Raw genomic sequence first — 67,618 nt, forward strand, 5'->3', positions numbered from 1 at the left:
TCCTGAAAATTTTGGGCTTTTATATCTGACGAATGCAGCAGCTGTAGTGGCCCAGGACGCATTTGCGTTCCCAATGCTAAAAGAATGTGCGTCCCAGACGCCCTACGAATTAAATCTGAGTGTTCGGATTTGAAATGTATCTTGTGTTTACATGTACTGTACTTGTTAAAAAGACGCATGTTAAAATCAGGTTTGCACAGGACCAAGGAAACACTGAGAGAAGAGAGCTCAAATTGGAACACACAGGTGATTTGAGACACACAAAACAGGTTTTTTGATATGTTCCCATAAACAATGATGAGGCACGTACAGAGAATTGAGACACCCATAACTCTCTCCACAAACTGATAAGGAACAAGTCGCAACGAGGAGAACCATTACTGCTTTATTTGGACTATTACCATTTACAGGGTGCGGTTACTTTGCCCTAAGCAACTATTACTGCATCTAAAGACATTTTCTTTCATCCGAGTCTCTGCGGAGGCTTGTGCTTTCTTGTGGTGTGAATGCAGTTTCAGATGTGATTACCAAAACCTAAATAAACAAATAAACAGAGGCAGAGTTCCTCTGTAGTAAAAAAACCAAAAGAGTTGCGAGATTAACCTTCTGAAGCAGCGCCCCCAATGTCCCAACGCCGTGTGAGTGAAGCAGATTCTCCTGGTTGATCGGGTGTCTCTGCAGGAAGTGCTTCAGCACCAGCAGGAAGGTGGCCACCAGATTCTTCTCCAGACGAGCCTCTGAAACGGAAAATCAAAATACGTCTGTTCCCACGTGCTGCTCGTCGTATTAACATCATCGCATAATTAAGACATAAGAGAAATGATTGCATCCTGTGCACCTGAAGCTCTGTTGGATGGGAGAATGACCCAGTCTCCATCGGCTGGCGTGGTGACGTCTGGGGTGATGAAATCTGACCCGGCTGCAGGATCGCTGCCGTGTTGGTCCGGGGTCACCAGGGCCAACTGCTCCAGTACCGGGAAGAGCACTGGCAGGCCGCCCACGCAGTTGATCATATCCTGATAATACAACATAATGCAACATATTATCAAAATAGAATATGTATACATATGATACAAGCTGGAATATTCCTGGTAGCATAGAACAGAGCTGTAGCGCCCAACCTTGATATCCCAGTTGACGACTTTGTTGCCAGTCAGGCGTCCGTGCAGCATGTTCGGAGACAGATCTAGACAGATGGGGTTCCTACAAGCCTGTAGACAGAAGAATCATGCTTAGTTAACAAGATTTCAGTTTTTCTAGATAACATCATACATTCCTAAAGAAAATGCACTGCTCTCTCTACGTGGCTGATTTGAAAGCTTTCCGATTGAGTGGCTGAAACCGCAGTGGAACTGGCACCTTGGGCGAGTAGTGCAGCAGCAGTTTGGTTGAAAGGTCACCGAGTTCTGACTCCTGGGCTTTGAATGGAGAGATACAGTTTGGACCTGTGGAGAAAAAAAAAGACTTTAATAATTTTCTTTTCATTTCTGAATCCATCCTCCTCTCACATCGTCTCCTCCTGCTTACCAGAACCGCAGATGGCTTTAATGTGATTGGGCTGCAGGGGTTCATGGAACACCATGACGCTCCCCAGCTGCCCCTGCAGGGATGTGGGGCTCCCCCACTCGCTGTCCTGTGTCCCTGCAGAGATGAGCTTCGTCACGGACTCGGGCTTCCCCCCCAGCAGTCCGCCCCAGGTCTGCGGCGACAGGATAGCACCCAGCGAGGAGCGAGTGGTGGGCGTGGTGGCGGACGAGAAGGGAGGGTCGGGAATCTGGGAGGGCGGGGGCGTCGTGGTGCGGTGGCCCGCCGAGCCGATGCAACAGGACGTGAAGGGCTGGAGGCGGAGAACACAACAAGACTGAGAGTAAACAAACAAAAATCTTGATGATGGAAAAAAAAGAAACCTTCCCCTGATAAATATGGGTTAATGGATTATTAGACGAGTGCATGTCTCACCTCTGTCATGGAGGGATACTTGAGAGGGGCAGACAGTTTCTGCTGTCCGTCAACATAAATGTAGACAAGGCTCTGTCCGAACGGCCTCTTTCCTGGTACATGTACCACACCGATGCTGTGCTGTAGAAAGAAATCCCAACAGAATTTTCATATTTCAGTGGCACAGCCCTTTCATTACTTGAATGTTAATAATCAAGGTCCTTAGTTCTGACTAACCCAGAGGGAGTCACAGAAGCAGTAGTCGGGCAGCATGACGGTGACGTACTCCTTCTTTGTGCACACAGCCACCACCAGCACACCGGCGGAGCTGATGAAGGCCTCAAAGCCCGTCCCACCCGGGGTGAAAAAGCTGAAATAGAGAAAAAACACTTTGAGAAGGTGTTGACGTATTTACCCTTTTGATTCTATTATCTCTTTCTTCGTAAAGCAAAATTCAGTTCTTTCATGTCACCTGTAGAGCTGTTTTCTCTTGTCTTTGCTGGTCGGGCCCAACTGGTCCTGGTCCAGTGACAACCAGGCAAGGAAGCTGAAGGCAGAGCCTGGCCAGCGCTGCACTGTGGGTGCGACGATGCCTGCCATGCTGGGTGACAGGTCAAAGTACTGCATGGCGCTCTCCAAGCCCTGTTTGCGTACCACGGCCAGGAGGGCTCTCAGGGCAGGACCTACGTAGGGGTGCGCTTGGCTGGACTCTGGGGGCCTGAGAAGGCGCAGGAGCCCCAGCAGCTCCCTGGCACTCAGCGACTGGGAGCCCAGTGAGCCCACAAGGCCCAGCAGGCTCTCGGCACAAGCTCGATGGAGTCGCTGGTGGCGTTCCAGGGCGGCCAGCGCTCGCATGACCATGGTGGCATTGACACAGGTGGCGCGGGTCTGTCGATTAAGGCAGCTGAGGCGGCGGAGCCAATCGGCCGCGAAGAGCTGCAGCTCCGACGAGTCCAGCTCCGGGAGCCACTGGACCAGCAGTAGCAAGGGCTCCACGTTACTTATGCCCAGGAGCCCCACTGAGGTGTGCTCGCCCTCCACCGCCTACACAAGACAAATGTGAAGACGAATATTATACACAGATACAGACACAAGGTATGAAAGAACGGCAGGTCTGAGAGGTCAACGAGCAGCAGAGACGATGTTTCTCTCACCATGTTCATCAGCTCTTTGAGGAGGTGTCGCGATGGTTGGCCGAGTGAGATGAGCACTTCGTACAGATGATTATAACCAATCCGCTCCTTGAATACCTCCTGCAGGAGAGACAACAAACAGGACAAAGAGCATGAATAGTATCCTGATAAATAGTGTTGTTTCTTTATACTCAGGACTGTAAAAAAAAAAAGTATAAGGACTGCATGTGATTAAATGAATGTATTCCCTGTTACCTTTGCAGCTGGTGATTTATGCATCACTGTTGTCAGGGCTTTGATGGTTGCTACAGCGAGGGAGTCTAGTCGCCCTTGAATCACCTGAATCACAGACACACAGGTCAGTGACTGGCAGCAGATGATACGACACAAGGTAAATCTCCTCTTATTCCAGATGTATGTTATTTTTATATATACATACTGCAACAAGCATGCATACAATTTAAAGCCACATTCATGTACAAAGTTTGTAATGCTTAAAGGATAATGATCCGACTTATTTAAGGTTCTGAAACAACATGCATCACACTTGGAGGAATAAAAGAGAGACTTAGGTGGAATGCCTTGGAGTTCGATTCACTTAGTGAGAAAAACAGGAGTAAATCATTGATGGTGGTTAGTAGTGTTTTCACTGCAATAGGAGTCGGCATCAAAGCTTCTACTGCAGATGGTAAAGTGAACATAAGGAAAGTGTTGTCTTTCTGCTCCAGGTGAAGATGTGGCTGAAGCAGGAAGCTCTCGGGCTAAACAAACAAATAAATAGATAAACCGCCCACCTCCATAAAAACAGACAGAAGCGAACTCACTCTTTTTCCTCACACTGACACACACACACACACACACACAAACATATAGAAAGCATGCAACCCATGAAACACAAGCCAAAACCATGAAGAAACACACAAACAGATCTCCATCCAGCTCTGTCCTGCTCACGACCAACTGGTTCTGGGTCACTGAGGCACAGAATCTGATTAACATGACAGTTGTGACACTGGTCGACCCGACAGCGAGTCTCGGACCAGCTGGAGAGGGACTGTGGCAAAAAACAAAATCAAACACTGAGAGTTCATCGTCACCGAGTCCAGATCACCTCAAACCACTGAACTCTGTGCAGGACACACACACACCAGGCCAATGATATAGCATTCCAGTGGATCCCATAGTGTACCGCAGAGAACCAGGACAGAGTCGGGGGGGTAGGGTGGGGAGGGGAGCGAGGAGGGCTGTGGAGGAAGGGCAATAATATAAAAATGAGATGAAAGAGGCAAAGTGGTCTCTCCACAGCAAGACCTGTTAGCACCTTGGGTCGATTCTTGTTCTGGAATGTTCCATTTGTGCGTTATTAACTAAATAGCTGCTTACATGCGCTAAGCTCTGACCTGGATTTCAACAAAAAGCTTGATGCCTGAAAAACACACACACACCAAGCCGCTGCATCGGGTTACAGCTGCTCGACAACAAAGGCACACTGGTGTGTGTGTCTTCGTGCAGGTCGGTCCACCTGTATTCATATTGTCACCATCAATGGAGGGATTATAAACCTTATAAAAGGTGACTCTGTGCATTAGGATGTACAAAGAGCAGGAGGAAAGCCGGTATTCTCTGAGGGGAACAAGTGACCTTTCTTTGCACAGGAGATGATTCAGTGACCATTCAAGAGACAAGCACTGTTTAGCCGTTTTCAGACACGAACTCTGGAAAATGTCCGGAAAATTGGGTCCGGAGTTTGCCTTTCGCATGTGACGAATGCGGCAAGGGAACGCTGGAGTTTTTGTTTACAGTCATCAGTGAGCTAAGGGTGAATTTTTTCCGGAGAGTTTCCTGATGCATTCTCACATGTACATTTTCTGGAAATTTTACAAAAGGGTCTGGCAGGAGAAGTTCAGCAAAATGTCCATAGCAACATTTGCAGCCACTCCGGAGCAGTTCGGGAAAATGTGCGGACATCGGTGCGTGTCTGAAAGCAGCAAAAGAGACGGCTTCCTGTTTTAGAGAATCTTTTTTTTTCTATTTAAATATGATCCAATTACACATTGGTGGTGCGAGCGTCCTGCTGTGGAGAGGCCTCGTGGCTCCAGTGAGGGGAAGGTGGTGAGACTTGGCAGCAGCAGGTGAGGGGCGGGTAGATGGATGGTAAGGGGGGGGGTTCAAAGTGAGGTGGGGGTGGGGCTTTCTCGGTGGTACCTGAGTGTCCCTCTCTGCTGTCAGTAACCTGTTGTTGGTTATATCTTTCTGGTCCTTGTCTGCCGCCGTGCACCTAGCATTAACCAGCTGACACACACACACACACACACACACACAACAGGCAACATGTCAAGATCGCATGTGTGTGGTGGGAGAGGGGGGTTGACAGACAGAGAAAATGGAGACAAGGAATAGACAGAGGAGGGTGAAGGGGGAGAAGAGATGATGTAAGTGGAGAAGGGGAGCTAGCGGTTAAAAGCCGTGACCCTCAGCGGGGGTCACCGTGAAGGAGGCGTGTCGGGGATCCAGCCTGGCTGTGGGGAGGTAAACATGCGACGTGGGGAATGCTCTTTCCTCACACTTGGAAGGGACACTAATCATGACATACAACCAGACTTGTTCATATGAAATGTCTTTGAGAGGTTTAACGTGTATTCAGGTTATGAGTAAACAGGAAGACGTCTGTTACCTTGCTGTTCTGCAGCAGTCGAGTCAGATGCTCAAAACAGTTACTGTTGAGGAAGATGGCTTGTAGAACGGGCCTGTCTGAACACAGGAACATGTCCCTGATGGTGTCTGACAGACGGACAGAGGCATAGAATCAGATGGTGGAATAAGCCAAGTTAGTTAATAATGGCTGAGGTCTTTATCGTTGAAACCCTACCGAGCATGTGTACTTGCAGCGCCACAAATCGGCTCTCCCAGTGTCGGCCCAGTGTCGGCACTCGCCCCTTGGCCTGTTGCTGCTGCTGTTGTTGCTGCTGTTGTTGTGGCTGCTGTTGTTGCTGCTGTTGTTGCTGCTGTTGTTGCTGCTGCTGCTGCTGCTGCTGCTGCCGGGTGGCAACCACAGCCGCCGGGTCTGAGTTTAGCAGCTTGAAGTAGTTCTCCAGCACCGAGGCGATTTCCACCTGCCGCTGATCCGAGCTGGAGGCCAGTAGGCGCTGCACCACCTCTCGCAGGCAGCCCAGGGTCAGCAGCGCCTTCCGGTCGGGGGCCTCGCTGTCCCAGTCCTCGCCCTCGTCCGAAGGGCAGCTGCCCATCGAGCAGTCGGCCAGCACCCGCATCAACACCTCCATGGTGGCTGGAGAGATGGCAAGCAGGGCGTTCCTCTGCCAGGGAAAAAGGAATGGAGGCGGGGGAAGGAGAGATGCAAGGAGATAAAGTGGTTAGTCAAAAGTTTATCAAAGCAATTCTGAAAACAGAGGACAAACTGCCCTGTGAATCCCCCGGTCGTCTAGTCTCACCTGATCACCAGCTACTATGGCTCCAAACAGATGCAGCAGGCAGCACTTCAGACTCTCCTTCAGGTGCTCGCTCTCCTGGAAGCACTCTGGGAAAATGCACATACACACACGCAAAGTCCATTAGTTTGATCTGTAGGCATGATGTCATCTATGCAAATACAATGAAACCACAAAGCGACACTATACCCTCACTTTTTTTTGTGTATTATGCTCTATATACAAACAGAGACACACAAACACTGTTAGCTTATCTGTTTCTTTCATACACGCACACCCACGGAAGCTCAATCAAATCAGCAAACCAGATAAGACAGTAAGCACACACACGCACGCACGCACGCACGCACGCACGCACGCACGCACGCACGCACGCACGCACGCACGCACGCACGCACGCACGCACGCACGCACGCACGCAGGCAGGCAGGCAGGCAGGCAGGCAGGCATGTGGAAATCGTGCCAGTGACCTCCGGGTCATGGTGGGTCCCAGTCATCCATTAACTCTCCAGTAGACACGTTCGATTGGCGAGAGGAAACGTGAGATCTTGGCTCCGTGACGTCCATTTCCTTTATCCCAAACGTGTCACAACTACATTTCAACTCTGCCGTCAAGCAAAAAACGAAGAAACGGTTTTCCACACACTGTCTCTTTGCGTGTACGGCACAAGAGCACGTCAGGTCGGACCATGTTTGTTATCTCTGGGATAAGAAAACCACAGTAGCCACACACCAGGACACAGGGCAGAATGGAGTGTTTGTTCTATATGGCCACCAGCGCCGCTGAAGTGCCTTGACGGGCACCGTTCGCTATCGGCTCATCTCGCCGCCTTGCAAACAGAACGCGGACACAAAGAGTGGTTTCAAGTCGACCCGAAGAGGCGAGGAGAGGGGAGGAGAGAGAGAGTGACGGCAGGGGAGAGGGGAAAAAAAAGATGGCGAGAGAGAGGAGCTTGTGGTTCTGAGATCACTCGCTTTTTTATGATGTAGAGGTTTGTTTCCTCATCCACAACCAAAGGGCTACAGAATGCAAAGTGTGGACCATAGAGAGACTGTAATGTTACAGTGTTTGCACACACCGCAGTTAACTGTCGGAACTGAGGTCACCTTTTGTTATTTATGCTAACGTTAACTCATAGTACAATGATAAATGTGATGCTTATGGCTGAATATAAGGACAAGAACACAACCATTTAATGACATACACCAATTTAAAGAATGGAATATTTTAAAAGAGTACACCTGCCTATTGTTCACATGTCTTGAATGATCGTATGGAAGAATTGGGCTGCTTTGACGGCTGCTGACACTGTGTTGTGGCGTAAAAAAAAGAAGCGAAGGAACAAGAGACTCACGGTAAAAGAAGGGAACAAACTCGACGGTGAGCGGCGCTGACTTGTACTTCTGTCTGCTCCGCTCTACTGTGCCCAGCTGCTCCCTGTGGGAAAAAAATATGACAAAGGATGAAGAACAGTTTTCATTCTGCTCAGTGTTCAGTAAACCTTCAAGGCGTTCTGGCCGCCAAGATAAATAGTGAAGTGTGAGCAAGTTGAGCTACAGTGCAGCTGCGGCCGTTACCCGGAAGTTCGATGCCTCCAGTTGCGGTACGGGTCGTAGAGGCTTTCGCAGAATGCCAGCGCATGACGGACAAACTCCTCCGCCTGGCTCTGGTCGGCCATCTCCTTCTCTTTGGTCTTGCTCTTCAGCTGTAACACACACACAAACATAGAGAAAGACACTTCATACCTGATTTTACACGTCTCATGAAAACCATTGCTGCATCGTAGGGAGAATGGATAACAATAAAACTTGTGTCGTAAGAGAGCAGAAAATAAAAATTTAGAGATTAAATAGGGAGGAGTCTGACCTGCTGAATATAGAGCGTTGTCATGTTGATGATATGATTGATGTAAGAGCAAGTGCCAATCTCCTCCACATTGGACAGGTTCCTTTGAAAAACAGGACAAATTGGTTATTTGCTTCGGAGCAACAGCAATACCATGAATTAAATAGGACACAGTCGATGGAGGAAAACACAGGATCTTTTCAGCTTTTACTTGTCTGTGCACGTTCACCCTTCCTGACCTGCAGATGATGATGAGGAACTTGAGCAGCAGCAGAGCCAGGTTCTGCTGCTCGGGCTCCAGGCCATCGGAGGCTTTCTGGACGCACTGCAGCAGCTGGTGGCGCAAAACCTGCAGGATGTTGTCCGGGAGGAGGGTCAACACGGGGGGAACCTCCTCTGGCCTGGAGACAACCGACAGAGCAAGATGAATAGGAATCCCCTTTTAGGAAGGAGGATAAGCTTCCTGTGAATACTTATAACATGGGCTTTTATTATTGCATTGAGAGAGAGAGAGCAGCCAAACCCATGCAATGAATGTCGGTGGGAGCGAAGGACAGATGTGGCAGCAACGGAGGAGAGGAAGGAGAGGGAAGAAAATGGAGAGGGGAGGAAAAGAGACGGCGGCTAGAGGGAGATGAAGGAGGGAGTTGGAGAGAGAAAGCAGGAGAAAATGACTCATGGGATCGGGAGAAAGAGGAAATGACAGATGAGAAGCTCAACAGATAAAACTTGAATTCTATTTTCCCTAATATACGATTCCAGTTTTTACCGCGATGGAGGCTTCTCAAAGTCCACATCCAGGCATCGGTCGTAGGAGCTGATGAAAATCTCCAGCCAAAGCTTCAAGTAGTCTGGATCCCTCTGAGGAATGAGGATACAGAGAGAGGAAGAGGAGGGAAGAGGACACATTTATGAACCGGTATGAATGACAGCTGATTGCCTTGTATGACATTTGATTGAATTGATTGTGTCCTTTGTCTCTTTTGTCTCACGACTGTTGTTTCTGAAGCATGTGACACACGACAGAGCAGGAATGTCTCAGGTGAGTGCGCGTGCGTGCATCTTATCTTTCTCAGCAGAGGAAGCTGAAACATGCACCTGTTGGGAAAACCGGCCTGACTACATTCTGAGGAGAGGAGGGGAGGGGTGTGTGTTTGTGTGTGTGTTGGTGTGTGTGTTTTAGCAGCCGGGCCGGCTGATCTGCATTTCCTACATTCCTGGCACAAGAGCCCGACGGGACGGCGGCGGCATCTGCCACAGAGGGAACTCTGGGAACGCTGGCACAGTTAAGCTTCTGACCACAATGCAAAACTACAACACCACCTGACCAGCAAGACAGGGGAGTGAATACCATAAAAAAGTGGTGAAGAATAGTGTCAGTTTTTATTAGCATCATAACTGACAATAAAACACAGACACAAGTAACATGACCGTGTCAGTAAATACGCAAGGTGTAGACGGCAACAGAAAGCACAACGCCCCTCTCCCACCCTGCAGATCCTGTAATAAGGACTTTGGGCCATGTGGAGGGGGTGAGGACACAATCTGGGTCAAGGAGCGCTGAGGAGGTGATTGGGGCAGATTACAACACCAGTCAGGGTATTGTGCATTTGTCTAGCGTAAGCTGTTTTCAGACAGGAACTTAGGAAGGTCAGATGTGTTCACACCGACAGGAACATTTCCGGAACATTCTGTGGCGTCTGTGCAAAGCAGCAGGTGCATTTCAGGAAAATGTCCAGACGTAAGTGCTTGGAACCTATTATTAAGATAATAATTCAGAGCTATCCCGTCTTGTGTGTTCCTGTAAACTTTGAGTTATTGGAAAAGCGAGATAACAATTCAGGAGTTTTGTGAAAAAACCTTGGATTCACTTCACCAGGGAATAAGAGCGTCTGGCTGCTGCCCCGAGCCGAGATAACCGGCATATGAAGCTGCGCCAGGAAATAAAAAAACAGATGGAGAAGGAGAAGAAAATGGTACTAAATGCAAGCGCTAATGTTCACAGCTTGTTTCTAATGGCCCCATCATTGCAGCCTCTGGGCTCTAAAGCATTTTTTTTTTCTTCCACCAGTGTTGCTATGGCTTCCCTGCGATGATACACCAGTTTCAGACAAAGACACAGACACTCGAAAAAGAAAATGAAGAGAAAAAGAACTGTGGGGGGAAAAAAAGGGGAGAGCTGTGGTTAAAGAGAAGGGAGAAGGGCTTCGGCTGCGTCTGTCTGCGTGTCACAGTGGGAATCAGCCAGAACGAAGCAGGAAGTCAGATCTGTGCCGCTGCTCGTGAAGACGCTGGCCTCCGCTGTGTGACAGACATCTGAATGGAATAAACAACGGCCACGTGTGAATGAAACGCTGCGTTGCCTTCGCTGCATGAATCACTGGGATAATGCCAAAACTGAAAACTAGAACTTCAGCAACAGCATGTGCAAGAGCAGCGTCACTCTCAAATAACTGGGCTTGCTGGTAGCAGTGGCAAAATGTGTGTGTGAAAGAATGTCCTCTTTTTAGGCAGCAGCTCCGGAGCACAGATGCCCATTGAGTGTTTGGACTGTGACACACCCTTTCCTCGACACGGCTCTGCTTATTCATCACAGGCCCGGACGGCACGATGATGTAGACGACAAGTACGAGTAGGAATCCTGACGCAACAACGGTCGCCTTGTCCCGACTCTCACAATCGTCTTGAGTGTGTGGAAGAGAAAAATTCCCACGAGAGGATCGCACGCAAAAAGATCCGTTTAAGCTAACCTCATCGATACCGATCAATACACTTCATTAGGCCTAAGATGGGGAAGTGTCCGGTTACCCCCGAGTGACGCGATCACTACCTCGACTGAGACGTCTCACTCGTTTAGATACGACAGACGAGCGCTCTGAAAAAACATGAAATATGAGCTGCTCCGTGACATCGTGACCTCCTCACTAACGACGTGTTATCAGAACAACAAACACTACTGGATAATAAGGGATTATTATTTGACACACACACAAAAGAAAACATGTGTCTGTTAAAAGAGATAATCCACATGTACTGTAAGTAAATGTTCCACTGGCTTATTGGTAAAAGATATAAACTGCAAGTTCGAGAAAACTTTTATTCAACTTTTTAAGCAGTGATTGTTTTCATAACAGTTTACCTTGGCCTTTGCAGATGCCTTGAATATCCGTACCCAGAGAACTGAGGGATATCACAATGATAAAATCTATAAAACAACAATTACTTGACATTCAAACATGACCTTTAGATTATCGACCAATAACAATCTCCAGGAATTTGAGGAGCTTCAAAATAAAGGCGAGTGAAACACAAACCACATGTTACAGCAGTTTTAAACAAATGCAATAAAAACAATAATTACTTCTCTCAGAAAATAAAGACAAAAAAACAATCCTGCGGCTTAATATGTCATCACGTCATCACCACCATTGATTTCCGACTAACTGAAAGAGGACGCAGAGTAATTTGATTTTCGATTTTTATTGCTGAATCAGACGCAGTGCTGCTGCACAGGTTGGCAGCCGAGCCGGCTCCACCTCTCCAGACGGGCGTGGTCAGCTGGTGGATGTGGGCGACCTGGCCTGGTGGTGGAAGTGGGCGAGGGACGGAGGGAGTCACTGAAACCACAACGGCTACACAGAACCACTCCCTGTCGGTTTTATAACGACGGCTGTGGTCGTCCTGCTCCTGCAGCCCCACACCGCTGCACCGGCAGCCCGTGACAACTCGCTCCCGTCGTCGGCCGAGTGTATTTATAGACGCTGGTGGGAGGGGCCTAAAGCCGACATGAAGCACGTCTGACACACAATGTCGCGGTGACATCACTGTTATTGCAGAGATATTCATAGCACAGATGAAAATGAGAGGCATGGAGCGAAATAAGCAGCAGTGAGACGGAGAGGTAGCCTGAGGGAACAAACTTTGTGTGTGAGGTTGTGTAACTGGTGTACACACAGTGTGTGTGTGTGTGTGTGTGTGTGTGTGTGTGTGTGTGTGTGTGTGTGTGTGTGTGCAAATGCTTGAATAGAGATTAGACCATAACAAATGAGCAGCAAAGCCAGAAAGAGACCCAAGTAACCTACTTGAGCATATATGTGAAAACCTTTGCACTTTCTCTCCTCGTTCAGTTGGATTTCCATCTTCCTCCTCCTCCTCTTCCTCCCTCGACTCATTAATCCTCTCACTACATCATGACTCCCATTAAGTGCAATGGAGTTTATGCAAATGACAGTTGGGTGGGGTGACATGAGACAGGATAACCAGAGAGCCCTGCTCCTTTCTGTTGACAATTAAAGAGAAGTTCGGTTTTCTCCGCTAGAATTAAGGCTCAGCTTCAAAAGCCGCTGGAGGTTGAAATGATGCCCCTTGTCAGTTGAGGCATGTTCCATGTGGTCGGGGGAATTAAAGGGGGCTTTGAGAGAGTAACTGGCATCATTCAGGGAGTCTGCTAAATCCTCCTCCTTCTCGGAACAAGCCCTTCTGGATCATACAGTGGTGGAGGAGCAGAGGAGAGCCGCTGGCAGGGCTGCGTCGATGCCAGCGGTTGCCTCTGCTCGGAGAAGACGCTCTGACACAAACAGATGACGGGCAGCTAAGAAGATCCAGGGTGACGTAAGGGTCTTTACCGTCGGCCGTGACCTCTCGGCCCCTCCTCGACTCCAAGGAGCAGGCTGCAGGTCCGCCTCTGCAAACACTGATTCTACAAAAAATGCTCATGCTTTCAGACGTGGGCTGACGTCCGGACATCTTCCTGAATTTTTCCAGAGAGGCTCCCCAATTTCTGTTTTGGTACGAGTCGGGCTGAGACATGACATCACCTCAGGTTGAGGCAATGATTAGTCACACAATCAAAATACAGCCAGGCCACTTGTGCAGTAGAGATTGTACATAAAGGGAAAGTTTTTCCTTGTGCTGACGCTGAGATAAGAAAATTCCTGCCCTGGGTCGAGACGGCGAGAGGAGATGGAATAGTAAACCCTTCGCTAGGATGCAGGGGGTCTCAGGGGCTCGCGGGAAACATTCCTCATCTAATTTAAGGCCACGTGACCCCAGCAACCAGCAACCAGCAACCCCTGCACACACACACACACACACACACAGTGTGGAGACGCCCCGTCAGCCATACCTGACATTTCAGCTGCTACTTCACACACACACACACACACACACACACACACACACACACACACACACACACACACACACACACACACACACACACACACACACATATTTAAATGCGTCTCCTTCAGCGTCTCTGTTGCCTCGTGCAGGAGAAGTATTGGCCCCGTGGCCGGCGGGCTCTCAGCCAGGATGAAAGGGTAACGATCCTCCGTCGCAGCTTAATGCTTAGTCAATGCAAATACAGACTCCTGCTAGAACAAATGCAATGTGTGCGCTTGCAGCAATCGCCGGCATTCTCGCAAGTGACTGTGACGTGTGTTTTTGTGTGTGTGTATGTGTGTGTGTGTGTGTTGTTATTGTGAGGGATTACAGAGGGGCGAAAGTGTGCGACCGCAGCCCGCGCTCACGTGAGCAGCGGCTCAGGCGGGCCGTTTTGATTGGACGACCGGACGCGGACATGCTGCATCGCCCAGTGCATTAAATTAAGCCAACAGCTGACTCAAGCGGTTGCGGTCTCCACTCGGGTGTCATTCATTTCATCTGCACCGGGGAGACAACACAACATCCTGTACTTCTTGTACTGCTGCTGAGATATCACAATATCGACTACTTCGAAAATATTCCTGAGAGAATGAATCTTCCGTTTTACATCTTGGACAATTCGGTGAATCACACCTGCTGCTGTCACACTGGAAGTACATCTATCTTTCTATCTAACTATTCCTAAAACCTGGTTTTATGTGTAACAAGTGTTATTCGGTTATTAGCCGACCAATAAATCATCAATAATTCAGGATCTGCACACGTGGTTTTGCCTCTTGACAAAGTGTATTGCCTGGCATGAGAAGATGCTGCTGAATCCTTTCCGGAGGAAATGCAGCTCATTACTTCACCCTGTGACCCCTCCTCCCATCTCGGCCACACACACAGGAGTCTGTGTGTGTGTGTGTGTGTGTGTGTGTGTGTGTGTGTGTGTGTGTGTGTGTGTGTGTGTGTGAGTGAGCGTGTGTGAGTGTGTGTGTGAGAGTGTATGTGTTAGTGAGTGTGTGTGTGTGTGTGTGTGTGTGTGTGTGTGTGTGTGAGAGTGTGTGTGTGTGTGTGTGTGAGAGTGAGTGAGTGAGTGAGTGAGTGAGTGAGTGAGTGAGTGAGTGAGTGAGTGAGTGAGTGAGTGAGTGTGTGTGTGTGTGTGTGTGTGTGTGTGTGAGAGTGTATGTGTGAGTGAGCATGTGTGAGTGTGTGTGTGAGAGTGTATGTGTAAGTGAGTGTGTGTGAGTCAGCGTGTGTGTGTGCGTGTGAGAGTGAGCGTGTGTGAGAGTGAGCGTGTGTGTGAGAGTGAGCGTGCGTGTGAGAGTGAGCGTGTGTGAGAGTGAGCGTGTGTGTGAGAGTGAGCGTGTGTGTGAGAGTGAGCGTGTGAGAGTGAGCGTGTGTGTGCGTGAGCGTGTGTGTGCGTGAGAGTGAGCGTGTGTGTGTGTGTGTGTGTGAGCGTGTGTGTGTGTGTGTGTGTGTGTGTGTGTGTGTGTGTGTGTGTGTGTGCGTGAGAGTGAGTGTGTGTGTGTGTGTGTGTGTTTGCGTCCTACCTTCGTGTAGTAGAGCATCCAGACCTCATACAGCCTCTCTTTGGATGCCATGGTGCCGGCGTGCAGCACCCCAGACTCCCCCGAGGTCACTTCCCTGGCTGCTTCATGGCTCCCGATCATGAGCTGAACCTCTGACAGCTCGTCGTCATCACCATCTTCATCATCATCATCGTCGTCATCATCACCACCACCATCATCATCATCGTCGTCGTCGTCGTCGTCGTGGCTGACAACACTCCTTAAAATATGGCAGACGTGTTTTCTCCCCAAAATAAATTATTCCATAGGTAGAGCTGCTACAGTCCCAGCTGGGCCCGCGCTGCCTCTTCGTCAGCTGGGGATGAAAACAACAACATGTCAAGGAGACGGACGACGACCGGCGAAGCTAACCGCAGGCTAGCGGGCAAACACCGCTGCTCCCCGCGGCGGTTGGCGCTGCTCCCGCCGCTGGCTCCTCGGAGCTCACACGGCCCGGACCGGTGGTGGAGGAACCACACACACACACACACACACACACACACACACACACACACACACACACACACACACACACACACACACACACACACACACACACACACACACACACACACACACACTAATCATTAATCTGCCCCCGTGACAGCTGCACCACACCACCGTACCTGACCGAGCTAGCTACAAAAACAAGCTAGCTGTCAAAAAAAATAAGAGACAATTTCTGTTGGTTTTTTTAAGCCTCCATTCTCCTCCTCCTCCTCCTCATGTGACAGAAAACGCCTCGTCCTGCTTCCCCAGGCTGTCCGGCTACACGAGGCGCATATGAACATTTAATAATAACAACAATAAGCGACTGTGTTACTGTATTGAAACCCGTGGAGGAGCTGAAGACCACTCACCTGTGTAGCGGAGAGCGACCGTCACTGACGCCGTGTAGTGTTGTTGTGAAAGCGTCAAGTCGGCGGCGGGTAGGCCACGCAGAAATATAAGTGCTACTTCCGGTCTCAGTAAATTTCAAATTAAAATAGGCCAATACCAACGTACTACGCGTGACCGGAAGTTGGTTTTGTTGTTATTTTTCTCTCCACTAATATAATCATTTAACTGTATAGCACCTTTCAGAAGCAGCATCACAAAGTGCTTTCACAAAAACATACAAATCACAGACAATCAAAATCAGCATTCAAACAATAACATGGTTTTCAGGTCACATATCTGAATAATAATAAAAAGACAATATAAAAAGACGAAATCATATAAAAGCAAGTCTATAGAAAAGTCTATAGTCTGTCTTAAGACAGACTCTGCCAGCCTTATCTCCTCAGACAGGCCGCTCCAAAGTCAAGGGCCCTGATGGAGAAAGCTCGGTCACCATTAGATTTGAGCCTCGACTTTGGAACAACTAGTAAAGACCCACCTGAGGATCTGAGGCTGCGAGCCGGCTTGTAGGGGATCAGCATTTCATTCATGTAGCTTGGAGCAAGACCAAGCTGTGCTTTAAAGTAATTAGTAAAATCTTAAAATCAATTCTAAAATGGACGGGGAGCCAATGAAGTGAAGTTAAAATGGGATTATGTGAAGCTGTCTATTAAAACTTTGAGAAGCCTAGCTGCTGAGTTTTGGACCAGTTGGAAGCAGGCAAGGGATTATTTTGTTGACACCAGAGAGGAGGGAGTTGCAGCAGTCTAGGCGGGTGAAAATTAGGGTGTGGGTCAGTTTTACTAGGTTGGAGTGTGAGAGCATTGGTTTGATTTTTGAGAGGATTTTTAAAGCCTTACATTTCTAAAGGCAAACTCAAATTGACATCAGCATAAAGTGACATAATTGCAGCTGGGAATATTTTTTTGAAGACGTAGATAATAATAACATTATTATATTAATAATAATAATAATAATAATAATAATATATTCAGAAGAATATAGATTTTTTTACAAAAAAGGGTTAGTATGTACAAAATATAACAAAATAATAACATTAAATAAAAAAGGTATGTAAATACTATATACAGAGCAGTAGTAATAGCTGCACGTGGAGACTATATATAAATATTGCACAGTTGGTTATTGCCCTTTAAGCGTATCAGTGAATTATTTTTACAGTGGTTGACAAAAATCAAACAGAGCACACAGTTAAAAAAAATTAATAAAAAATATAAATATCTACATACAAGGAATCGAAATATAGAGAAATAATTCAAGAATAGTATTGCCACTTTTTAATAACCTGTATATAGATGAGATGGCAGTACCTGGCTGTAATGTGTAGTCATGCTGTAAAGGCCATTCTGCATGCACATTATTGGACGAACTTTTAATTTGGTAGGTGAACCGGTTAATCCACTGCAACGGCAGACGCAGAAATATAATCTAATAAACAAATGCTCATTTTATAGTGCAATATAATCAATGTGTTTATGTCATATGTGTCATATTTACTGGGGAAATAGTTGAATAGTCACGAAATTGTGGTTTATTCCGATTATCATAAAAAACTCGCTGTGTTTACGACAGTCTTTTCTCCTTTACGTTGTCGATGTGGACCTCCGTGGTTGCTAAGCGCTGGAGAGGGGTCTCTCAATAGTTCCCGGAAGTGAGCATCAGCGCATTATTGGCGTTAAAGTTGTTGTGTTGCCATCTAGTGGAGAAGTAAGGAACTGATATTTAGTGGTTTCAAATATTACAATTGAAATAATTTACCAAATCTCTCATATAAATATATTGATTTAATAATGTATAATTATTAGCTACAGAAGCAGGCCAGTAAAAAGAGGTTTGTCCTATTTGTCAAGGGGAGTAAAAGAATTGGGCATTGGTTTGGAGAAAAACAGGACATGCCTCTTTCTATTGGATTTGAATGTGTAATTTGCTTCATATGAATATTAGTATTTTAAAAAAACATGCTGCCATGTGACTCCAAACTGATGCCAAATTGTGTTACGTCCGTCAAAAAACCAAAACTAAAACTAACTCAAAGCACAAGACATGAATATATTCTCTAAATTATGAATTGCTGTTGCTGTTTTTTTATGGTTTGATATTGTTATTCATTTCTGTTTTTTTTAATTATAACTTATGATTGTGTGTGGATGTGGGTGGTTGACATAGTTGTTTTTTGACAGCAGATAACATTAAAAAGAAACCAATCAAGGCCAACAGGAAAGTTTAGAAATCAAATTTTGTAGATACATATATATCATTTATAATATGTGTGTATATATATATATATATATATATATATATATATATATATATATATATATCAGGCTCATACAGTTACCATGTTTGATATGTACTGCAAAATCACAGTTCCTATACACAGTACAGTTAATCACAGTTACAGATCAATCACCATGTTCAGAAATCGGGTTTCAGAAAAATCAGGAAGGCTTTGTTGTGAGAGTGATCACAGAGCGCGGCAGAAATACTCTCTTCTTTCTGCCGTGTCACTGATGATTAGGACAGTGGTGGTTTTCATCTACTGACAGTTCCCAACACGACACATATTCTATTGCTCGGGCCAGTAATACGAGAACACACAATGTGCATGTATGTTCAAACAAACAGCAAAATAGTATTTACACATGAACGTGGTCAGTTTTGGGAGCGTAGTGATCTGGGAAGGCGGTGAGTGTCGACTTTACTTTAGTTACCTCTGCAGAGGAGGTTATGTTTTTACCCCTGTCTGTTTTGTTATCAGCAGGATTATGCAAAGACTACAATATAGATTTCCACGAATCTCGGTGGAAGGATTGGGCACGGACCAAGAAAGAACCCGTAAAATTTTGGTGCAGATCTGGACAAAGAGGCGGATAGTTCAATTATGATTCAAATATCCAGAATACTATAGAACAATCAACACAAATATTGATTTGGAGCATATTTATACACTGTTTTAGAAACACAGTCCCCATAACGGGGTGACGCCAGATTACCTAGTTCAATGTAATCATGAATGTACCGACCATAACCTGGAGATTCTCAAGAAAACTTGTAACAACGATTCCTATACTACAGTACAAGGAGGGACGCTCTGATACAGATGGATAAATATATATATTTATATGGACATAAGTGTAGTAAATCTCTTTTTCTGTAGCGCAGTATCCACCGTTCACAGTCAGAACACAGAACTTGTACAAGGGTAAAAAAAATCCGCCGTAGTGATTATTCTGTCAACACCTACAGTATCTGGTGCGTTCACGTATTTAGTTCAGAGGCTGAGTTCAGAGGTCGTCCACAGGGACAGTAGTCACCGAACAAATGACTTATCTGTGGAAATATGAAAAAAACAGTGAAGTATATTTGTCGTGACTTCTTTAAATCGTGTGGATAGTAGTCAACTGATAAATCTCATTGATAATCCCTTATTATTATTATTATTATTATTATGAGGACCAGAGCAGCTTCTTGAATCCAGCACGTTCACAGTGACCTTGCCGACAACCAAAGTTCACATAGGCATTAAATGAAAAACAAATTTAAAAAATCTACAAAACTACTTTAAAAAAGGCTCAGTGAGTTGGGTTGATAATGATAACAATGAAAAATAAAAGCACAGTAGAATGTGGCCTCATTGCTTTTGTTCTTTTTTTTTTTTTTGGACTGTCTTGTGTTTGGCTTGCTAACCCCCTCTGGGTTTTTGGGGGAGAGATCGGAGAGAGGGCGGGTTGTTAGGAGAAGTCCCACACGGCATCGGGAGTGTCGGCGGCGCTCGGGGCAGGGGGAGCATGGCAGGACGCACCGGGGGGGCAGGACACCGGAGGGTCCTCCGGGCTGGTGAGGGGCACTGCTGGGTACATGAGGCTGAGGAAGGAGTCTCTGGCTGTGTGCCTTTTCACCTGTCAGATGACAAACACAAGTCATAACGACAAACACTGACGCAACATCAACACGTTATACTGTGTGAATTCTGACTAACCTGCTTTGTCAAAGTAATTATAAGTAACCCTGTGGGGACCGTGAATGTTTGTCATAAATTTCATTACAACGCACAAACAAGAAATATTTCTCTCCAGAGCAAAGTGACTCCCACACAAACGTCTCCAGACATGACGGACAGGAGACTCACCTGCTTGAAGAAGGCGTGAGTCAACAGTGCAGATGCCGACGGTCTACAGAAGAGAAAGAAACGGCGAACATTTGAATGTTTACAGAACCATTTCTGTTCGGTATTTGAATGTACATCTTTTTCAATGTAGCGACCTGCGCTCAGGCTGCTGCTGCAGACACAGCTGCACCAGGTTGTGCAGCGTGGCTGAGTGGTTTTTAGGTGCGGGGCTCTGGGGTCGGTCGGTGGGAGGAGCAGTGGCGCTGTGCGTCAGGCTTCCGGTGGCCACGCTCTCCCCGATGCCGGAGTCCACGCCAGAGCGTGACACCTTCAGCCCCCCCAACTCGCCCAGCGGGAAGGGGGCCACGTCCAGCAGGCAGCAGTGGGAGCCGCGCAGCTTCTGGAGTAGCATCTGAACAGAGAGCCCATTACGCAGTTTGAGTGAACTGACCTTTTAAAGTTATATTCGCACTGTGTTGTTTTTTTTATTACCTGAGTGGGTGGCATGTCCTGAAAAGGCACCCGGCCACTGACCAGCTCACAGGCCACGATACCTAAACTGTAGATGTCTGACTTAACTCCGTAACCGTGCAGGTCCTACTGAGGAGAACATCATGAGGAGACGAGCGAACAGAACAGACCAGAATGAGACTGAAAAAAGTTACGCTAAAACATTGTTGCTTTCTAAAACTAGAGACACGTATGACGGACGTAACTCAGGGAGTCCTGACCTGTCGCAGCAGTTCGGGGCTGAGCCAGGGCAGCAGGGCGGGGCTGTGGTGGGGCATGTCGAACACCGCCCGCATCCTCTTCCCCTCGCGCATCATACTGTAAACACTGTGGAGCCCCGAGAGGTAAACATGGCCCTCCCCCGACAGCAGGATGTGACTGGCCTTTACCCCCCTGAAAAACATATTTTACATAGTATATAAACACTTTTTTTAGACCTTTACTAAATCATAACATCAGCCATGTGCCACCTACCGGTGAACGTAGCCCATCCGGTGTAGGTATTCCAGCGCCTTCAGCGCGCCGTACAGCAGGTAAGCTATCAGGGATTCACTCATTCCATCTGGGAAATATGTCCTCAGCAAAGTGTCCGCAGAGCCTGAAGACAAGAGGAGACGGAAGAGGACAGCTGAGCAGGATGTTTTTATGAAGAAAAAAAAATCTGATTCCAAAATTTACTTTATAACTTTATAAAAAGGCAGTGGCAATATCTCACCATAGGCCATGAGCGGCGTGAGGACCCACAGCTGACAGCAGGAGCTGAAGACCAGGCGCGAGGTCAAGAGGTTGGCGTGACGGAAAAGCCTGGACAGCAGCACCTCGTTCTGGAGGGATGAAAACGTGATCAGACCAGAACCAAGCAGAACCACATGTGCTCAGGAAAAAGTCCACTGCTGCTGGTGGGAGAGCAGCTCACCATGAGCTGCAGCAGCTCCTCTTCGGTGCACTCGTCCAGGTTGGTTTGTTTGACGGCCACCAGCTGCCCAGTGGGGACGTGCCGGGCCATGCTCACCTGGCTCAGGTAATTGAAGCCCCGACCTGTATGACCACAGTGAAGAGGATCTCACTTTATTCTGAAAGATTTTAAATCTTTATCTAATACCAAAGGCTGAGTCAAGCGTGTGCTCACCCAGCTCAGACAGTAGCTGGTAGTGGGAGGGCTCAGCCGACAGCCCTGTGATGTCATCGCCACCCGTTGGCGTGTGCAGAGTGTATTCAGAACTGTCACAGCTCTGCAGCGACACACACACACACACACACACACACACACACACACACACACACACACACACACACACACACACACACACACACACACACACACACACACACACACACACACACACACACACAACACCGAAAACATCTATTATGCCTTTTTTACCCGAAGGCAGAACACGATAATATGAAAAATTAAGTGACACGATTCAGAGTTACTGTGTCAGTAACTCAAACAAGTACACGTATTTATGACTTTGATCAGGCTCTGTTGACAACCAGTAGGAAGTTCAGTAACATTCCCAGGGAATGCTGAATGTGCATGTGGCTGGTTCGGACCGCCGTCATTATGCAGCTGAGATTGTGAGCAGGGGTGGACAAAAAATACTGCACACAATTGCAGTGCATTAGTAATTATTCTTAATAATAATTACTAAATATATGGTGCTGCAGTAAGAATGGTTCTAGTTACAGTGGGAAAATAAGAGGGAGGGGGCGGGTTTTGTTTTTCATGCAGATTATGAGTGATATTTCAAAAGGTGCACTTTGTCTTTTACACATGACGACCAGCTTAGTTACTACGTTAAGTGCTGAGCAGCTGGTGGGGCTTGTGTTTAAGAGATAATCCATGACAATGTAAGGGCTTGACATTTAACTTCGTGACAAAAAAAAGGGCTGCATTAAAAACTGGGAGTACAAGAAATACCAGAGATTAAAAATCAGGGGCTGCACCGATCTATCTATACCCATAGAGCCGATGAATGAGAATCAAACAGTGATGATATGATGGGAGGGCATCAGTGCGACGTCTGTCTCCGTGCTGACAGTGTCTGGGCTACTGACCAGGAACTGGTGGCTGGTGTCTTCATAGCGCTCCTCTATGTCCAAGGGCTGGACCTGAGCGTGGGAGATGCAGGAACAGTCCTGGTGGAGGGGAGGGAGGAGCACAGGTGAGACATGCCCTGCAGGGATGGAGGGAGTGGAGGGAGGGTGACACACATGGCGGGTTGGAGGGTTGGAGATGAGGCGGAGGAGCAAGCATCAGGAAACAAGGGCAGAAGTGACTGAGTGGAGGGAGCAGGCAACAAAGAGACAGGTGACTGACTGATGTGTCCCAGCAGAGCATGATAAGAGCTGCAAACAGATAGATAGATAGATAGATAGATAGATAGATAGATAGATAGATAATAAAAGCAGAAAGACCTATGTGCAGCGTGGGGGAATCCTTACCAAGAAAGACATGGAGTCCTGTTGGTGGTAAACTTGCTGGGTTTAGCATTCATCCGCTCACAGTCTGCAGGAGACAGAGATAGGCAGTAGAGTAATATGAGACACACACACACACACACACACACACACACACGCACACACACACACACACACACACACACACCTGCAGCTCACCTGGCTGCATCAGATAGGAAAACGCCCCCGGTCCAGTCGAGTCCCAGCAGCCGTGGACATCGGAAGGACTACGGAGTTGAATCCTGGAACACAGTGTTTACTCACAGGGGGCCATTTCACTGTCACCAGAGGACGAGCATCAACCCCCATGTAGGATTTTCATTTCAATTTGTCATTATTTTGTTAGAAGTCAAATTGTGAAGAAGAAATAATAAAACCAATACAGGACAATGCTTCAGACATAAACGCTCAACCCCGTCGCTTCCCACCGGCTAGCTAGGCTACACAGAGTCGCCTGGTTGTAGCAAGAAGCTAACGCTAGCTCAGCAGTAAACTCTTACAGTCTTACAGTTATTGTGCTAATGTGACAAGAAGCTGCTCACCTCACCTCACCCGCGGCGCCTCGACGTCAACAAGTTAAAAATACAACGGAGAGCACCAAAACAAAAAACTACTGTTTGTTTACAAAGTTCCTATTATATCGTTTTGTGTCAAAAAAGATATATATATTTATGGGGCAGGATAAAACCAACGAGATTTCAGTGTCGGCAACGAGCAGCGGAATATTTCCCCCAAAGGGAAAACATCCGATTTCTGACAGGACTTTTAATTTGACACGGATAATTGGCGATTAGTGTCGACGTCATCACACCGACTTGTCGCATAGTGATGACTCCGTGCGGCTGTTTTGCGTTTCCTTCCACAGCAGGAAACCGTTTGGACAACCTTCAAAATAAAAGAACCGACTATTTGATAGCTGGTAATGTGTATTTTAATCTGTTAACATTTGTTTAGCGAATCGGTTTACACAAATTTCAAAACATACCATTGGCCTATTTTAAACTCCGCACGGAGTGTCTTGAGTAAAGTTGCCACATTACTGGTGGCTTTTTTATTATTTTATTTTTTTAAGTCTTAATAGGAAGTAGTTCTACTTTGCCCACTCATAAATTGTTTTCCACGCCAGGAATGTTCTCGCATTCGTTTTCAATGATCACGTTAACGTGCAGGTCGTGACATCTGTGTTTCTTTTTTTGTCGCCTGTCAAAAAACAACAACAACCACAGACGAGCTAAATGATTCGGGGTCGCAAACAACATACGTCAAACGTAACATGACGAGCGTGGCCGTGACGAGCGTGACGTCGCTGAAACGAGTAAATAATAGCGATGCTGAGCCACACTCCTTCACCAGTTGGTGGCGGTAATGCGCCACTCGTTGTTCGCCAACCGCCAAACGACCCCAGAAGAAGAAGAAGACGAGGAAGCCCGTTCTCCGCCAGCTCGAGTCTGTCCTGCTCCGCGTCCAGCTGATCGGGTTCGATTCCTCTCGGTTCACGGTCTCTCTCTTCCGGCGTCGGTCCTGGACATGTCTTTGGTGGCGGCGGTACGGAGGGTGGCTCACGTCGCGGTACGGGACTACTCGCGGAGGTCGGCGGCGGCTCGCGGAGCCTGGCTGGCGGGGAGGAGGAACTTCACCGGCGGCTCGCAGCCCGTGAGGTCGGTCACTTCATCAGGGAGGAACAATGTGTTTTTTTTAACGTGACCTTTATTCCCACTTCCCTCCAGGTAGAACACGAGTGAAGATCCTTTTTTTCTCTCTTCTTCCTTTCCTCTCTTCTTAACTTTACTTTCATGTCATATTCATATCTCAATATCGTCTATAAATGTTTGTTCCTCCTCACAGTTTATTCTGTCAAACCAACAGCTGCTGCTCTGGTTGTTCTAATGTTCCACTGTTAAAAAGTCTCACATTTATGAATTAAGTTTGGGCCGTAATGTAATATATATGAGGATATATTGTACACTCACATCTATGACAGGAGTATTGGTACGTAGAGTTCTGGCTTTTTTTGTATTAAGTTGTTCAATCCTTGAGAGGGGGGTGGTGGGTGGGGGTGGAACCTTACATCCCTGAGGCCCCGACCGATTCATCTTCCTCTCCAGGTCCAAGGCTCGGGACCAAGGCCCCTGAAGCTCCCAGGGCCACACAGCCCCTGGACTTGCGTAACTGCCTGTTGACTCGCAGCTCAGGTTGAAGGTTTTATTTTTCCAGGCCGGGCCTCCAACCGTCTAACACCGTCCCGCCCTCCACATGCTGACAACTGGCCCTGACCCTCCCATAACTCCCATTGACAAAAATCCACTTAAAGCAGTATTTACATCGGTTTTTGTTGTTGAAGTAAAGCAGATTACACAGGGCTTCCACTGATCTTGTGTTTCCGGAGGGGTTCAGTGAGTTCAACGTGCACGGCCAGGGAGTTCTGGGAACGGCTGAGGGTGTCAGGGGTCACTGAACAGGAATAGTGTGTACTACTACAGTGACATGGATTGTGTGATTAATTACACAGTCTTGGATTATAATTTTCCTGTGCCGCAGATTGTTTTGTGTGCTTGCATTGCAAAGTCCAGCAACAGTATTATAACTCAGTGTAGATGTACACCTCTGGAATTCAGCCTGGGCTGCAGCAAAGTTTAGTCTTTATTATCTAGTTATTACTAATAATAACATCAAAAGAATTGTTGAAAATCAGAACTGTATCTGGCTGCAGTTTTCATCCACAAAGAAATAAAAATAAGTGGCTCGTTTGAAGGCACGATTGATTATACACTAATGAAAACATTGGTATGAATATTATATTCCATCCTAAGCCAAAAGATCTCCTCAACACTAAACCAGCAAAGGCAGTTTGGTAATAATGGATCATTTGATACTAACATGTAATAATCAATGACACCGGTTCAAATAATTGAATCAAAGTCATTTGAGTGATTGAATCAATCATTTGATTTGATGAGTGCTTTGTTCCAAGTGTTGTGCTGCTTTCAAATCTCATTTACCTGCTGAAAAAACAAAACAATGTTCAGAGAAATTGTAGTGAGGAAATCATATTTTTGTCTTAGTTAGTAGTTTCATCCTCGTCAAAAAACTGTCATTTAGTCACATTTTTTATGGAAACGTTGATCTGTTCCTTGCAATGTTTTGTTTGGTGTCTGGGGCGCAGCAAATACTGACTTTGTAAATATTGAAAGTACATACACCAAGGGAAAGCAGCAAAACTTTTCATAATTGAGAATAACTGTTATGCATGTTTACGATACTTGTTAGGCCTTCGAGTTATATTTTGATCTCTGACCACTAGAGAGCAGCGAGCTTTGCTGGACATATGTAACGCTGTATTTCTGTTACTGCAAATATCTCAATTTAACAAGTATCTGTCAGTAATCCTCTTTATTTTGTCTAGGTTTAAAATGTGAATCAAATTTGGTATAAAAAAAAATGGAGAATGTAAATATACTTTAAATAAACAGTTCTCTCTCTCTCTCTCTCGTCTGTGTCTCTCAGGTCGGAGAACAAGGTGACGATCCACTTCGTCAACAGAGACGGGGAGAAGATCACGGTGAAGGGTTCGCCCGGAGACTCGCTGCTGGACGTCGTCATAAATGAAGACCTTGACTTTGACGGCTTTGGTATGTAATTACACACCCCACACACCCCAGGCACCCCCCCCCCCACACACACACACACGTACACACTTACACACTTACACTCAAACATTTTCATGTTGTTAACTGAGATTTGGAAGCTTGAAAATCTGATGTTGACAAACTCTTTTGGGTATTTGGGGTTAAAACTTTTGTTTTGCATGACGAGACATGACTAACATTCCGTGTGTTTGTGTGTGTGTGTTGTAGGAGCGTGTGAGGGAACGCTGGCGTGCTCCACATGCCATCTAATCTTTGACGAGGACGTCTACAAGGACCTGGGACCGGTCACGGACGAGGAGCTGGACATGCTCGACTTAGCGTACGGCCTGACGGACACGTAAGGAAACGCAAACATAGCATCCTGACGGGTACAAACGAGTAACGCGACAAACGATAAAGATCACTAGACATTTTTCATAGATGAGAAGAATCCAGACTTTTCATGTGTCTGGTTTTTAAAACAGGAGCTTCTAATAAACAGGGAGAGTTTATCACACTAAATAATAATAATAATAAATTTCATTTATAGAGCACTTTTCATTGCTAAAAGCAATCTCAAAGTGCTAAATAAATACATAGACTCATAAATATTACAGCTTCATTTGAATTAAATTATAAATTCAATGAAAAGTAAAGACTCTGATGTTAATTCATGGTAATAAAGCAAATAAGAACAAACGATCCTGTGGCCAAACTCACTTTGCGTTTGGTGTGAAAACAAAGTGTTGCAGACACTCAGACTGATGCAAGACCACGTAGCCCTTCTCCGTACGTGACATTTGCTCCTCGTATTTCAGATCTCGTCTGGGCTGCCAGATCTGTCTGACCAAGTCTCTGGAGGGCGTGGTGGCTCGGGTCCCAGAGAGCGTAGCAGACATCCGACAGAGCAAAGACGAGTCCGTTTAACCTGCCGCCGCGGAGCGTGGGGGTAGACGGTGTTGTTGTGTCCGCTGAATTCCGTCGTACCCACCGAAAACAAGCCGACTGAAAGGAAACCAGCTCTGGACGCCTCAAAGACCCTCCACCCCGACGACACGTTTTATTTTACAACGTATATATTCCACTGTTGGTTTGATAGAATCTATCATGTATCCCGTGTAATTTCACCATATGATTGTACATAGCTAGAACTCACACATCTACGTATACAGTGAAAAATAATGTAATAAATCACCTTTCTAAAAGGAGTGTTTATCTGTCCGTTTGTACCTGTTTGAAAATATTCACTTCCTGTTTTCCTCCTTTGCCGACATCACAAACCATTTCCTCAGGTTTTCACTCAACAGGTCATTTTATTTGCGAAAGCAGAGTTTACGTAATACTCAGAACAAAGAGCAAAGAGGCTTTGACAAGATGAAAGCAACAATCCTGATTTTAAGAAATAAAAACCCTTGTTTTACTGGGACGAGACGGTTTGGATTAATTCTAATCAATACAGGCTTGAACATGTAACTGGAAAAAAAAATAGTTGGCAACAGGTAGAGAAAAAAAAGCTTGTGATCATGCTGAGCAAACATCATCGAACAAACATCAGTAGACTTCAACTAAAGCAGGTTTTTATTAAGATTTTCTATACAAAGCAAACTTGATCCTAATCTGCTTGTGTGAATTTGAAAACGTATGGATGTACAGTGTAGATCCTCTGTCGTTATGACATGACCACTGTGAATATTCACAGACCAAAAATAAATAAATCAAAGTGCAGTTCTGTCTGCGCCAGCTGCATTTACGCTACAAGTTAAAGTTAAAAAAAAAGACTTAATCTCTTAATTACGGCAGAGTGTTAGGACCATGTGTTGAAGAGGAAAAAAATTCAGAGTTGGAATATTACAAGAATAAATTAATAACATCAGGAGGAAGTCATAACATTAATTCTCATAGTACGACTTGTAAGTCGTAATAGTCAGAGAAATTAAAAAGTAACAACAGCTCTTCTGATTGTCCGCCTCTCGAATGACAAGTAGCCTAAAATTACCACTTTATCCTTGAAATGTGAACTTTATACTCAGTATTACAACTTAAGCGTAAAACTCTACTTAATCATCATAATATATATTACGACTTATTCTGGAGATCTCCATTTTTCTCTCCTTCAAGCGGCCCTAACACTCATACTTATGTTCATATCAACATTTTAATCCACTGCCAACGTTTGAAAGCCCAAAGCTCTGAGCAATAGCCTATGATGTTTAACAGACAAACTTTAAAGATTAAAATATAATGTGTATGAAGCTTCTTTGTAGGAGAAACTGTATGTTGCTCCAGAGGGAAGAAATGAACCTTTTTTTTTTCAGATCAGAGAAATTCTACTTTGTTCGTGAATTCAAAGAAGGCAACACCAGGTGGTTTTAACTTTGGCCTGATACAGATTCTCTCTGCTCGTGTGAATCTTGAGGAATAAGACTATGACAGTGAAAGATTCAAAACGTGCCTGTTTGCCTCGCAAGAACAAACAGGCAGAGACTCCGGTACAGTAAACCATTTTACCCTTGAGGCCTGAAAGGTTTGTGAAGTGGTCGTCTCTCGGGAGCCGGGTTTAACTTCTGTTAACTCTGGATCGCATCGAAACCAAGAAGGGTCAAAGGTGAGAAAAATGTCGTCACATTTAATCGAACTTACGCTCCTCCAGGTTACTCGTGTAGTCAGACGTAGGATTCTTCGGCGAAGAGAAGCTGCTCGAAGTCGGGCTCGGCCTCGGGGTCGCTGCACCTCCTCAGCCATTCCCTGCGGCTCTCCACCAGGGCGAGCGCCACATGCTGGCCGCTCTGGGGGTTGCTGCGCCGGTGCGACGAGAAGTAGTCCCGTACCGCTTTGGTGGCGCAGGGGGAGAGGCAGAAACGGGCCGGCGTGTCGCCCTGTGGGTCCACCTCCGTCACCTTGAGTCCCGGGTCGCTGGGCAGCCTCGCCCGGCCCAAGGTGGAGGCCCGCTCCGCCACCTGCCCGACGGGCTCTGACCCCCGGCGCAGACAGAGCCGGGGGTCACTCTCCTCCTCAACGGACTGGGACTTGTGTCGCCTGAACAGGGACAGAGACGGCGTTCGCTGCTTGTAAAGTACGGACGGCTGCTTCGGCTCGCTGGCCTCACGCCTCTGGTTGCTGTGGGGGGAGTCTGAGCAGTGGAACATGGGAGATTTGGGGAACAGGAGGCTTCCTGTGGAGCGGTGGTGACACGGGGGGCTGGAAGAGGCCGGTTTAACATCGTCGTTTGTGGCTCTGCAGGTTCTGCTGTAGTTTAGTTTTCCTCCTCCCCTGTGGCCGGCCTTTCCTTTCTCTGGGACGAGTTTGAGCGACTTGTCGGCGGCTCCTCCCTGTTCGTAGCACAAACAGAACGTTGAAGAGAAACATGTGATACTCCCCTCTCTTCCTTTCCCCTCAAACAGAAACACTTTTCATTCTGATCACTTGCAGCAAGTGCTGTTAAATTAAAAGTAATTACACAAAAAAAGCTTCCTGCAGACGTTTGGATGGAAAAGTTAAAGTGGATAAAGTGATTCTACTCGCCTCAGTCTTGTCCTCGTCTTTCTCCTGTTGGGTCAGTGACAGTCTCCGGTCTTTCTTAAGCCAGGAGTTTGGGTGGAGGCCCCTGCAGCCTCTCACGGTCCCCCAGTTGAGTGGTTCTCTGGGTGGGGAGCCTTTGGGCATAGCCCACATGTCCGGAGGTTCAGTGGAGGTCAGCGCGGCGTCGCCGGTGGACCCGGAGGAGCCGCTGGAGGCCGGGTGCGTCTTGGTGGCGGAGGTGTGTTCACTGCTCAGGGAGTCCAGGGAGGAGTGTGTGGGTGCAGGAGAGGTGGAGGAGAGGCTGGAGGAGCTGGCTCGCAGAGCCCCCGACCCCCCTCCAGGCAGCTGTAACGCTCCTCCACCTCTCCGGCTCTGACCCCTGCAGTGTGTGTGGATGCTCGGCTTCTTTGTAAGCTCTTCTTCAGCGTCCTCATCCTCGCCAGTGAGACCTTCTGCGCTCCCCGAAACGTGGAGCTGGAACTTGAATGCGATTGCCGGCTCCGAGCGCCGCCTCAGTCTGTGCCCACCATCCAGGGACAGGGAGTCGAGGATGGAGGGGGCGTCCTCAGCCGCCGCGTCCCGGTCGGGATCCTGTCTCCCGCCTCTGGATCTCCCCAGACTGAGCGGGCTGTCGGCGTGGGGGTGGAGCGCGTCCGTGTCTTGGTCACAGTCGCTTAATGTGAGGACGGAGTCCAGGCTGCCCTGAAGCGGTTTGGGCCGGAGTCGCCGTCGGCTGCAGAGACCGGGCGACCCGCCGCTGATGTTGTCCAGCTCGTTCTCCAGACTGTCGTAGGACGAGTCGGTCAGAGGGTACGTCCAGTCTGATGGTCCAGAGGAAATCAGGGTGAACACGAATGGGACGAAACAGTTTTTAAGAAGTTCATACTGTATGAAGAATGTCCTGACAACTTATTGGGTTTGTGAGGAATTTCTCAGGAAGTTCTAATCCTTGTTTATCTTTATAATATTTTCTCTTCCTGTAAGAAATTAAAGTATTTTTTACATTTTAAGAACCACAGATCCGTTTTTTTCTGGATCTGGTTTCTTCCCAAAATTCAACCACCTGTTGACAGGGTCGGAACCTAGTTGTGATTAAAAAATGTTTCATGCAAATCCGTCCATAGCTTTTTGAAAAAAACAATCAAACCAATCATATCAAATCTCCTTGGTAGGAATGTTTCTAAGAAAACTCAGGAGACATGTTTAGACACTGACGGACACATTTGTCTCCCGTCGCCTCCGTACCTGATCCCATCTCGTCCGTGTCGAGTCTCAGCGGCGGCCCCCCGAACAGAGAGGCGGGATCCTCACCCAGGATCCTCTGGCAGCTTTCGATCATGAACTTCACCAGCTCGCAAACCTGCAGCGGACGAGAAGGAGACAAGAGAGAGAAGCCTTGTGAAACTAAAACGTAGTCAAGACTGTTTAAAAAGCTGATTTGAGACATTCCTGCGAGAAAAGATGGATGTGGTTTCAAGGTGACGCAATGCTCCGATTAAAAAAACAAACAGATTTTATTCCAAGAAATAAAATGTAGGCAGCTTAATGTTGACTCCTGGAATGTCTTTCTTATGTTTTATCAATTTTTTTAAATAGAGTAGCAGAGGAAGTTCTCTGGATCACAAGGAGAAGTTGGCGTTTGCTTCACTATTGTTTCTGGTGCAGACAATGCTCACAAGCGCCTCTTTGTTCCCGAGCGTTGAGATGCTTAAGACAGATTTGTTTTGCTGCGTCAAAGTCATGAGAGTGGGAGCACCCAACTCTAACTAGGTCTGGGTCAAATTCCTCAGAGTATTAGTGATATTCCAGCCCAAAATCTTTGTGTGTTTCCAGTTGAGCAGTTGTGTTTTTCTCCTGCGGCAGTGATGTTATGATTTGAAGATGACATGGACAGGACAAAAAACATTTTAATGCGTCTTACCTTCTTCGTGCCCTCTCCCTCCACCTCGGGGCTACACGGCGCTCCGGGAGGCCAAAGCATGCTGGGAGCAATGCACACCGACAAGTTGAAAGTCGTCATTTGGTTCTCGTGGGCGTTGCCCTGCATACCGTGCAGCAGCGCCAGCAGGTGGCGCAGCAGCAGCGCGTTTCCTTTGGGCAGCCGACAAATCATCCTGCAGGAACGACAGATCGTGAGGTTATCCTGATGGGACCCCCCTCCCCTCCCTACGAGTTGTTAAAACATAAGATGGATGTTACCTCTTTATGTCCTCCACCCGTTCCTCCTCCTCCTCCTCCTCTTCCTCCAGAACATCCATCCATTCCCCGTGCAGCTCAGAGCAGAGCAAACTTCCCGGGATGCTACGCAAGAAGTCCTGGAAGCACAATGGCTGGAAGTTAGTTTGTTTCTGAGGTAAAAGATTATTGGTTCGCTGCCATTAAAATGGATGGAGACTAATATGAACAATCACAGATAAACAATCCCTGTTTATCAATAAGAGATTATAATCCAGATTATCAGGACAACATCGAGGCTCCTCTGCTGTGAACAGCTTGTCCTGCTGAAGCAGATTAATTTTGTGCTTACAAATGTGGGTCAATGAGGCAACAAACACTGTGATGCATATACACAAACAAACAAACAAACAAACAAATAAACACACACACACACCGCACACACACACACACACACACACACACACACACACACACACACACACACACAAAGTGACTAAACCAAAACCTGTACCCTCAAACATCCTCTCACCTTAAAGACTCCGGCGATGATGAAGACGTGGTCCCGCGTCAGAGGAAGCTGAAAGTGTCCGGCGTCCAGAGAGTCACGCAGCTCCCGGACTGCCCGAGCCCCCGCCGGCCGGCGGAATATCCCCCGCGTCCAGGAACCCTCGTGGTACAGAAACGCCAACATGTCCTGGTGACAGAGCGGCGGGGAAAGTGAGGGATGGAGATTCCAACTGATGAAATGCCATGAGCTGGAATTTCACAGCTTTTCTTGAAATGAGCGTATAAAAGTTAAAATGTTGACTTGGTGTTTCAGGTTGTGCGAGGAGAACAACTCCAAAGACACTTCATGTTTCACTGTGTGGCCTCTCACCATGACGGGCTTCGGCAGCGTGTCCTCAACACACACGCAGCTGAGCGGCTGTCCGAACAGGCAGCCGCGGGACGCCCCGGCAAGGGACAGCTCGTTCAGGTGCGAGGAGGAGCCTCGCCAGAAGGCCCAGGTGATGAGGGATCGCCTCCTCTTTAAGGGCTTCTGGGACAAGTCTGAAAAGACAACACGGTTGTCCCCTGAATGCATGAGGATGAATTCATTTTTAATAAACCACCTGCTGCCGGCGGGTGTCACCTGCACGGACGTGCTGCTGCTGCAGCAGCGTGTCCACGGGTCGAGGCTTCAGGACGAACTGGCACTGCTTGCTCGCCTGCAGCTGCTCCGCCTGCACGGCCCTCTGTCTGTCTGCAGGTGGCGCCGCGGCGTCCCGGCCTGCCTGAGACGGCGCGTGTCTCACGTGACTCATCTGGATGCTGAACGGAAACTCGTGACCTGAGACACAGTTTACACACAATTGAACCTTTGCTACATCACAACACACACTCATCTGGGAGGGAACGGTTGGAGTGTCTTTGTGGACCTGGTTCACTGACCTATGAGAGGATAGGGGGCGTTGTCCCTCTTGGAGACGACCCACAGCTGATAGTCCTTCACGTTTCCCTGCAGCCACAAAAAGACACAGATGGTTAGAAAGACGAGGCCTCGGAGGGCAGGACCCCTCATAACCGGCGTCAAACGTTCTGGTGTGTTCACACGCTGTACGAGGCGTCATTGAACGCATCATCCTCTGTTGACGTCTTGAGTTTGCACCAATAAACCTTTAAAAGCTTATACAACTAAAAAATATCTCACAAATATGGAAAACAGTGATATTTAAGCATCAGTGTCCATGATACACAAATCTTTTCTCTGTAAGTTTAACTCAAAAACAATACAAACCAAGACTTTCAGTTTACGATCATATGAATTGAACGAATTCTTACATTAAAGAAAATGGAGACAGAATGTTTTGTCATTTTTGTTTTTTACATTACCGTTGTATGACTTGGCCAAGATTAGCCTATCACATATACACCATAATATATCAGGTTTTTTTAACAAATGTATATATTTAACATATATTAATTTTGTTTTTATTACTCACTATGATGCCAAACTGCTGCAGAGCCAGTCGGATCACCTCATTGGTCGAATCTGAGTTGCTGACGGGGAGCGTCTTGGTCTAATGAAGAGAGAAAAAGAGAGAGAGAGAGAGAGATGTTCAGGGATATCAGGAATCTGTTACATCACTTCATCGGCTATAGACAAAAAGGAGTTTTATTATATAAACCGTTTATAATGGTGGAACTAACGACACAAGCAGGCGACTCGGAAGTAAAGAGAGTAAACTTACGACGGCGAAGGTGTTGATCCCCTTCCCGTACACTCTCAGAGGAATGGTTTTAGGTTCCTCCTTCTCTTTCTCTTCTTTATTCCGACTGCAGAGAAGGAATAGAGGAAACACAGAGTGATGAGGACGTTCCTGTCTCTGTCTCTCTCTCACACATACATACACACACACACACACACACACACACACACACACTTTATGATGTGTGAAGGTGGAGTTCACCTTTTGACGATGGAGAGCCATCTCTCTTTCTGTTCCTGTGAGCTGAGGGAAACACAGAAGAAACAAACGTAACACACAATCGCTAGACTAGATTACAAGAACCAGTTCCCTGTTGGTGGAAAAGAAGAATTACAGAGACGAATAACTGCTCAAATGTACAAATGTGTGTGATCCAATATGGAATCTTCTTCCGAAGGTCAGGAAGCTGGATGTGTTGACTTGAACACTTCTCGAAGGATTAATGTTTGTGTGTGTGTTACCTAAACGTGGCGACACAGTTGCAGGTGGGCCAGCCCATGACGAAGCTCCTCTCAGGTTTGGTGCTGCCCTCACACACCTCGTCCATGCAGCTCGCCGTCCACATCTCACACACACGCACCTGGGCCTTCTGCTTGAAGTGGTTGGCTGACCTGGGAGAGAGAGAGAGAGAGAGAGAGAGAGAGAGAGAGAGAGAGACACACACACACACACACACACACGCACACACACACGCACGCACGCAAACACACACACGCACACACACACACACACACACACACACACACACACGCACACACACACGCACACACGCACGCACGCACACACACACACACACACGCACACACACACACACACACACACACAAACACACACACACTAATTGTAATCTTAGACCTAGAAGTCATGAGAAGCCAGAAAATTCCCAAACTGCTCCACACTAGGATCGAAATTCCACACACACACTTTGTTCTTACTTGGCTTTGGCGATAACCAGGATGTCGGTGAACAGGAAGAGGTGTCTGTCCTGAGTCTGCATCCCCGTCTTCAACTGAGCATGTCCGTGGAGAAGGAAGGACCTGTCAGAGCCGGACAGGAAGTTCTGCACCAATGGGCACGTCTCTGGACACGGAGGAACCAGGAAGCTCTCCCTGGAACACACATGGGACCACATTTCAGACAGTCAGTTCAAGTTGAGCCACGATGTCACGACGTCACAAGATCTACACGATCCTTTGTTTCGCAGCAAACAGACAATTGTTGTCCAATTTAGTCTTGATTTTACTTTCACACTTTTACTTTTGCTCAATTCAGGGAACATGGGATGATGTTCCCGTCATCCTGACTTGTAGAGGAACTTGTCCTCTGTCATTCTAACATCCCCCAGTCCTCGTCCAAATCCCTGACGTGTTACACAAAGTTGCCTCTTACGTCTCTGACCACTTCCTTGTGTAACACAGTAACTCACTTTAGCGTCAGCGTGACTGAGCGGTAATGTTGGGCAGCAGCTAATCATTGGTCCCGACCTTCCCCTCTTATGAATAGTTGTTAGTTGATCTAAAGGCAGGTCTGGATAGAAAGAGCTGGTCATCCGCTGCTGCTTAACATGGCGGCATGTGTCTCCTTTTACTGGAGCTGCATCGGCTGTACATTGAGTTTGCCTGATCCACATTTGACTTGTGGATTCGATAAGAGATCGATGACACTTCAAAGTGACCGGTGTTTCTCTTCATTCTGTTAAACTGTGTCACGTTCTGCCGAGTCACAGGCGATTAGATTTGGAGCCGAGGGCAGAACGAGGCCAGCGACCGAAACTGCGATTCAGCCTCGACACAAACGTCTGAGCGGAGTGGGTGTTGTGTCTGATCGTAGTTAATTGGGAAACATTATCAAGTCTCGCGTCGCAAATTGTGTGGGAGCTTTTTAACGAGGTTATTTCTTCTTCACTTTCCTCGTCCATGTGTTTCCACGACTGATACTATTAATAGCGGCTTGATCCTCTGTTAAGTCTGGTTACACATGGATTATCTATCAGAGGGGATTCAACACCTCGGTCGGGGTTGTGCCAGCTGGGGCGTGTGTGTGTGTGGGTGTGTGTGACCTCTCTGTAAGAGAACCGGACGAGGTGTGACAGTTGCTAAATTAACAACATCAACACAATAATCATCGCCTTCATCGCTCCTCTATGAGTCCTTCAAAGCCACTATTAAATGATGAATCGTCCAATAAATGAGTTCATGTTAACTCCTCATGTTGCGTCTGAGAAGAAACAGTGTGAACACAAACTGAGCCAGAACTAAACCTGGTACCTGGAGAGAGTCTTGGACCTGGTCAGGGCCTTGGTGATGACCAGAGACGGAGCAGACTGACGCCGGTAACTCTGAGACTTCATCCTCTGAAAGAGACAAGACAAAGTTCACCAAAAATACTCTTCTTTGCCCACAAGGCATTTCTTCCCTGGGAAAGGATTAATTCTTTCTTTTTTTTGATTTCTCGCGAACGATATTTGTACTCGAGTTTACGTCATGTTTACACTTCTCCTCATTCGTTACGTAAGCGTCCTGATGTCCGGCACAACCATCACAGACTGTGGCCTCCAACGAGACGAGAGCAGCAGATTGGAAAGAGGAGACTTTAAACACGGAGGAATGGACAGGGAGATTAGCATCTGAACCGTCCTCACACTTCAGCTACAGTTAAAGTAAATTTTGCTGCACATGGAAAACTTAAAAAAAAACTTTTATCCAACCAGCTGGAGATTCCCACTGTTATCCCAGTTGCCCCACGAGGATCTTTGAAGTTTATTGAATCTAACTGTCGGAGGATTGATCCTCTGGGGAACATGAACATCTGCAAGTCCAACACATTTCTGACATTTCACAATGTAACATGGTTGATTTAGTCGGGTCACACAGTGGTGAAACATTCCTGACGCTCCAGCCACAACGTTTCCTTTCAGTCCTAAAAATACCCTTCAATATAATAAGCCAATATGGTAAAATATGAGATTTCTGGTGTTGACCAACAAGTGGATCAGCTCGGACGTTACTGACTGTGGCACAACACAAAGCAGCTTAGGAGGAAAGTCATTACTTGACTGTTTCTTACAGTAGAATCACTCCTGGAAGCAGAATTTATGGCATTTTTTGCTTTGAAATTACCTTCTATATTAAGCTGTTCTAAAATTAGTTGGATATGTTTTTTTGAAAAGCTTCCAGCTAGTTCACAGGACAGATACCTCCAAAACTAAAAACCGACCTTCTGACCTGCAGGGCAGAGTTTGATCAAAGACATATCATTTAATTTTAAGTAAGTTAAAGTAGTGGTCTTGTTGCTCACAAGTAAACTTTAATAAGTATAATAATGTAGCATTTACACACAGTATATTAACACTTCTTAAATGTTTACAACTATAATGATGCAAGAAAATGATTATGATTATGATTATTTTTCTCTTTCCCTAAGAATATGTCACTGTCCCTTTCAGAAGCTTTGACTAAACTTTATTGGTTATTAAAATAAATTTGGTTGGTTCAGGTCAACTGCTACTGAATTGGTGAACATTAATCCCCAACAATCGGTGCGTTATTGATGAAATATGAACTGAATTGTGGTGACAAACTTCCCAACACTGCACAATATCCCAGTTATTTATGACTTTCTGTAATTATGTTGTCAAACTCTCCAGCAAGTTTCTTTTTTGGAAAATGACTCTGAAGGTGAAGCGTCTGTGCGTAAAAGCGCATTTACGCACATCCAAGAGGATTAAACTGAAATAAATGACACATCAGTCACTATCTCTTTGCATTTAAAAACATACTTGTCGTAACAATATCTGGATGAAAACGTGTGCAGGATTCTAACTACATACCCGCTTGTTTTCCTGCTGCCCTGCGCCTCGACCGACGCCGCTTTCCTGCCGCTGCTGTGGAGACATGCTGTCCATCCAGCCTCCAGACCGGACGGTCCTCCGGCTCGCTCACTGTCCGACGGTCCTCGGGTGAAGCCGGGGAGACAACCTCCTTCTCCGGCAGAGAGAGACCATGTCCCCACGAGCGCGTCGGAGAGTCACTGGAAACTGATGAGAGCGCGACCACACACGGACAGAAACGAAATGAGCGAGGAGGAAAAGTTCAGAGGAGTGAAATGGAATGAAAGAGGCAGCTCACTCAGTCCCGCCTCTCTCCTTCTCACCATCATGCTGTAACCAAACGCGCGTCCTGTCTGGCTTATCAGCCGCTGTGCCACTTCTTAATGCGTCTTTACGCACGGGACGGAGGCGGCGCCAACACGCTGCAAAAACACAAACAGGTTCACCTGTTTGGAACACGAATGTTCGGTTCATTTCGCAGACAAGGATTTTTACAAAGAGAGATAGAGAGAACAGTGTTTTGTGGAAAGGATGTGTAGAGACAGATCGATCTTAAAAACATGGTTCTGTCAGGAACAGACTTCAAAACATTTCTCAAGAGATTTCACTCTGATGATTTTGTTTGTAAAACACAGGATATTCATATGAGGACAGCTGTTTTTTCCCTTTAATACAAAGGACTGTCTGTATTAAATCCAAATCAAGTCCATCAGGATTTCAGTTATTGTGTTTTTGATAAGTTGAGGGGAAGGTTGAGCTCTGTGAGATCATTTAAACCAAGAATCCTTTATATCAGGGACTTTTGGAGCTTGTGGTTTATAAAATAATCGAATTTGACTTGTGACCCCTTCATCACAGCTTGTGGTTATCAGTCGTTGGGCAGTTTAGGCAAATTAAGAAAATGAAATATAATACATGTCATCTCTTTTTGTGTGTGTGTGTTGTCACCTACATTAGTATCAATGAACAAACACAAAAAGAATGTTGGGAACATGTTACATAAAAGTTATTCAGATTCAATAGACAAGTAATCAGATTACAGGTTATCAGATTATTCGATCCCAGTGTCCCTGGAAACCTGTCGTGAACAGTACTGACTGTGATCTGGGTCATAGTGTTGTGGTGTGGGACACATTCAGAGTTCTAAAGGAAGCGATTCCACACAAAAACACGAAGGTGATAGAGAATCATGGTGAAGAACGAGAAGAATCAATAAAAAAAAGGAGGAAGAAAATCCAAAGTGGAAACTTGGGCACATTTTCCAAAAAACAAAACGAATGGAAAAGTAACTATTGCCCCCAAAATCAATTGTCCTCGTGGAAACAGAAGTGGGCCACAAACTGGGCTAAAGAAGAACGAGGACACAAAGTGTTTTCATTCCCCAGATCGGCCTCAATCAGCCCCGTTTAAAAAAAAAGTGGATCAGTTGAATGATTCGCTTCCTTCCCTCGTGTTGATAATGAACCGCCTCGAGCGCGGCACAGAAAAGAAACACGTCTCCAACACACTTTTTCCAACCCGCGGAGCTTCCGTCAGCTGACTCTGATCGCAGCAAGGCAACAGTCATAGTTCCACTGACATTCACTTATGGTCACACAAAGTTAGGAGTATTGATTGAATTAAGCAAACACAATAACCCTCACTATCTAGGATTGGCTCACAAATATAACAAAACAAGTTCCTGTTCGTGTTTCGCCTCACATGAACTGAAGAGTTTAAAAACAATGATCATATGAATTAATTCGAATAAAAGGTTTGCGGCTCTATTTTATTTGACTGTAACAGCATCTCATCACATTTAGCATCTCAGTTCAAACAGGAAACGTCTCTAAAACAACTGACTTCAAGAAACGTGTGTGATTTAAATCAAAGATGGAAAATATTGAGAATGAAAAGTTATTTAAAGTGGGGGAAAGAAATCAGAGGCGTCGACATCACCGTGGTTTTTACAATTCATCTTTATTTACACCAGTTTTTATTTTATTTTAACCCTCCTGTGGAATCATATGGATCAGACAGAAGATATAATGTGGGTGAAGCTATAGTATAGTATAGGCGTCATCTGGCCTTAACCCTGAATCGCTCCTATTCAATAACAAGAGATGAATAATAGAGGAAACTAAGTTTTTATACGGTGTGTGTGTGTGTGTTACCTTCTCCTCAGCCTCATCACAGGATGACATCACACAAACCGGATCTGAAAGAGAAAAGACAATTTCATGTTCTCAAACACTGAAGGGTACATTTCATAAACGTGGTGTTCTTGTTTGTGTATTACTGTGGAATATCTGTGCAAAAAGATAAATGAACTACGAGACAGTGGACCTTGGTAAATAGTTTCTCCATAAAAGAGAACAGATGAACCAGGCTCCAACTGATGTCGGACAAGAATTTATTTTCTTCTTTCTACATTTGTCTTCTTGAAAGCAGCCAACAAACTGTGAAAAACTTAAATAAAATACATTAAATGTACAAACACAGAGTTTAGGAGCTGCTGCCCTGTACCGATTCTCCTCATTGTCAAAACTTTACTCTCTGCTTATTACTGAAGCATGTGGACGTTTCAAGCTCAACCACTAGGTGTCGCCACTACCCACAAAAGAACACTGAAAAGAAAGCAGCACTTTTTCCCTTTGGTCTTTTTTTTCCAAAAGCTACAAATGTCCACAAAAAGCAAGGAATGAATTCATATGATTGAAAATATATATAATATAATTGATCATTTGAATTCATTTTAAACAAAACATCAAGCTAGATTCACCCAATACAAATGAAAAGCACAAACAAAGCACGACTTCCTACAAATGTTTTATTTCTCTTGATCATCAAATACAGAATGAAAAGGCTGCAACTTTCACCAACGATGATTCTACTTTAAGGGAGGAGCACAGTCAAATGCAACAAGATCAAAATCTTTGACGCACTTTATATGACTGAATGTGGATGTTATGAGGACGGTCGACTGCCAGGAACATTTCTCAGATTTGAGCTTTTCGAATCTTTTTTTTATAAATGTAACACTTCCACTGAACAGCGTCCTTGAGTTACTATTTAAAAAGAGCACGAAACCCTCTCTCTCTCTAGAGTCAGAGTTTGGTTTGTCTGTTCTTGGCTACTGTAGAAACACAACGGTGTAACGTTACGACGAGGAAGTGGACCGGCTATCGATATAAATGGCTCATTTTAAGGTAACAAAAAAACCCCACAAGGGTTCGTACTGTCCGGTGATTATACAGTTATGAAATCTTCATCAAAAATACCATGATCCATTTCTGCCAAAAGATCCAAAAAATCCTTCACGCTGGACCTTTAAAAAAATGTGTCTTTTCTTTCCAGCAAACCTGTCCGAGTCGCCGGGAGCGGAGGAGTAGGTCAACAACAGGGTAAAAAAAAAATTCATCAGGGGCAGTAACAAAGATCCACGAGCATCGTGGGAGGTTAGTATCTGCGACGCTTGTTATTTGGCCCATCGAACACGTCCCCGACTGGATGCCCACTGACAAATCCTGGGGCCGCTCCAACCTGGGGGCCCAATGGCTGCTGCTGCTGCTGCTGCTGCTGCTGCTGCTGCTGCTGCTGCTGCTGCTTCGGGGACTCCACATCCGGTCGGCCCCCCATCGCTCCACCCTGCGGCGGGTATCTGTCGCTTCGCTGTGGTGCCATGGGGGTTGGCGGAGGGCGCAGAGTCAGATTGTTACGAAAGGTCATTATATCGTATCCAGAAATAAGTGGTTTTCAATCGGGATTGATCCAAGTGACGCCAAGTGAACGTAGCCGACAGTGAGAGAGGAAAAAAATGAGTCGATTAGTTTGGTCGACAGATCTAAAACATACATTCTTATTTTTTTAAATTAGCTCTTGCTTTTTCTATTTTACAAAAAAATTCAGAAAAAAATGATTATTTACGTTGAGGCAATTAATTGTTTTAAAGGCCTTCATTTGAAGATTTATAAAATGAGAGTTTTTTATAGTTTTTATCCGGATACATTACCATGGCTCCGTTCTCTGACATCAAGGGTGCGCCCATATTTGCATTTCCTTCAGGGCCGATGGCTCCTCCCCTTCCACTCATGCCCATCATTTGACCCTGGTTGCCACCGGGCCCTGCAGAGGCCTGGTTATATCCATCTACACGCAAAACAACGGAGCATCGGTCGGTCATGTGGTCAATTAACCATGAAATAAAATCACTGCCACTGTTAGAACAGTGGCGGCTGAACCCTAATTCTCACTGACTTAAAGTTAAAGGTTAACGTTGGCTTTTAGTCAATAGCTAAAAAAGGATCTGGGTACAAGATGAGACTGACCCACATCGAATAATGTTCTGCTCTGGTCGTTGTAACAGATGTGAAATGCTGACGTTAGTCGACATTATTAAAAATAGTTTATCTTAAAGTAGCGTTAGTTTGAAGATAAACTGCTCACAAAAAAAACAGAACTGAAGGAATCTTATTGAAGGATGTGTATCACATGACTGCTGTCAGCTCAGGATATGGTCACAACACTTTCATAAGAAATATTTAAAGTGCAACCATGCTAGCAGCTCTGTCAGGTCATATTTCGGCTTTCATAAAAAATTCTAACTTCAGCATTTTAACATGCTCGCAACGGTAATCCTGACGTGCATGATGTTAGCAGGTCGTCATCAGTTATTACGAGCAAACAAAAAGGAGAAAAAATAGGTTTATATCAATACCAAACACAAATGTTAATTAAACAAAATAGTTAACAGGCGTTGAAATATTTTTACACAAGGGAATATGGAAGGTTTCATTTTTTTTACAGGATGGACAGAGACGGCAGACTGTGGAATTAGCAGCCGGAGAGGTTTCGCACTTTGACAGCTACAATTTGAGGCCAAATGTTTTTGAGATGAAATTTGAAAACTAGCCCTCAGATTGCACATCACCTTCAGTGCAGAGAATATACAGAGGGAGTTTGTAGAAATCAACATTGAACCGTACACACAAAGAACAAAACGACAACTTTGGTGCCCTACAATGTAATTTCATATTCAAGTCGAGACAAAGTAACAAACTTGACTTGTTTGTGAAGGTGATGTGCAATCCGAGGTTAACTGACCCTGACAGAACCCGTTCAGCACACTGTGGTACCATATGTTCTGTTAGTTCAGACATGGAGTTGTCAGGCGGTTCATTTTGTTTCTTTTCTCCTTTTGTACCTCAAACCAAGTGAGAGCGATTCAACGGGCGTCAACGTACGTCTCGTTGAAAAGGACTCACTTGGGATGCAGGACAAATAAGAATAATCATCACGATTAAAAAAAAAATAAAGACATTAAAGCACATCATTGACTCATGATCACTTTGACCTGGTTGTTTGTACCAACCAGTCCGTACACAGTCATGCCCGTACCTGCCATATTAATGGCTCCACGAGGGCCCAGCTCACCCACTCTCATTTCCTGTTCTCTCTGGAAGAAGTGAAGAAGAGCCTTGAGGACAAAACTCGGGCTAGAGTACAGATCTTTAGCGGGTGGCCACAGAACATCACTCACACTCTACAAAGTAGCCACTTTTCACACAGCACTGATGACGGCCAGGTAAGTTATCCATGGCTGCAAAAGGAGAAATGTGATTATCATGCTCATCCTTGATTCTGTTCAACCTCTGACAAGGAAGATACATCTCCTTATAATCTATTAAAAAGACTTATGGCAACTGAAATGCAAAAATCAGCTGGAAGTGTCCACATCTATAAAAACAAAAAAAACTGAGCTCTGGATTTTTTGCACATTAAACCATTAATCTTGTCAGCGAGATCCGACCCACATGAACCGTTATGTCGTTCACACAGGCCCCGACACTTGTCTTATCACAATCACATTTTGCGGGCGAATCTTTGCATATATATAAAACAAAAAAAATCTGCTCAATGTCACCGCTTTGTTGACAGTCAGTTTGGTGTGTCAGGGCCCAAACACACACACACACACTCTCCCGTATCTGTACATACATTCATATTTTCCACATCCTCTCACAATAACAGAATTATGGATACATTATATATGCACACACACACACACACACACACACACACACACACACACACACACACACACACACACACACACACACACACACACACACACACACACACACACACACACACACACACACACACACACACACACACACACACACAATGTGTGTAATCCTGCAAATTCAGAAGGTGAATTAAATTCAACTATGTAACTAGAATATCAGTCGTTAGTCAGCAGCTGCAGTGATTTAAAGTGGGTTTGGTCCCGGACGCCTGCGAGCAGTGTGCGTTTGTTATGTGCGCGTAAAGACGCCGACTCCCGGCGGGACGTCTGAACGGAGCAAAGGGTGTGAAGAGAAAAGTTATGTCAGATAACAACAACAACAACATACAGTATCACACCAACAGTCATTCACACCCACAAACCTTTAAATTCTACGGATCACTTCTCTTATTCACTTGATCGCTACAGATTTACGAAACAAGACGCTAGGAATGATTCAGGTTCAGCAGTCAGTTAAGATCGGTGTTAGTCGACACTGATTCCAGCGACCGGTGATCGGAGCACCCTAATCGCTGGTGAAATACAGAATGCAAAAAGAATCACTGAGCAAAAACTAGATCAACCTTAAAAACCTTGGGTGTTTATCTACATTGAGATTAAACGTTAAGATCCTCAATAACTGTCTCGATGAAATAGATTAAATCCTAAATGTTCTACACATCAAACAGTTGGTTATACTAATCTTCTAATCTCCAAAAAGTAAGACAGTTCTGAAAATGTGACATTGTGTATTTCTACTTTCCTTCTCTTCAGTTGTATTTAAAAGAAATGTGTGAAGGCAAACCAAGATACAGGTTGTGTACACGTTTAAAGAGTTTGGTTAAATCTTTCAAAGGTGTGATTCGCGAGCGCGCGCGTGTGTGTGACTGAGCAGCGTTGCAGCTGTACTCACATTCTCCACGTAGTTTGGTTTGCAGCCGTCTGGTTGTTGTTGTTGTTGTTGTTGTTGTTGTTGTTGTCGTCGCACGTCGTCCTGTTCTCTGTGTCTCATCATCTCCTCCTCTCTCCTCCTCCTCTCCTCCTCGTGTCTGCCGAGGGAGGAGTTACAAGTCAAATTTTTAAAAAAAATTACAACTTCAACTCATTATTTTCTTCTGGCACTCCAGAGCAGTTCTGAAATGATTCAACATGACAGGAAATAAGGACAATCATAATAGGTGGTCCATCTCTTTCTGTCCTCCTGGTTCGTTCAAATAAATAAAAACACACCTCATCTCTATCTGCTTCCGTCTCTGCAGCTCCTGGTTCCTCAGCTCCTCCAGTCTCCTCAGCTCCTCCTGACGTCTCATTAGATCTGGAAGAGAAAAGGAATCAGACACAGGTTTGTGAGCATTTGAAGTTGGTTCTCATGGTCACGAGGACGACTCTGACAACCAGCCGATACCTTGTCTCATCATCATGAGCTGATGCTCGTGTTTCGCCGACTCCAGCTCGGCCTCCAGCTTCTCCTTGGACTCTCTGATGTTCCTGTCCACCTGCTCCCGCTGCTGCTTCTCCATCTCGTCCAGAGCTTTCCAGCGAGACGAGTATTCAAACTCAAACGTGCCCGGCTGGGCGCAACGTGCTGGCTGCTCCCGTTCCCTGAGGGGGAAAAAAAAAACATAGCTGCAATTCTTGTGATCTGTAAACAGATTCAAGAAAGCGAGGACCTCTTTTTACTCACTTGTAGTATTTTGGAGTCTTCTGCAGCAGTTTTTCAGGAAGCCCGTCCTCGTCATCGAAGTGCTCCGACGGCTCCACAATGACTGGACAAGGTGTGCTGAAGAAAGGAAGGACAACAACTGACTAACATCAGGGATTTTCAACACTGTTGACGCACACATAACTTTTTCTAAAGAAGACTCTGAAGTCGATTTTCTGTTGCCATGGCAGCAAAACACATCACATAAACCATAAAATTAAATTCCATACGTGGTCAGCAGCAGCGCTCCCTCCGTGCACCGCTCCAGTGCCTTACGTGCAGCGGCTTTGTTGGCGAACTCCACGATGCCTCTCCCCACGGGATGCCCGCGGTCGTCCGTCACGACAATGGCCCGTTCGATCGGCCCGAACTGAGAAAACGCCTGCAGGTGCAAGGTCATTCTCAGGTTACATAACACAGACTAATGATTCCATTCGTGCTGAGATTAGGTAACAACGTCCTTTAACTTACCTGCTCCAGCAGCTCATTCGTCACCACGGGCAGCAGGTTGCGGACGGCGAGGGCAGCGCCGTGGGTGGAAAAGCGGATCCTGATTGGTCGGTTATTCATAATTGTCCCATCTAGCTCAGCTTTGGCAATCTCTGCCAGCGTCCGGGTTTCCTAGGCAACAAGGGATGCTGATGAGGACACACCACAGCTGTACATATTGACTTTGATTCACTAAGGCTGCAGAATAATGTGAATTAAAATTATATTATGTATTTGTCAGAGGCTGAGAAGTGAAGAAGCAGTGAAATCACAATGGAAGAGAAGAAAAACAAGACATGTTGACAACCTGTCAGTTCATCACGAAGGAAACTGATATGTCAATATTGATTAGCTGTGTGCGCCTGTCAAAAACATCTCATCACCTTCTTAACTCTTGCAGAGTGAAATATCATATGTATATATGTATATATTTTTCTTAATGCAGTTACGTACAATGTGTTACGGTGAAGTCTAAAATTTACGAAACTATAAGTGGAACGTGAACTCATCTGGCATGTTAGCTAATGCTAACGTAGCAGCTAGCTCGCGTAGCCACGAACATTGGCTCCACAAATAACAAATTGAAATAAAAACAATTAATAATAGAACGATATTAAACTTCAGTACAACGGGATATTCAAAACACACCCGAGTGTACATACCAGGCGCACGAAGCCGAAGCCCCGCTCTCTGTTGATGAACACCTCGTTCACTTTCCCGTATTTAGCAAACATGCCCGTGAACTCCTCCTCGGGAATGTCGAGCGGCAGGTTCCCGACGAAGAGGCGACACCTCTGGGTGAACGTCTTCTCGCCGGGCTTCCGAAAACTCGTGATATCGAAACTCGTCATCTCTGCCGGAGCCTGTCCGCTGCCCTCCCCGGCTCCTTCCGCTTGCTCGGCCGCGGGACTCTGCTGCTGCTGCGTCGGCGGAGCTGGGCTGTCTTTGTTCGCCGGTGACAGTTCCGCGGACGCCGGGGACTCGGCCCCGCGTTTGGCCGCTTGAGGAGAGTTGCTGCTCTGCATGTTGCCATGTTGCATGTTCCGGTTGGCCATGCTGGGACGGGGTGGTTCGTGCAGCACGGTCTTCTGTGAGAGGGAGAGTTCGGGTCGAGCGGACCGGTGTTGATGGTGCACACCGCTCCAGCTCTTCTTCTGATGATAAAGATGGCGGCGGTGGTTGTGGGCGGACACAAATAATCTGCACACCGCCCACAGTTGTTGAGGCCACACCCATCTTCTTCTTCTCTGGTTCATGGCGGATCGCAAACCAACGTTTGCAAGGTGCATACTGCCACCTACTGTACCGGAGTGTGTTACATATACTTCAGGTTACATTCTTAGATGGAAATAATCATAATCATAATCATAATAATAAAACACAATAAACACAACATATACTATATTTTATGATCTAACCCTGAATCTTTAAGAAAACGCAACCACACACCCATCATTCATCAATGGCTGCTAACCCAACACACACTAATAATTATTTTTTATTAATTATTTATCGTGCAGTTATTTTCTTGAGATATCAATTCATCCAACAGTGAGACATTTCCCAAAAGTCCCAAGGGCAAAGGTTTCAAAACTCAAAAGATGTATTCCATTCACTGTGATATAACAATCGGAAAATCAAACAAACACGTGCAAGCCAGCAAATAGTTGCTATCTTTTGCGTAAAACAATCATTTTTTTCCAGACATGAACTTAGGAAACGTCTGGAAAATTGGACCAGGACATGTTCCGGAGTTGTTCCGAGCCAGACGCTCTCACACCAAAATATATAATTAGAGCACAACTCAACCTCTAAACTTGGAGTTTTCAAAAACATGGTTTAGTTTAGTTTATAGTTTTTGTTATTATCAATGATATGTAAAGTCCCGACAATTCAAATAAGACATCTGTAAAGTCGGGGACATTATTTCCCATCAATTCCACAATCATGATGAGAATGTTCTCTCGTTGCAACGCTGCTGATGCGAATGGTGATGACGTCACGGTGACGCGTCAGCACGCCCCGCCCCCCTGCAGCAGCAGCAGCAGTTCACTACGTGATTTTCATCTGCGAACATTCAGGATGTGAGTCTCCTGCGGATCTGTCGAGGAAACGCAGCCGGTGAGTTGCATCATGAGGCGCTGTAGAGTGTAGGTGTGTGTCTGTGCATTATTAATAACTATAGTAATTAACTTTATTTATATAGAACTACAGAATAACTGGTAAACAATAAGTACACTGTGCAAATACAAATGTAAACCAAGTTGATGCAAGAGAGGTGGATACAATCTTTAGGAATAAATTACCAAACGTGGAATTCAATTCAAGATTAGAGTGGGATTTAATATGTATAGTGAATTGTTTTGATTGTGGGTTTAAATTTATTTTGCAAATCATATTTATATTAAATAAAACATGTTTGGGACATACATCTAATTAATATACTGGCTAATTAGGATGCAGCATAAAGCGCTGGGTAGTTCTATAAATGGACGTTTTAATTATTTAGACTATTAATTAAGTGTATTTCAGAGAAAGGCAGTGCTGCAGGTTTAAAATGTAGTTTATAGAATATGATGCATTTGTATTGAATTAACTGTAAAAAGCACTTTATAATACTCTTTCACCAGCTGTGACATCAAAACACTGCTTGAAATAATTAATATTATTTAATAATATAGTAGTTAGGATCCTTTATATCCCTTTTATAGCACGTTGGCTCAACTCAACTCTGACTTGGCTTAAAATGAGCACTTTTCATATTTCAAATACATTTGGCTGCATATTTAAAGCACACCAGCTGGTTTTAGGTTTCTGTAAAGTTGTTGGCTTTGTTTCATTGTACTTGAGGCAGTCATTTTTTTTAGGTTTTCATTAAGAGTCGCTAATCTGATGTTGTTTTCAAGACGTCAAACGTTTTATGAGATGCACAGCTCCTCGTAAAATCTCACAGTCACGCACTGACTCAGTGTGGAAGCATGCGTGGGTCTGAACTCAGGTTAACACAGGAACCAGAGGCCCGATGAAGCGTTCAGGATGTGACACGAGGTACGAGACGAGAGCTCAAGGTGCCGTGGTGTATCTCTGGCCTCTGAGGCAGTTGTGTGACAGAAGTCCGGCCTCTGCCATATGTGTGTGTCTGGTGGATACAGCCGAGTCGCTGGGTGTCGGCTGAGCTTCAAAGGCAACCCCGGTGGCCCAAATCTTCATCCAGTATTCTTTAGACACGCATGAGCAACGTGGAGCCTTTGTCCTTCATCTGGGCAATTAAACTGCCCCCACTTGACATGTTATTATTTCATGCAGCAGTCAGCGCTAGATGTTTGTGAGAGCAAACGGATTCATCATTGATTATTCTAGTCATTCAGTTTGAGCTCCTAAACCTGCAGTACAGCATGTGATGCAGTCAAGTAGATTTCATATCTTTTCAAAACCCCTTTTTTTTATGTTTCTGTTAGTTTGCGTTCAGGTGCTGGTCATATTCTCCAACAACACCCAGATGTTCTGAGTCGCAAATAGCTTTTAAAGGGTTTTCTGCAAAACTATAACTATCAATATCCCTTCAGTCATTTTTGGGGGGGTTAAGGATAGCTTTACTTTCAGTCATAAATACTGGATATCTCCGACAGCACTTGAAGGCAGCATAGCACTGCCTGCGGACGGAGGGTGAGACGTGAATGACATTTGACGCTGAGTTATGCTACACTAACATTCAGGAGTACGACAGATATATCCAAAGCAATATATTTGTGTAAAAAGCAACTCGACCTCTTAACCTCGGATGACTGATTTACCGCTTTGGATTCAGCAGATAAACCGAACTCATCTCTGGTATGAAGAGGTCACGAGCGGGGTCACGAGTCAAAAAGTATGTTTATACAAATTATTAATCATTTTCTGGAATAGATTACACTGAAAAAAATGTGTTTTTTTACACATGAAAACAGGAAAATGTCCGGAAAATGGAGTTTGCCGTTCACGTATGACATTTTTGTTTACAGTATCAAGACCTCAACACTCACATGGGCTCATTTTTCCCAGAAATTCTAATAGGGGCTTGGAGGAAAAGTTCTGGAAAATGTCCGGACTTTAGCCCACGTTTGAAAGCAGCTTCTTTCACTGCATCATTAACATCATGGTGCCTGAGAAGCTGCACATTTCAGCCCCACTCATCCAACTTTTACACTCACAACCTGCAAACTTTACCGCCCCCGTTGTCACGAGAGACAGAAAGATTTACAAGCGGCGCTCCTTCAGATTCTTTGAACCCTCTGTGGCCTTTTAACTGGGGCTCGGTCGGTGCTGATTGAACCCGGAGTTCCTCCATCTCCATCTCTCTCCAGTTGTAACAGGAGGCCATTGTACCTAATCCCTGCTCTCCTGCCCCCCCCCCCCCCCCTTCCCCTCAGACCCCCGAAGCAGAGTTCACTCCAGGCAAAGGCCGAGCATCCGTCGCACAGCTCAAAGTTGAAGAGCTCATCTCAAGTTTTCCTTTTCAGCGTGCAGCATTTCATTATGAGCTATACAGTATACAGCGGAGAAGTTTAATTAATCTAAGCTCTCGGTCTGAAAAGCTTCTCTGAATCCTTCCAGATAATCCTGCATCATGTCATTAAGAGAAGCTTCCACTTCACGGAATCTGAACCTTTGACAATTGTGAATTCTTGCTTAAAATCTTAAATTTAAATGACTAATCAATCGAAATTGTTAATTTCCAGTTAATTATTGACACATTCCAACTGATTCTACTCAAATACATTTGTATATTAATTCATACATTTATTGTGTGTGCATCCAGACAGTTTGGATAATCAAGGTACAATTTTTCATAGGACAGTTGTTTTACTTACATCATGATATTACTATATAAACTAGTCTTTGATACGAGGTGTGTACTGCTCTTGTTGTGTGAATGTACAGTAGAGTACAGTACAGTCTGTCTGTCGCACACAGACCTGGATCGGTGTTATTGGAGCATGGATAATGCAAAGAAAACAAGCATTTACAAACACAACAGCGAGCTCAACGCCTGGGGATAAAAGTACACCATGGCCATTACAGAGCTGATCTCAGACGACTGCACTGATCTGAAGTCAGCAACAAAAACCAGGTCATCTGGTCTTTAATTCATTGACTGACGTGTCAGTGAATCCACACAGAGTAATGGCTCCAGAGTGTTCTGGCTGCGCCGTGACGGATACGTTTCCATGTCGTCAAGGAAAATGATTATCAAGTGTTCCCCTTTCCCCTCACAGGCCTAAGTGCATGAAGACTTCTAGGGCCAAAGATGGAGGGCTGGCCAACGGTGGCCTGGGTCCTGCTCGTGACGAACATCGCCGATTGGCTGAAGACCGTCCAAACACGGGACTTCACCATGAAAGACATCGTCCTGCTGCATCCGTCAAGTAGGAGCATGGTCATCTGTTTTAGCGTAGTGTGTGTTTTGTGAGTAAAAACACTGATTTTTGTTTCAATGGACGCCTATGAAATTTATTACTGTTTAGTGTTTTGTGTGTTTAAAAGATAAAGGAATATTTCCAGTTTCGGGTTGGGAGGATTATCAGATAAAAGATTTTTGTGTGTAGTGTGTTTGTCTCCGTCTCGTCAGAAACAGGCTTTGCTCTGTGATTGACAAGTGTCTGACCCTGTGACCTACAGCCGTGTGTGGAATGTGTGTGTGTTTCCTCCACAGCAACGCCTCACCCCGGCAGCTTCAAGTGCTTCACATGTCGAGACGCTGCAGATAACTACGAGTGTAACCGCTGGGCACCGGACGTCTACTGTCCCAGAGGTTCGTCAGCTTCTTCTTCTGAAGAGAAGCTGAGCTAATGCTCACTCGCCTCCTCGAACACATTACACATGGTTATGTATGAGATAATGAGTGAATGTGAAAGTTTTTCCTTAATAATTATTATAATAATTTGGAGGCTGTGAACATAGAATGAAATTGTTGATGAAATGTGTAGAAATCCTACAACAATTTGTCCTTGTCGTCTTCTTAGGACGGCATGAATGTATATGAACACATTTTGAACTGGTGTAAGATTATTGATGATCAGAAGACATCAAACCATGTCAAACAATCTGCGTCCTGCAGATACCAGATATTGTTACACACTCCACATGATGGACGACAGAGGAGACAGTGTGTCTGTGTCCAAGCGCTGTGCGACCCTGGACGACTGTCTGTTCGCCGGCTGCGCCCACGTCACTTTTGACGGCCACCAGGTACGTGGAGCCTCAGCAATAACCTGATTTATTAAAAGAATAGAGAATCACAGAATCGTGGAACTGAACAGTTCAACATGTGTCAGGTGTGTTCGTCCTGCTGTGAGGGCAACATCTGCAACGTGCTGGTGCCGCGGAACGAGAGCGGCGCCGTCTTCTCCTCCACCTCCCCGCTGGCCAGCTCGAGCAGGAGGCATGATCCTGCGGCGCTGAGCTACATCCTCATCATCCTCCTCATCGTCGTCAGTATCTTCTCAGTGTTTGAGATGAAAACTGTGACACGTCATTGAAGATAGTTTTCTGGGATAAATGAGAAATTTGCTGAAGGTGAAGAACATTTTTTTATTCTCAATCTTGTGATATTGTTTATTGTGTTAATTGTTTCCTGCCCAGATTGATTCAATTAAAAGGCGTCTGGCGGTTTAAGGTTGGCGTCCCAGAAATGAGTATTTGGGCCAGGCATAAGAAAATGAGAAGAGGAATATCTTTCAAAGATGGAAAACTGACAGCAGCTCGTCAGTTGCACCTCTAACTGGATTTGATAAACCAAAGGTGTCGTATTTGTTCTTGAAATTTCAACTTAAAAAAAAAAATTCTCATTCCTGAGCATTCCCTGCCAGACTTCTCTTCAGTCTCCTGCTTTTTTTCCTGATTTATTTATGCTTAGTAACAAAGTTGTAACAGTATTAAAAAGAACCATGTTGTTTAACCATGTTAGAGTTGATTTCTCACAGGTTTTGTCAAACTCAACTTGGACTTTTGTTCGTTCACCTTTTAACACTTTAATATGGCAGAACAGGCCCACGTGGTAAACATCTGTGGACGGACACACACACACACACACACACACACACACACACACACACACACACACACACACACACACACACACACACACACACACACACACACACACACACACACACACACACACACACACACACACACACACACACACACACACACACACACACACACACACACACAGGAAAGAATGTGTTAGCAGCCTGACACATACACACACACAGAGGAAAGAATGTGTTAGCAGCCTGATGAGAAGTCTCTTTGTTTATTTCACAGTTCTGACACGACTGCAGTGCGTCAACTCCACAAACAGGATCCACATTTCATTTGATTCTGTGCAACAGATCGGGGAGAAGAAAAGGAAAATAAAACTATACATACACATATGAAAAGTGTGGACCTGATCAAATCCAGATCTCTTTACAGCTGCCTGAATCTCAAAGGTTTCCATGACACATTCATGTGTCTTATATTCTATTATGAAATTATGACGTCGTCTCCAAAGTGTTTCTCACAGACTTTCACACATGAAGCACCAGGTGCGTTTCTCGCTGTAGTTGTGGGACGAGTCGGGTTTAGAGTTTAAAGCACCGAGGGTCGGCCGGTTGGCAAGTCTCAGTCACATCCTCAATCTACTGTACATCAGCTTCCAGGCTTCTTCAAACCATAAATAATAGAGGCCTTTTAGCCTGGATTTAGTTTAATATAAAATATAATTTAAAAAAAAAGCCTATTCCTCATCTTCCAGTATATTTGAAAGTCCTTGTAGTCTGGCGATGGCGGCGCTGTGCGTCGGTGCGTTTGTGAAAACAGTCCCCACAAACAGAGGCGTTCCCCTCAGGATGTGGCGAATAACGGTGCAGGAGCCCGACACCTCAATGTGGAAGCCCAGATTTTCCAGCTCCTCCTCCGTTCGCAGGGCGGTTTGACTCGGAGACGCAAAGAACTGTTGGGGAAAAAAGAATAATCAGACAACTGTCTTTTAAAGCTTTACAGTTTCCACTTCTCAAGCATAATATTGTATCATATAACATATGTGCTTCAGGGCCATGACAGTGGAGCTAAAACCGCCTGGTTTTCTTTATCAATACAAAACTAGAGAAACTCACGGCTGCTCCTGTGGTCGGGTCAATGAAGTCGGCCCAGTATCCTGCAGTCCAAAGAGCGAAGCACATCTCTTTCGCTCCGCTCACAAACTGCTGTCAGGAGAAAGAACAGTGAGCAGCCGCTTCGACTTCCAACTTTCAACACTGGAATAAAACACGACAGTGACCGACTCTGTGCAGCAGCTGATCTCTGTCCGGCTCCGCCGCAGCTGCCGCCGCCGCCGCCTCCTCCTCGCGCCGACCGCTCCTCTGTGCGACCGTCACGACTGTGATGGAGGTGGTGGGCGCTGACGGGAACAACAGTTCCAGATCTGACCCACACACACACACACACACACACACACACACACACACACACACACACACACACACACACACACACACACACACACACACACACACACACACACAGTTTTGTTACTAAAAGACGACTTCAGGTTATGAAGATAAAGCGAGTCCTTGCCGGGTAACTTTTCTGACCTTTTCTCAACAGCTCGGGGCAGGAGCTTATAGAGCAGTCGGCATCCGTCTGGTTGAAGTACTGCTCCGCTTTGTGGACTCGCATGGATATAGGACCCAGATTTCCCTGATAAACACACACACACATTCGAGACAATCGTGTTACAGTCAACTCTTTATTAATATTAGTTAATAAAGGTTGTTTTTAAAAATGAGTGTAAATTGTGGTTTAGCCCCCGTGCCAGGAACAAAATTTGAGGGAAAACAAATAGAAAATAAGATAATGTCCATGATGCAAACTGTACAGATACTCACTTGGAACTCACTAACAAACTGGGCCAGTATGAACTGGTGTCGCTCGGAGCTGCTTGGGGCCGTCAGCACGTCGGGCACCGTCCTGTGGACTGGAGCCTTCTTTTGGTCCGCCATGCCTTCCAGGTGACAGTCAAACCCAACGTTGCCCGGCAACTGGAAGCGCTGGTCCTGAGGTCCGAATGGTCCCATGTTCTCATCAGGCCAGACGGTCCTGGGGCCTGGACAGGAGACAAGGTCATTTGAGGCTGGTGTCGGTGTCTCAGGTTTTACTTGGTGTCGGTCACTCACTGCACGGCCGACTCACCTGAGTCTGCGTGAGATACAGTTATGTAGGGCTCATCTGAGCTCGCAGCAGAGAAGGTTCTGGTTCTGCCGATCCTGAGGGCAGCTAGTGCTCGACGGCCTGCCGGTTGAGACAGGACCAAACTGCCTCGACCGCACAGCACCTGCAGAGGGACAAGACCGCCTGTTAACACCAAGCAGCGTTTCAGGACAGACCCAAATACGGAGCAGCAGGTCAATCAAAATTACTATTTAATTATCAGCATATTTAAAAGGCATCTTGTCAGTGAGCAAACATGCAGCACTTATGAAAAACAAGCTTGACATTATAAAATGGCTGAAATCTTCAGGGAAAATTCGGCAAAGGTATTAAACAATTATTAGACGAGTAATGAGTGAGTAAGATGAAATCTAGATATTATTGTTTTTTTAGTAAGTCAAAAGGTTTTCACATAGCAAACTAAAGTTTATGTTATTGGCTAAATATGTGTAAAGAAAGTATCTATATTTTGTATTGTGTGTGTAATTAGGATCATTAAAAATCTCCTGGGAAACTGCCTATCTTTTGTTTTAAAGGAGTATGTCGTAGTTTTATCATCACATAATACACGTTATGTAAGTAGCCGAGCAGTTAGCTGACATCACAACAGAAAGATAAAGTTACTCACGCCACCGGGCATCGTGGTCCGTCTTCTTCTGCTCTTAATCTATAACCTGTGGGATTAAAATCAAACATCCGATGGAACAACTGACACCACGAACATCGTGTCCAACTGCAACAAACAAACAAGCTACGGCTAACCTTGAGTTAGCTAGCTAGAGTTAGCTAGCATAGCTGTCATGATGCAATATTAGCGTGTAGCTTTCACGGAGCAACGGAAAGCAGCGAGGGTCGAGTCTGTCGTTTACACGATTCAGATAATAACAAACCGTAGAAAACTTGTAAAAAAAAAACATCAGCACAGTCAAAACATTCCACTAGCCCAGTAGCTGCTAGCGTTAGCACGATGCTGGCCAGCTGATCAGCTGATGGGACACTTTCGCTTCTTTTTTTTTTTCCCGACAGTGTTGTTGACTCCCTAACTTGACGACACCTCGCAAAAGAAAAATACGCGACAAAACAGGCAGCGAACGTCTCTATAAACCATATAAAAACAAGAAAATATAAAGGAGTTTATGAGATTATATCGTGAAAAGAACATTCGAACGTTCGTACCTGTCAACTCGCACGTCGGCACTTTCGTAATACGAAACACTACGGGGGGCGAGGAGGGACAAACTACTGCTTCTTCTTTGTGTGTGTGGTTGTTGTTTTTTTCTGCGGATTGCAATACCAACTATTGAGTTTATACCGCCACCTACTGTCCCGGAGTAAGTAAAACAAGCTCTATTGTACAAGCAAGAGAATAAAATAATATTAATATAAAACAAACAAAAAATGTGTTTTTTATAATGTGTTCTGCATTTGCCTTTCTTCAACCCCCTTTTTTCTGCTAAAATTATTTTTAATTATTGCTTGACTTCTCCTTTTTTAAATCTAACATTTTTTATAGTAATTTAAAAAAAGAAGTTTCAATTTTTTATTATTCAGATATGTGACCTGAAAACCGTATTATTGTTGGAATGCTGTCTGTGATTTATATAAAAGGTGCTATATAAATAAAATAATAATAATAATAATTATTATTATTATATTAATTGATGCACCTCAGCTCTTATAGGCGGAGTTTTCCCATTTGTCCACAAGATGGCAGCACATGATCAGTTAAACAAGGCCCAGGACTGCCTTGTTCTGTGGCCTTTTAATTAAACATTAATCTCTATTTTTTGCACAATAATGAGCAGTATTCAAAGCTTTCATCATGTTGAATCACCTGCTTTGTTGTAACACATCCTCCAGTTTTGGTTGTTGTCAGAGATGTAGGAGCCAACACCCAATCGATACCTGCAGTGTCATCTGATCGCCAACTTGCAGCAATTAACCTGATGACGTCACAGGGCTGAGCTATCAGAAGGATTATCAATATTCATCAGTCCCCAATCCAATTTAAATAACTCGGTGTGCCCCTGGAGTAAATCATGACGACGAAGGACAGGGCGAGTGCATCCACAGCACTTTCACTTAACTTCACAGAAACTCCCTTAATTCCATTACGCTTTACCTTGGCTAACCTCTAAACAATGTCTGCAATCAAAGGCTGAGTGTTTTTGTACTGTCCTGTTCCCACGTGGGACATGGTGGGGGAATGGTACACCTGCTCAGCAAGATTGCCACCCTTGATCAATAAAGTTTAAAAACTAGAATAATGGCAGAGAGTTGTTCACTGTCAGAAGCCGTGAAGGACGAGGACAGTCAGAGAAGAGTATTTTGCTGGCACACACACACACACATCTCTCTTTAGCTGACTTGGACAAGCTGAGTGACACTTTCTCTGAGCTGACAGGATATGCAGTGGGAGTTTACCCGGGGACCAACATGCTTCCCTCGCTGTGGGGGCAGCTGCAGCAACGTGACCAGCCATATGTGGAGCTGCACACAGCCCATCTGTCAGCGAAGTCTCCCACAGGATCGCCTGGGACAGCCACACGGCCTCCACCCAAGACGGAGGGCCCTGCAGGATGCACACACAAACACACACACACACACACACACACACGTAAACATGCACCAGCATCCGAAAGCAGCTGGCAAATTAATTCTTCACCTCAGGCTCTCTCCGAGGTAAAGAGCATGGGAGAAAGTCAAATGTGGAAAGTCAAGAAGAGGATTTGCAGCTCCACTGACATTAAAGGTGCACCTTCCTATCCTCCAATAGTTTGTTTTGTCTGGCCAACACTCTTTAATTCACAATTACATCAAACACAGAAAGGCAGTGAACACGTACACCCGAAGAGCTGGAATCTGAACTCACCAGGTTATGTTTCGTAGCTTTTCTGTCATTTACAGTAACCTCATCATTGTCAAGACCACGTCGGGCGACGGTTCCCGAGGGTGGGATCCTTGAAATAGCTGTAATTTATAGGGTCTTATCGTATGCATTGATTGCACCGAGGGGGTTCATATTCATTTTAATCCATTATTTTTCCTACTCGCGGTGTTCTCCCTGATTGAACGCTGTGGGCATTGATGCAAAATGTATGGAATAACACATAATTATCTCAATACAGAAGAAGCGCACATGCACAGCGCCGCCTCATTAGTGGCTGCAAAACCCGGGCTGGCACTCGGGGAAATAATTGAACAGTTCAGCACCAACGACAGCGCTCGGAGCACTTTGGAAGCCATTTGAGCAAACAAGCACCAGGTGCAAGTTGGGAGGAAAGTGAGATTTATGATAATCTCTCAAAAGAAAGTCACCACAGAGGCGCGGACGAGTGCAATAAACAACTGCAGGGGTGATTTCGACAGAAGCCAAATTAAAAAATTTTGGCTGAGTCATATTTGCAAAAACACTGGCATGTATGGTGGCACGACAAGACCAAGAGTCTACGGCTGGCAGCGCTATTAGTTTCCATCCACTACACTTTATGTGGATGTAATTTGAAGGAAATGCCAGAAATTTAAATAAAAGAAGCAAAAATATTGCATTACATCAATTGATGTAAGTCTTCTGTGTCTCCTTATCGTGAGGAGTTGGTCTGTGCTTGTTTTTTGTAGGCCCAAAAATATCTGCAATAGCAGAACAAAATGCTTGCAGGTAGTCGACGTGACCCCGCCATCTTGCCACAGCGGTTCACTACCATTGTTCATCCTTCAACTGGATCCTCCAGTTCCCTGTTGATGGACGAGGGGCGGCCGGTGATCTCCGGCGAGCTCCACAAAATTCCACAGCACTTTGACCTGTGCTCGTCGGTAACAACTGTGGCAGGAAGGGTCGGAGAGGGCAGAACATTGGTGCAGGTGTCTGTACCTGATGCTCCAGTCTGTTCCATAACGCTTCGAGCGCTGTCAGTGCCGCTGAACTGTGCAATTAGGCCTTTCTCCCAGTTGTGCGCCTCGAGGCTGCAGTCACTAATGAGGCAGCGGCCTGCGCGTGTGTGTTTGTGTGTGTGTCTCCTGTTACACAGTGCGCATAAAATTATGTATATGTATGGAGGGCCCCGGGGTGCAGCTGCACCACCAGCACCGACTGATGCTCGCCCGGTGACGCACAAGCAGACCCGAGATCCTTGATCGCCATTTGCTCAGTTTATCTTTGTTCAATAACTCTTCACACCGGGAAACTGCTCCTGTCGTGCAGCAAAGGGCTCATTAATATTCAGCCGAGTGGTAATTATGAGGAAGATAATTACTACGCGGTTTGCATGAGAGAACACTCTGGCGTGTGCGGCAGCCTGATCATTTATGCCATTTTACATATCTTTACATATGATGAATGCTCGACTGTAATAGCAGTGTGCATGATACTCCCAACACTGTTTCTCCTCTCATCAGCCGGAGAAGACTGATGCAGCAGCTATAAATAAAGACATGATTGCACGTCTATTTCTGACCAATCTGGTGAGTGATGGAGAACTTGGAGGGATGTTGCATGTTTTCACTGTGCAGCAATGCCTCCTCCTCCCTCAATTGCTTTTTCTAAAACCCTCAAATATGATTCCAAACACGAAACCCAAATATGATTTCTTTGGTCTGACTCCTGCCACCTCACCACAAGCAAAAGCAGCGGCTCTCTCTGCTGTGTATCTACAGCGTCTGCCCTTTCAAAGACTTAATGGAAATTACATATTTGAAAAAGGATTTCTCTTCTTGCCCCACAGCTCAGATCAAAGTGTGCCGCTCGAGCCGCACAACTGGCAGCACGGACAGACTTGGCATGTTAATCACACGAGTTGGTAAATGGTGAAAAAAAGAAAGAAAAGAAGCTTTTCCAGTCCATCAACCACTCGGAGCTCTTCACAATGTCTCGTTCAGCCGTTCATGAAGCAGCATCAGCTGCAGTTACAGGCTCAGCGTCTTGCTCAAGGACACTTTCCACACAAAGACTTCAGTCTGTGTGTGTGTGTGTGTGCCTGCGCTCATCATATTCCTGGGACCAGAGGGAAGGCAGGGTGACATTTCTGAAGGCACGTAAAACCTTGCCACTGTCTCACAGCACTGTCTGTTTGGATTATTGCAGCGGCGCGTCGACGAGAGGAACGCTCGCTGAAAGTGTGTAAAAATACTTCTGTCATGCACACGAGATGGAAAAAGACAACTCGACCTAAGTGAGGATATAGAAATGACAGACGAGCCAACCAGCTTATGTTAAATTGTACTTATAGCTTGTGTTGTACTAAGGAATCCATCGTCCACAGTTTGAACCACGTCCCATCCATCTTCCAGGTTTCGTGGAAATCCGTTTGGTAGTGTTTTTGCATAATCCTGCTGAAACCAACAAATGGACAGGGGAGAAAACAGAGCCTTGCAGATAGATTTGATTTCACATGCGGAGGTTTTGGAGCAGCAGAAACATCAAAGCTTGGAGGAATTCATTGGAGGAGAGGTTCATCTGGTGTGTGCACATCTATTGATGTGTTGGCGTCAGCCGTCTCTCCATCACACGCGACGCGAGAACCTACACATTGTGTAGGGGGACGTGGCAGGATGAAAGGACTGAAGGCCGATGGCACCAGAGCCTCAACACGGAGATGTCTCTGATAAATAATTCATTAGAGTAGAAAAGGTCTGTGAAAGGTCAAGCCACAGGCTGTAGGGTTATTTCCGCTGCAGGGTCGTCGACATATATTCCATAGTCGTGTTACCGTATCCGTGACAACGAGCGGATCGCCGCGCTAAAACAATTAAAAGTGCGAATGAGCCTCCAGGAAACTGACCGGCGTCATCAGACAGGAGGGCAGATGATGTGCGCAGACGGCTGCAGGCGCTGCGAAGAGTTCATCACACACCAGGCACCGCGGGGCTGATTTAACCCTTCATGGTTGGATTACACACACAGACACACACACACACACACACCAGCGTGATGCTGTGCCGAGGGACAAAGCACCTTTGAGAAACATGTAGCCTCATGCTCCTGCTGCAGGGAATTCATTTACACACTCGGGATCGTGACGGTCAAATGTGTAGTTCAGACTGTGGATAATCGTGGAACGAGGAGTTGAATGTGGGAAACATGTTAACAACATTGACACAAACTGAGAAAAACCATAAGGGAGGTGTTTATTAAAGCAAGACTAAGGGCGTTTTCACAGATGAAAGATGGAACCAAGCTTCATATCCTATGGTAAGAGAACGAACCGAACCACGGTTCAGTATGATCCGGACCGAGACCAACCCTTTTGGTCCGACTGAATTTTCATCCGTCGATGTGAACCGTGGCCCGAGGAACTTTTCAAACCTGCTGTTTGGATTTGGACTAAACTGACAAGTCGGGTCGTCCGGACCAAAACCAGGTTGGGTGTGACATCCCACCGTGAGTCTAGAGCGAAGCGGTGTGAGCTCAAAGCCCGAGCCTGGCTCCCACTTCCTTCTGATCCAGGCCTCACCTCTCTTGGTCCTCGCTGTTGTTGTTGTTGTTGTTGGCACGCTCCCCTAAACCTGCTCCCCCCGGCCGCCCCTGATCCCACCAGGACTTGGAGATGCAGTTCCCTGTCTCCTTTGCTCTACAGTACACCTCCCCCCGGTCCTCACCTCCCCGGCACCTTCCTCGCCCAGGGGACCACAAACGCCTCGCTGAGGCTAAATTACCTCAACAATACAACCTGATGGTAAAACAACGTGCTGTCGGAGGAGCGAAACATTTATGTCGGCCCCTATAAAACCACATGAGACAGATTACACACAGCAATCTGCCCCGCAGAAGCATTTTGCTCTGCAGCATCACTAATAAAAAGCCTTGTGACATGTCCTCGACCGGAACGCCGCCACACTCCAGCAGCTTGTGTCTTTTCCCGTCTGCAGGCGGGAGGACGGTGTGGTGTGGAGGGGGAGCGCTGAAGCGTGGCCATAATTGTCCGTGCCATTACTGAATTTGTCCGCTGGCTCCGAGCCTGCGTACGGTACGGGGGAATGTGTAAGAGTGCGGCGTGCCAGACAAGGTGAGCGCGCTGACCTCTCTCGATCAGACAGGGGGCAATGATCCGACCGGCGCTGACCCTAATTCGGTTTGGGAATCTCCGATCCGCTCGCGTTACCGTCAGCGACCTGCGCGGCCTTTAAATTCCCTGCAGCTGTTAGTCATGACGGGAATCGGCGGCTGGATGATGGTGTGTGGAGCTTTTTGCCAAAGAGCAGAAATGTAGAGATGGACTTATCAGGCCCGTTTGATAACACGGTAATTCAGTTCGGGCCCCTCGCTAACCTTTATACGACGATCAATTTACAAACGCACGTCAACCAACTTTCACCTTATGGACATTTCGGACCATGTTGTGATATTTCATGATGCTATTGAGACGACATGAGGCCCGTGCACTTAAATATCATACAGTAATCGTTCCTCCGCTCCTCGGGGCCCCTCATGAATATGATAAATGGATGAATTGCATGTGTTTTATTGAGGGACCAGTTCAATCAAAAGGTCAAAATAATCCATCTGGACCGAGAGTCACTAAATGAATTGGCCTCAATAGAAAAATGTGCTTGTCTAGGTTATTCACGGGACATAAATGCGGGACGGATGGGGACTGAATCTGATTATCTTGACATATGAAATGTTTATGGTGGCAATCAAAATTATTATGATTGTTTATCAAAAAATAAAAGGAAGAGAATTGCTCTACATGAAAATATAAAACTGTCATTTTTGAATGAGACCATTCTGACCAAACCAGAGGATATTTTGGGACCGGTCCTCTCATTCATCTCCCTCTGGATTAAGGCCATCGATTCGCCCAGTGACCCTCCGGGTCAAAAATTGGCTGTTTGTCCGACCGATCGATTGGCCACCTCACCGCCGTCTATCTCCCAATCAATAGGCCTACCTGCTTTAATCCTCGCCTCAGCTCCCACTATACATGTAACCCAGCGTCTGTCTATACTCGATATGAACCCTGCCTCCTCTCCGGCAGCACAAACTCATGATGGAAGATCCCCCGACGAAGAAGAAGTTCAGAATCAATTTGTGAGAGAGAGAGAGAGAGAGAAAAGCTCGGATACAGGATGCAGACAGAGAGAATCATAATTGTATTGTTGCTGTGGACTTAATGAAGAAGCTAATGAGGCAAACTGACGAGCCATTGGTGATTTTCTTTTATTTAAATCTCCGTCTTATTCATAATCAAACTAGTAATGTTGTGGGATGCAAAATAGACAATTAGTAACAGTAATTAAAGCTTACAGACTTGATGGAAACGGGGATGGAACCACTGACCTTCAGAATTGTGGACAACCATCTCTACTTCCTGAATCACAGCCGCCGCTATGGGTTTATAACCATCGAAACCATAATTGACCGCTCTCATTAAAAGAATTGGGTCCATTGTTGACATAACAATATTTTTAACGCGAATATAACGCTAATTCCTCCACGCAGATGTCCAATATTTACTCTGTTGCAGCTCCATCTTTGGTCTCCACCGAGTCCCGGAGCTATAAACTGTGCATTATCTTCACAGATCAGTCTTTCTGTCTTGTCTTTTCTGTCGGAGCGTTATGTGATGCATTGTTTGGATAAAAATAATATCAAGAGCAGCTTTAATACGGCGTGTTTCACTGCCCGCTGTGAATTTCATGAAGCTCTTGTAGTTCGAGTGAGATCTCTGGGCAGAAACAATCACAACAACGTCGACGACGACTGCTTCACCAGCAACAATGGAGTCATCAGCATCTCCCAGGTTGCCACGCAGCGAGAGGCAGGGACAGATAGCGCCGAGCACGCCGCCACATGAAGGAGGTAAATAGGTTCTGACAGCACATTACGAAGCCTCTCGGCCGGTTGCTGGGCGGCAGCGTCGAGTGCTTTGAAAGGATGGTGAAGGACACACAACACACACGGAGAAACACACACACACACACACACACACACACACACACACACACACACACACATTTACATTCAGCTTTGCTCTGTGATGCAGACACAGCTGGAGGCACAGGTGCAGCACGGTGCCCATTTCATTTCCTTTCACTTGGGAAGGAAATAAATCCTATTAGGCATATAAGAAATAATAACCCTTTAGAATAACAGACATTTTGATTTAAAAAAAAAAATGCTTATTCGCTTTTGTACTGAGAGTTTGATGAGTAGAAATCTACCGGTTTCATTTCACGTACAAACATCTGATACCAGATATTTGATCTCATTTTCTATTTTGACCCTTTACCCCCAGTGCTTCATATTTTAATTTGGCTACAGTAGCTAAATGATGCTAATATCTCCTGGAGATTACAGCTGGTCCCAAGCTGGAGACGGTGTGTGAGAATGTCACTGTCCGCAAATGTTGCTCCAGATTATTGACGGACCTTAAATACCAGAGTGAGAATATAGCCGGCAAACTCCAGAATTTATGTTTCTGGGTTTCTTTCTCGTGACAAGTACTTCATCGGGGTCGCACAAGTTGCCTCGCGTGTTGGCGGCGAGTTCAGGCGAGCGTCTGGAAGTGCAGGCGCGTGTGGAATCTGTGGAATCCTCTTGTGCTCGGAGGAGCCTCGAATGAGCGTTGGCGTGTAAAATGCAGAGATGTGCCGCTCCTCCGGTTTCCATTGAGTCGCCCTGGACCAACCAGGACGCACACTCCTGCTCTGCAAAGGTTAAAAAAATAAAATACCCTGCCCTTTTTCCCTCGGCACACACAATGTCACCCTCCATTTGCGTATTCATCTACACACACACACACACACACACACACACACACACATCGGCAGAGTGACAAAACACACACACACCGGCAGCAGAAGACGAGGGTCAAGGACAGGTGGGACCTCGGAGAGACGTCGTGGAACGCTGATGGCCTCTCCAAAACAAGCAGCGGCCGGCGCGCGGAGAGAGGAAAATGAAAGAAAGCTATCAGCCGCCGCAGCTGGATTGGTTGTGACAAGGCCCTGATGGGAGAGAGAGGCTCCCCCGACACAGAAAGCCCTGCCATCAGCAGTCCTGTGCCTTCAGGTAATGGGCTGATGCACTCACTGCGACGGAGTGGCACTGTGAGTGTTTCCTTTGTCGCCTCCGCAGAGCGACAAGGGGCTGGTGGCAGAGGCGGTCGCAGCGTTCCTCCTGTCGGGCCAGATACACTTCTGGGCTTGTCTTCCTTTCTGCCTTGCATGTTCTTATTTCTTTTTTTGCTGAGCATCCAAATTGGGGGGGGGGGGGGGGGGGGGGACCCTGTAATTTGCAGCTGCTTCTGTTCCCTCACCACACGGCCTTGATTCCCGTTCCCCCGACAGACGGAGGTGAAGCGCTGCTACAAGCGGCCGGGCTTCACTCAATTACCCAGTGGCATTTCTGTGACCTTGTGCGAGATAACAACGACCTCGCCGTCCCGCTGAGCTCTTCCCTTTTCTTTTTCTTTTTTCCAGGGCACGGCAAGTGGGCTGATGGATGTTGTAGGTGCGTGACCTCATGTTAAACACACGGATGACGGAAAATCCATTTCCAGGTCTCTGTTTGAACATCTAGTTTTTTTCCCATTAATTTGGAGATTTTCCACTTCCTGAATCGACTGAATTCAAAATAAATGAGATATTTTACACACACACACACTCACACACACACACACACACACACACACACACACACACACACACACTCCCACTGGAGCTAAAAATACTAATCAGAAACATCAGAATCTAATAAAACGCTGCTTTGCAAACAATGACATGAGAAATGTTCTGCTCAGAAAAGAATAGAGTGGTGTTCGACACGAGCTTCACGCAACAGAAAAACTGCCGACAGGAATCGTCTCAACATGCTGAATGCTCAAATCGGCAGCCGCGACCGACCGTCGGCAACCGCGACCGAACGCCGCAAGCCGCCAGCCGCGACCGACCGCCGGCAGCCGCAACCGAACGCCGGCAGCCGCGAGGTCCGCCGGCAGCCGCGAGAAAATGATGGCGTAGACGCGATCTGTTTTTCCGCACTTCAAGGGGGGAGGTGCTGCTCAGGTTGGGGGCGTGGTCGCCCCAGGAGCAGGAGTCAACTTACGTCACTTGACGCCCGGGATGTGAACGGCTCGTTTACAGACCGTCTGCACGATCAACCCAAACCACGAATCAACGACTCATTGTTTTCTTTTCATTCTCCGTGGGCTGGCAGACTCCCCAGATAACCAGATATACGTGGAGGCAGCTGAAAAGGTGCCTGGAGCATAATATGGCCCCTTTAAGATACAAGTTCTCTCTTCGTCCACTTCCCCCGGGCACGTGGTGTTTTTCAGAGAAGTGCGATGATGGTTTCCGTCACAGTGACTCACTGAAGGTCTTCTCCTCAGTCGGATCACGTTAATGCTGTTAGCTGCACTTCATTACCTCGTCCTCCTCACATCATGAAACACCCAACCCGGCGTCAGGCCGCAGAGCCCTGATGAGCGGTGACAGTGAGTCTGGTGGAAAGGCACCTCGCCGATGAGGCCGGGGACGCGAGCGGCGACAGTCATCTAATGAGGTACGGCCGCTCGCCTGCATATTTAATATGTCAGCTCGGCCGCTTGTGTTTCACCCGGCGACTAAACTGCCGTGACTTGACGCAGCGTCTTGATACAGTAGTTGTGTGTTCAGCAGGGCGGCACTGACTCCCCGAGGCCTCGGCGCCGCTGCTCCTGCACATGATGATGATGAGGATGAA

The 67,618-nt window shown here is 46.0% G+C and overlaps 7 protein-coding genes across 20 annotated transcripts in view; 2 read left to right on the forward strand and 5 right to left on the reverse strand.

Moving 5' to 3' along the window:
- Positions 1-16,043, reverse strand: part of nbeal1 (neurobeachin-like 1) — a 29,766-nt gene extending 13,723 nt beyond the window's left edge. For 2 of the 3 annotated variants that reach the window (XM_035630987.2, XM_047331627.1), the window contains exons 1-21: positions 15,943-16,043; positions 15,065-15,398; positions 9,133-9,224; positions 8,603-8,764; positions 8,385-8,466; positions 8,096-8,223; positions 7,873-7,955; positions 6,521-6,606; positions 5,941-6,385; positions 5,746-5,852; positions 5,277-5,363; positions 3,327-3,410; positions 3,093-3,191; positions 2,411-2,982; positions 2,176-2,308; positions 1,960-2,079; positions 1,528-1,837; positions 1,360-1,445; positions 1,122-1,211; positions 839-1,016; positions 604-737 (exon numbers count right to left, since the gene is read on the reverse strand). In XM_035630987.2, coding sequence (XP_035486880.2) covers positions 604-737; positions 839-1,016; positions 1,122-1,211; positions 1,360-1,445; positions 1,528-1,837; positions 1,960-2,079; positions 2,176-2,308; positions 2,411-2,982; positions 3,093-3,191; positions 3,327-3,410; positions 5,277-5,363; positions 5,746-5,852; positions 5,941-6,385; positions 6,521-6,606; positions 7,873-7,955; positions 8,096-8,223; positions 8,385-8,466; positions 8,603-8,764; positions 9,133-9,224; positions 15,065-15,184 — 3,198 coding nt within the window. In that variant the 5' untranslated portion in view covers positions 15,185-15,398; positions 15,943-16,043. The remainder of the gene's footprint in view (positions 1-603; positions 738-838; positions 1,017-1,121; positions 1,212-1,359; positions 1,446-1,527; positions 1,838-1,959; positions 2,080-2,175; positions 2,309-2,410; positions 2,983-3,092; positions 3,192-3,326; positions 3,411-5,276; positions 5,364-5,745; positions 5,853-5,940; positions 6,386-6,520; positions 6,607-7,872; positions 7,956-8,095; positions 8,224-8,384; positions 8,467-8,602; positions 8,765-9,132; positions 9,225-15,064; positions 15,399-15,942) is intronic. The other variant, XM_047331633.1, reaches the window with a different exon arrangement.
- Positions 16,044-18,200: 2,157 nt separating this feature from the next.
- Positions 18,201-23,903, reverse strand: stradb (STE20 related adaptor beta). Of its 7 annotated transcripts, none has more exons than XM_035631753.2 (13): positions 23,611-23,900; positions 23,223-23,305; positions 23,049-23,112; positions 22,662-22,780; positions 21,730-21,832; positions 21,517-21,638; positions 21,316-21,424; positions 21,075-21,198; positions 20,822-20,993; positions 20,583-20,687; positions 20,246-20,502; positions 20,112-20,154; positions 18,201-19,881 (listed from the first exon to the last, which is right to left on the reverse strand). In XM_035631753.2, the coding sequence occupies exons 3-13, from the start codon at positions 23,095-23,097 to the stop codon at positions 19,714-19,716; spliced, it is 1,371 nt and encodes a 456-aa protein (XP_035487646.1). In that variant the 5' UTR covers positions 23,098-23,112; positions 23,223-23,305; positions 23,611-23,900; the 3' UTR covers positions 18,201-19,713. The 7 variants fall into 7 exon arrangements, with proteins under 7 accessions (XP_035487646.1, XP_035487653.1, XP_035487630.1 ...); XM_035631760.2 differs by having other exon boundaries at positions 23,212-23,305; XM_035631737.2 differs by having other exon boundaries at positions 23,606-23,900.
- Positions 23,904-24,280: 377 nt separating this feature from the next.
- On the forward strand, positions 24,281-27,894 carry LOC118309680 (adrenodoxin). Its single transcript, XM_035632076.2, has 4 exons — positions 24,281-24,721; positions 26,568-26,692; positions 26,918-27,047; positions 27,508-27,894. Exons 1-4 carry the CDS (start codon positions 24,429-24,431, stop codon positions 27,614-27,616), a joined length of 657 nt encoding a protein of 218 aa, XP_035487969.1. The 5' UTR covers positions 24,281-24,428; the 3' UTR covers positions 27,617-27,894.
- On the reverse strand, positions 27,571-41,116 carry LOC118309260 (rho GTPase-activating protein 20-like). The gene is made up of 18 exons (XM_047331990.1): positions 40,618-41,116; positions 38,788-38,886; positions 38,465-38,671; positions 36,903-36,988; positions 35,571-35,744; positions 35,097-35,246; positions 34,837-34,878; positions 34,618-34,702; positions 34,369-34,446; positions 33,818-33,884; positions 33,519-33,716; positions 33,264-33,436; positions 32,916-33,080; positions 32,408-32,523; positions 32,130-32,322; positions 31,454-31,568; positions 30,212-31,029; positions 27,571-30,018 (listed from the first exon to the last, which is right to left on the reverse strand). The coding sequence occupies exons 3-18, from the start codon at positions 38,537-38,539 to the stop codon at positions 29,353-29,355; spliced, it is 3,201 nt and encodes a 1,066-aa protein (XP_047187946.1). The 5' UTR covers positions 38,540-38,671; positions 38,788-38,886; positions 40,618-41,116; the 3' UTR covers positions 27,571-29,352.
- Positions 41,117-41,259: 143 nt separating this feature from the next.
- On the reverse strand, positions 41,260-47,885 carry pspc1 (paraspeckle component 1). Of its 2 annotated transcripts, XM_035631594.2 has the most exons (10): positions 47,364-47,885; positions 46,684-46,833; positions 46,443-46,594; positions 46,195-46,290; positions 45,916-46,112; positions 45,741-45,825; positions 45,424-45,559; positions 43,841-43,898; positions 42,456-42,592; positions 41,260-42,115 (listed from the first exon to the last, which is right to left on the reverse strand). In XM_035631594.2, the coding sequence occupies exons 1-10, from the start codon at positions 47,754-47,756 to the stop codon at positions 41,903-41,905; spliced, it is 1,617 nt and encodes a 538-aa protein (XP_035487487.2). In that variant the 5' UTR covers positions 47,757-47,885; the 3' UTR covers positions 41,260-41,902. The 2 variants fall into 2 exon arrangements, 1 of the variants encoding a protein (XP_035487487.2); XR_004793486.2 differs by lacking the exon at positions 43,841-43,898 and having other exon boundaries at positions 41,968-42,115.
- Positions 47,886-48,739: 854 nt separating this feature from the next.
- lypd6 (LY6/PLAUR domain containing 6) lies at positions 48,740-53,641 on the forward strand. The gene is made up of 5 exons (XM_035632090.2): positions 48,740-48,822; positions 51,957-52,106; positions 52,394-52,492; positions 52,799-52,929; positions 53,016-53,641. Exons 2-5 carry the CDS (start codon positions 51,989-51,991, stop codon positions 53,217-53,219), a joined length of 552 nt encoding a protein of 183 aa, XP_035487983.1. The 5' UTR covers positions 48,740-48,822; positions 51,957-51,988; the 3' UTR covers positions 53,220-53,641.
- A 338-nt stretch (positions 53,642-53,979) lies between these two features.
- Positions 53,980-59,256, reverse strand: mmadhca (metabolism of cobalamin associated Da). 5 transcript variants are annotated; one of them, XM_035632006.2, is made up of 9 exons: positions 58,360-59,256; positions 57,770-57,878; positions 56,564-56,609; positions 55,918-56,059; positions 55,614-55,831; positions 55,320-55,425; positions 55,011-55,150; positions 54,843-54,932; positions 53,980-54,679 (listed from the first exon to the last, which is right to left on the reverse strand). In XM_035632006.2, exons 3-9 carry the CDS (start codon positions 56,573-56,575, stop codon positions 54,464-54,466), a joined length of 924 nt encoding a protein of 307 aa, XP_035487899.2. In that variant the 5' UTR covers positions 56,576-56,609; positions 57,770-57,878; positions 58,360-59,256; the 3' UTR covers positions 53,980-54,463. The 5 variants fall into 5 exon arrangements, with proteins under 5 accessions (XP_035487899.2, XP_035487890.2, XP_035487915.2 ...); XM_035631997.2 differs by lacking the exon at positions 58,360-59,256 and having other exon boundaries at positions 57,770-57,989; XM_035632022.2 differs by lacking the exons at positions 57,770-57,878; positions 58,360-59,256 and adding an exon at positions 57,112-57,221 and having other exon boundaries at positions 54,843-54,929.
- Between the last annotated feature and the right edge of the window lie 8,362 nt (positions 59,257-67,618).

Source organism: Scophthalmus maximus, chromosome 1 (assembly GCF_022379125.1).
Source record: "Scophthalmus maximus strain ysfricsl-2021 chromosome 1, ASM2237912v1, whole genome shotgun sequence".
Taxonomy (NCBI): Eukaryota; Metazoa; Chordata; class Actinopteri; order Pleuronectiformes; family Scophthalmidae; genus Scophthalmus; species Scophthalmus maximus.

What these genes read in the sequence shown, in the direction of transcription:
- stradb (XM_035631753.2), bottom strand. Translation starts at nt 23,097, where the DNA reads ATGCTAAACCCAGCAAGTTTACCACCAACAGGACTCCATGTCTTTCTT. An exon ending in ACACCAGCCACCAGTTCCTG is followed by an intron (nt 21,833 to 22,661) that starts GTCAGTAGCCCA and finishes GTGTCGCTGCAG; the next exon opens with AGCTGTGACAGTTCTGAATA. An exon ending in CACGCCGCTCATGGCCTATG is followed by an intron (nt 21,199 to 21,315) that starts GTGAGATATTGC and finishes TCTTGTCTTCAG; the next exon opens with GCTCTGCGGACACTTTGCTG.
- LOC118309680 (XM_035632076.2), top strand. Translation starts at nt 24,429, where the DNA reads ATGCGCCACTCGTTGTTCGCCAACCGCCAAACGACCCCAGAAGAAGAA. An exon ending in CCTTGACTTTGACGGCTTTG is followed by an intron (nt 26,693 to 26,917) that starts GTATGTAATTAC and finishes TGTGTGTTGTAG; the next exon opens with GAGCGTGTGAGGGAACGCTG. An exon ending in GCGTACGGCCTGACGGACAC is followed by an intron (nt 27,048 to 27,507) that starts GTAAGGAAACGC and finishes CTCGTATTTCAG; the next exon opens with ATCTCGTCTGGGCTGCCAGA.
- LOC118309260 (XM_047331990.1), bottom strand. Translation starts at nt 38,539, where the DNA reads ATGGACAGCATGTCTCCACAGCAGCGGCAGGAAAGCGGCGTCGGTCGA. An exon ending in TGCAGCAGTTTGGCATCATA is followed by an intron (nt 33,885 to 34,368) that starts GTGAGTAATAAA and finishes TTGTGGCTGCAG; the next exon opens with GGAAACGTGAAGGACTATCA. An exon ending in TCATCGCCGGAGTCTTTAAG is followed by an intron (nt 32,524 to 32,915) that starts GTGAGAGGATGT and finishes TTGTGCTTCCAG; the next exon opens with GACTTCTTGCGTAGCATCCC.
- pspc1 (XM_035631594.2), bottom strand. Translation starts at nt 47,756, where the DNA reads ATGGCCAACCGGAACATGCAACATGGCAACATGCAGAGCAGCAACTCT. An exon ending in CGAATGAGCTGCTGGAGCAG is followed by an intron (nt 46,595 to 46,683) that starts GTAAGTTAAAGG and finishes TTGCACCTGCAG; the next exon opens with GCGTTTTCTCAGTTCGGGCC. An exon ending in GGAGCGCTGCTGCTGACCAC is followed by an intron (nt 46,291 to 46,442) that starts GTATGGAATTTA and finishes TCCTTTCTTCAG; the next exon opens with CACACCTTGTCCAGTCATTG.
- lypd6 (XM_035632090.2), top strand. Translation starts at nt 51,989, where the DNA reads ATGGAGGGCTGGCCAACGGTGGCCTGGGTCCTGCTCGTGACGAACATC. An exon ending in CGTCCTGCTGCATCCGTCAA is followed by an intron (nt 52,107 to 52,393) that starts GTAGGAGCATGG and finishes TTTCCTCCACAG; the next exon opens with CAACGCCTCACCCCGGCAGC. An exon ending in GGACGTCTACTGTCCCAGAG is followed by an intron (nt 52,493 to 52,798) that starts GTTCGTCAGCTT and finishes TGCGTCCTGCAG; the next exon opens with ATACCAGATATTGTTACACA.
- mmadhca (XM_035632006.2), bottom strand. An exon ending in TGTATCTCACGCAGACTCAG is followed by an intron (nt 55,832 to 55,917) that starts GTGAGTCGGCCG and finishes TCTCCTGTCCAG; the next exon opens with GCCCCAGGACCGTCTGGCCT. An exon ending in GAGATCAGCTGCTGCACAGA is followed by an intron (nt 54,933 to 55,010) that starts GTCGGTCACTGT and finishes TTCTCCTGACAG; the next exon opens with CAGTTTGTGAGCGGAGCGAA.